The 72089-nt window shown below is 34.5% G+C and overlaps 2 pseudogenes; both read right to left on the bottom strand.

The window, feature by feature from the left end:
• Positions 1–30313: 30313 nt before the first annotated feature.
• Positions 30314–56392, bottom strand: LOC149544465 (receptor-like protein 6; annotated as a pseudogene).
• Positions 56393–69788: 13396 nt separating this feature from the next.
• LOC149544464 (uncharacterized) overlaps positions 69789–72089 on the bottom strand; it is a 2784-nt pseudogene continuing 483 nt past the window's right edge.

Here is a 72089-nt window from a genome sequence, read left to right as displayed (position 1 = left end):
CTTAACTAACTTGAATAGTATTCATATACATAACACACCCACCCACCAGGAATTCAATTAGGCTAGCCTACCCTAACCTCACCTCACCTAAATTGGGTTGGTTAATAGATCAGATCTATGATTGAAATGTAATTAGAACTAGTTTCATGTGCAACTGAGATAAAGGGGTGTTATGTAAAGATCAAGTTTCGAATTTATTAGTAAAAAATAGAGGGGCACTAGCCGAAGCAAAATAGATAGAGTTGTAGGATGGACCATTCCTTTGTGAAGAGGCTAGTTGGGGCTTCCCCATTCCCCTACCTCATTTTCATTCATTTCATCACATTGGAGCCCTACACATACTATTTATTTAGACCATACCAGACCCTACCCTTACTATTTATTTAGACCCTACCCCTACTCTGATGAACAGATGCATGCATCGATTCAGTAGAGAATTGATGCCATTTTCATGAACGGATATTGATTTGGAAACTTAATGAGATGGGATGAGTGTTATGTTAAGATATAGTTCCAGATTGATGAGTAAAAAATGAAGGGGCATGAGTCAAAACATTGGGGGCTCTGGCTTAGGATCTCTCATTCCTTTGCTTCGAGGATAGGTGGGGCGAGCCTCTCCCACTACCTAACCTACCTCAATGGCCCCACCTATTTGGGTAAGGTTTGGGGCCCTACCCCTTCTATTTTAAGATAAGGTAAGGTAAGGTAAGGTCCCCTTACCATTTCAAGGTGAGGTAAGATAAGGGGTGGGGCCCCTACCCCTACTAGTTCATTTCATCGCATTAGGGTCCAACCCCTACTATTTATTCCTTGATCCCACCCCTCCCTTAGTAGGAAGGAGCATAGCAATCCATCCTAGCATTAGAATGGAATGGAATGGAATTCTAGTAGGAGTGTAGTGATCCTTCCTTTCTACCTGGCACTATAAAGCCAAAAATAGGTGTAAAGCCGAAGCGCATACATAGGGCTGGATTCCTACCAAACCTCATTGATTTCCCCCACCCCCAAGAATTTATTAGGTAGGCCCTTAACAACTTAAGGTGATTATTTCCCTCTAATATATTGTTCCCTAGCTTGGGTTGGGGATGGGATTCCTATGTTTTCTTTCTACTTGGTTGGGTTAGGGCTGGGTGGCCTTCCCCTCATCTTAAGGTTCGGGCCTCTCTTGGGAGAGTCCCTAACCATTAAGCCTTTAGGGAAGTTGGCCTTTTATCATTCATTGATTTTGACTAGCCTATCCTTCCTCTGTAGTTTGCATTGGGCTCTCTTCGCTTTTGGGGTATGAGTCCCATCACTCCTCAGAGGTAGGCTAGGCGAGTTAATAAACAATGACCTTGCCTTCCCCTCATCTTAAGGTTCAATATTTCACTTTCATAATAACCACACATGAAAATTTAATCTTCAAAAAGAAGAGTTTGACTTTTCTTTATAATGCCTTTAAATCTTATGTTTAAAAAAAAAAAAACTTTTTATGTGATTTTTTAACACTTACAAAAGGTTTTATATATATTTGGTAACAACCTTTTAACAAATATTGTATGCTAAAAAAATTTAAAGGTTCCAAAAAAATATAGTATCTTTTGTAAGTGTTACCAAATGCTTACCATATATATATATATATATATATATATATATATATAGTAAGCATTTATACCTTTTGTAAGTGTTAAAAAATCACATAAAAAGTTTTTTTTCTAAAGCTTAAGATTTAAAGGCTTTATAAAGAAAAGTCAAACTCTTCTCTTTGAAGATTAAATTTTCATATTTATATATATATATAAAAGGAATAACTTATAAGTTCTTTTAAATAACAATAAAAATGTAGTTGTTCCTTAATTTTTTATTTTTTATAGTTTTTAAATAATTTATTTTTTAAGACTATTATATAAAAAGGAGTTAACTTTTTTACAATATTTTTCTCTCAAGTATTTATTTTTCATTCATTTAATCAAGGAGGTTATTTGTTTTCTCTCTAATCATGTCTACTCTAATTCCTTAAATTAAGTAGAGTAACTCTAACTATCATGCTTGGAAAACACATCTTTCATTTATTTTCTGATTCAAGCATTTTTTTATGTTGCTACTAACCCTTCTTCAGTTCTCGTTGCCTTGGCTACACAAGATGAGAAAGATGCATGGGACACTAAAAAAGAGGAATCCATTGGCCTCATTGGTATATTTCTTAACCTTGATTTGTATGTTCTAATTGCTCAATGCACTACTGCCCACGAAGCTTGGGATATTTTGAAGCAAACGTATGACAGGCCTATTGAATCATGCAAGATAGCATAGAAGACCTAAGGTATACTGATTTCGAATCTATGGATGAATTTTTATTTAAATTTGATTCAATTCAATTAATTGGTCTAGGTGTTACCCTAACTGATATTAGATTAATTACCATTATTTTAAAGAAATGTATTCCTAGACAATTCCAACCATTTATTAGTAATGTTCATTCTCAACTTTCTATTCCTACTTTGCCTACTCAATTAACTTAAAGTATTTTTCAAAATTTGTTACGTCAAGAGGAAGGGAAGTTGTTGCAATTTGGTACTCATAGATCTAATAAACATGCTTTTGTATGTAAGAATCAAAATTAAAATTTTAAATCATTGAGCATCATAATAATTCTCCAAATAATCATAATAATCATAATTTAAATAAAAATCATAATAATCATAACTTTAACAATAATTATAATTACAATAATAGATTTAATTCTAGGTTTTCTTTTAACAACAATAATAATCAAAATACAAATCATAATAATAACCATCCCAATCAATATAATAGTCCTAATAAAAAACCGCATTTTACTTATTATGGGAAAGATGGTCATTTAACTAATAATTATTTTAAAAGAAAAATGATAAGAAACCTATGAATAATCATCAAACTAATCAAAAAATCTCATGGCAATCAAAATTGTCATGCTTTCACTATTAGTTACAATGTTTATAAACGATTAGAATGGATTGTTGATAGTGGTGCTTCTCAACATGTTACATCTTATAGATAGGTGTTTGATTCTTTGCAACTTGAACCTTCAAATATTCCAATTCAATGAGTTGATAATCATACTTGCAAAGTTGAAGGATTTGGTGATGTTGTTAGAATTTCTAAAAATAAATTTGAATCTAGAATCTATTGAAAGAGTTAGATTAAACAAAAAGAAATGAAATTGACATCAGGGCGAATGCACCAACTTGTGGTGCCAAAAATATGACACACATCTTCTTTTTCAAATTTTCAAAAGTGCGTGTGGGCTTTTTAGAATACTTATTTATGGGTTGCAACCCATAGCCCATCTCATTTTTTGGGTTTTCTTTTGTTGGTTTCTTTCTCTGCCACCAACAACACAGACACATTTTGTAGAAGGTGAAATCTTTTCTTGTTCTCCTCCTCAAAATGACTCCTCATCACCGGAGATCAAGATCAGATTCATCATGTATGTTTTCTAATCTTGTTTTTGTATTGTTTTTTATGTTTTAGCATTGTTTTGTATGTTTTTTAAGTTTTTCTTCAAGCTTGTTTATTTATTTAAAATGCAATTAGTTTCTTATCAGGAAATGTGAATAATCTACCTCCAAATCCCCAGCCTAATCAACAAAATCAAAATAAAAACCCTCCACAAGATCAAACTGAAAACCCTCATGAGGAAGAGTAAGAACCTCCACTGATTGAAAGACCTCCTCCTAGCACCCAAGACAATATAATGAATGAACTAGAAAGAGGGATAAATGAAGTATAAGAAATCATTGGTAGGTTAAAAGCTTGCAGGAAAACTTATCCTATGAGAGCACAATTGGAATCCTCCCTTGAGTCCATTATGAGCCAAGTAGATTTTGTTAGTGGTTAGTTGGATATTTGACATGTTAAGAGAGAAGAACAAAGAAGATACTATGCAAAAAAATTATCCTATAAAGATGTAAACTAAAAGGACATAACAAAAGGTAACATATGTGCATTGTTTAAAAATCCAAGAGAACAAGACACTATTAAACCTACAACTCAAAGGTTTCCCATGAACTAGTGCATCCATGATGATATTAGAAATAACTTTTGGGATAGATGGTGGATGGTCTTTGATGGCCCTCCCTGCAATAATCATGAGGTTCCAATTTATTTCTTAAAGAAATTATATTGTGAATTTTTCCTCGGGGAGATCCCCAATTATTTTGACATGTTAGATTCTCGAGGTAGAGGTGGGGGGTCATCATTTGAGAGGTTAGGGGCACACTATGACCCTTATATAATTAGGGCACCTGTTGTCAAGCCACAGGGTGAGCATGTCATTATTCCTTCAATTGTAAAGGAAAATGTAGAGACTAGTACTCTAGGGACTATCAATGCTTTGCAACAAACCCTCATTCATTACTCCAATCCATTAGTTGAGGAGGAGTCTTCTTTGTGCCATGGTCATGTGTGCACGTCATGTGGATCCTTATGCACATTTGGCAGTCACATTGGAGACACTATGGATTATGGGCTAGTCATTGATGACTTCCTGATTGAGAAATTTGGCATTGACACACAAGTAAATTACAACTATAAAAAACTAATTTGATCACATTTTCTTATGTATAATGAACGACTAATAAATTAGCATGTCTTGACATTGTTCAAAATTCAAGGTAAGAGTGTTGATGGCCTTAGTACAAATTCCCTGATCCCATTTTACGTCTTGTTGATGAGTTGGCAGGTATGTATAAATTTAATCATTTAAATTAAAATAAATATTTATTAAGTAATCATATAAAGGATTGACAAAAAATTTATCCATGTGCATTTGTTCTCTACTGGACCATCGACATTCACAAGTGACTCTGAGCCTAGGCATGATATGAGCTTCGTAGAGGTACATTTGCTTCATGTTAATTTAATTTATTTGATTATATTATATTCTATAAAAAAACATGTAAATTGTATTATATGATTTGTAGTTTTTGACATCAAAGGCTCCTCATCTTCATCAATCTGGAACCGATTGTGGAGTTTTTGCCATGATGGCTAGTTCAGAGCCATTGACCGAGGCATGAAAGAGCTTTCATATTTTTAATTTTTATTTATAATAGTTAGTATTGAAATTTCAAATGGTATTTATAAGTATGATTTAGTGATTATATTGATTGAATTGTTGTAGGGCCTTGTTACTCCCGATCATCCACGAACCTTTGAGGTGGATGTACAGAGTGACTATTTGATGGCGGTAAGAAAATAATTAATTTTGTGTGTCCATATATTTGATTTCAATGTATAATAATTATAGATTCATATATACTTTGTTTGTACCAGCTCCAATTAGAGAGGAGCCTAAATAAGAGGATGAGCGAGTGTATGAGGAAGACCACATCATCCCCATCATCTCCTCCCATGCAATGACCGAAGACCTCTAGGGATTTTTTTTCTTCCCCTCATGGGAATGAGAAGATATAGGGATACACACATGTATAGGAATTAGTGGACATATATCTTGGATTTTATTTTAGTGGACATATTCGACATACATTTGATGTATTTATGACATTTTTTATTTGATGTATTATATATATTTGATACATGAAATTATTAGACTTACAACTTTAATCTATTGGTTTGTTCATGTATGAAATTAATGGTTATCATGATATATATCTTGTTTTTATTGTTTACATTTTATGTATTTTATGTATTTCATTTTAATATAATTTGCATCCAAAATAAGGGTAGGAATCATTATAATAAGCTTTGATAGTATCTTTTGACATGTGAATAAGGATATGATATTAATTTATATTTAGATAGTACAAGTTATGAGTACTTTTGATAATGAGTAATTTAATAGGAGTTTTTTTTTGGATGAGAACAACGAAACTTGAATTCTTATTACTATTATACAATTAACATTGAATTTTGACTCTTGAGTTAGCTGCATTATGTAAATGTCTAATCTTGAATCTTAGTGTCATCATAAAAATGTCAAGAGTTTATAAATGCTTTATCTTTAGAACACGAGAAGACTTGAAATAGATTTTTTAATTTATACATGGAATTTGTTATCAATATTGATTTCTTCTACATCTCTTCGAGAGCTTCATTCATGGAAACACATTATATGCTCTTCTTATGATTCCTATAGCTATAGTTGTTGCATTTTTTCTTGGATGTATTTTTTCTATCATTATCCTAGTGTAGGGCACCTAAGAACCCTTGTTTTGGTTTTGTTTGTGTTGTTTCTTTGAGGCTTGTTGTGACTCTAGCCAAGTTAAGGTGGCGTGTTGGTGTTCTTAGATCAAGTTGGTTTTACTAAGCCTTGTTTAGGTATGTGCAAGCTAATAAATACTAGGTGGGACACTAGGTGGTCAAAGTGGGTCAAAGTCTATACTTGTCATTCGTAAGTGGAATATGACCCAACTAGGTCCTAAATAGTGATTTTTCATCTTCTTCAAGTGTTTGGAACTCATAAAATGTTATGTTGGTTGATTAGGATCCCAAATGCCAAAAGTTGCTAAGTTGTCAAGAAGTTGTTCAAATGGGACTAGGGGAAAAAAAGAGGCATATTGGTTAACAGGGGGCCACATTATGTCTAAAAAAATTTATTGAACCTGTTTGGTTCCATTCAAAAAGGTTTCAATGGTCTAGAAGTCAAAAATGCAAAAATTGCAATTTGGTCAGCAAATTCTAAAAGTTGCTCCACAACATTTTGAGCAACTTTTTAGTTATGGCATGGAAGGAAGGAAAGGTGGTTGGTTTAACTAAATGCACACCTTGGGAGGTCCTATAAGACCTTGAAGAAGACAAATCTACTAGTTGGATGTTGGAAGAGTTCATTCTTGAATTTTAATGCAAGCATTTTGTTACATTTCTTTTAACAGTTTTTGGATTTTGTAAAGCAAGTTTTCCAATAACATTTTTGTCTTTAGGTCTTGGCACTAGGGTACAAGTATTGTTCTTCTTAATCTATTCAATTTCCTCATTCATTTCCTAGATCCAATCTTCATTGTCTAGAGAATTCTTTACTAATTTGGGCTCAAATTCACAAAGTAATCATATATCATCTTTGAGTCTTTCTTTTTTCATAACACTTGATTCAACATCACGAATGATTTGTTTAGGTTTGTGATGTCTTCTCACAAATTTTGCTAGCATAGGTGGTTTCCTTCTCTGTTCTTCAATAGGTTCATCTTGAAAAATAATGTCAAGCTCATTTCCTCTTTCTTGTTCAGGTTTTGGTCCAATTTTTGCATACTCAGCATACTCTCTTTGATGGTTGGCATTGCTTGTCTGTGACTTGGCATATCCATTCTATTTCTCGACACCCACTATCTACTGCTTGGAAACTTGTTGCACAAGTCATCATTTCCCATCTTCTAGGAAAATGCAACTTGGGTTTCTTGTTCATTTGGAGTTCTAGGAGCACCATCTTCAACATAGATGAATGTACTATAATCTTCAAGTTCTTCATTGAATGTAATGTCACTTCTTTTTATAAACTTGTCAACTTTCACATTTTCACTTTCCACAACTCTTTTAGTGTTATAATTTAAACACTTGTAAGCTTTACTCTTGGTGAAATACCCTAGGAATATACCTTCATCACTCTTTGCATCAAGTTTTCCATTCCTCTTATCTTTGAATATATAACATTTTCTTCCAAAGATTTTGAAATATTTCACATTACGAGCATATCCATACCATACTTCATAAGGTGTAGCATTTGTAACTTTTTTGACTTGTACTCTATTTAGGGTATAGACAATAGTACTTACATCTTCTCTCCAGTACTTCTTTGATACATTCTTGAACTCCATCATCAATGTTCTTGCACAATCCATTATTGATCAATTTCTTCTTTCAACTATTCCATTATGAGGAGGGGTCCTTGGTACTGACATCTACCTTTTGATTCCTCTATCATTGTAGAATGTATTGAACTCATTGGAAATGAATTCACCACCTCTGTCAGATCTTAGACACTTTAGACTCTTCCATGTTTCTTTTTCAACTCTAGCTAAATACCACTTGAATAACTAAAAAGCATTTGATTTAGCTTTAAGTAAAATCACAATAATCATCCTAGAATAGTCATCAACAAATAGAATGAAATACTTATCTTCACACTAGCTTTGAACATCAATAGGTCCATAGAGGTTAGTATGAACCAATTCCAAAATATCACTAGAAGTGTATGTTTTTCTCTAGAAACTAGACTTGGTCATTTTTCTTAATTGACATTGATTAGACATAGCATTTTTCAGGTTTCTTCAATTTAGGAAACCCTCTTACTTTCTTCATTTTACTAATGTTTATAAAATTGTCAAAATTCACATGACATAGCCTCTAGTGCCATAATTAAATATCTTCTTGCTGTGCAAACAAACATGTCTCATTAGATAAATCTAGATAGAACAAGTTACCTCTTTTCTGATCACCACTTCCAATTAGCTTACCATCAACATCATATATCTTGGCTTTCCTAAGATGGAATTAAACTATGTATCCTGATTTTTTCAGCTATTAAACACTCAACATATTATAGTTAAGTCCTTCAGCCCAGTAAACATTGTTACATTTGATCTTGCCAATCAATTGAACAATACACCTTTACCTTTTACAACACATGCAATATCAATACCAAATTTAACACATCTACCTTTGTAAGGACCAATATCATCAAATTTATCTCTATCACCAGTCATATGATTAGAACAACCACTATCAATTATCCATCTATCAATCTTGTTCACTTATGAGACTAATGCAGTTTTTTCATCTTCATCAGAATCTTCTTTTATAGAAACTTAGGAAACTTCATCATCATTACTTTTAGATTCAATGTCAATTTATTCTTCATCAATGTAACAAGATTTGTTACCTTTTCCATCCTTGTTTATCTTGTAGTCTTGGTCATCTCTTCTTCCTTTGTACTTGCTTTCCTTTCTCTCATCCTTGTCTTCTCTGTCAGGACACCTAGCATCAATATGACCAACCTTGTTGCATAAAAAATAAATAATAGGTAATTTTTTTGGGTTTGAACCAAATTATCCCAAATCAAATTCTCAAAACTGTCATCTAGATTTTAACTTCCAGAATCCCAAATCTAGGATTCTAAATGCCAATTCTCAAATTATTTTCCAATAACCAAAAGGGCCCTAATGACATATATAGGGAGTAGAGTACTCAATACCTTTCTTATCACTATTTCATCTGCAATTGTTCCTTTTGCACCTCGAATAGCATTGACAACTTTCTTGATTCTTGTGTAGTACTGTACTATATTCTCACCTTCCATCATTCTCATTTCACCAAATTCACCTCTTAGGCACTCTGATTTGGCTCTCAAGATATTGTCATCACCTCCCTATAAAGTCTTTAGTTTTTCCCACATTTTCTTTTCACTGTAACATTATTTTATATCATTAAACTTGACATAGCTTAGGGATGAGGCAATCTCCAACATTGCTTGATTGTGTTTTTGTTTTTGTTTCAGTTGTTTAGTTGTCAGAGGAGTAGTCATTACTTTCACATACTCATTTTCCACATAAATGATAGCAACATCACCTATACTACATATATGCAACCTCATCAAGGTTTTCCATGTAGACAAGTTCTCTTTGTTTAACTTTGGCACCTCTCTTTTGGGAGTTGTGATCTTTAGCTTCAAGTACCTTCAAAATTTTCTCTATAAACAACTAGCTCTGATACCAATTGTTAGAAATGTTTACAATAACTAAGAGCGGGGGGGGGGGGGGAGGGTGTGTGAATCAATTACTCAAGGTCCATAAGTACCATTTGAATATTTAAACATCAAAAGATTCATTTTTCTACTTATCATGTTGTTGCTCGATCTCTACCGGACTAATAAAAAATTATTGTCCTAAGCATAACATACTTTGCTGAATTAAACATCATCAAATATAAAACATATAAAAAAATTCAACCCAATTTGGGAAAAACTACCAACAACATGTCACCACTTTTTCACTCTTTCTAGGTGAGCTCTATTATGAGCCAACCTTGTTAAAGGTTACAATATACACTATTAAATGTGAGCTAGTTAGAGGATTTAATCACCCTATTAGGAGTGGCCTTGTTAGAGGACTTTGATAATTCCATTTAGAATGTCACCTTCCTAAATGGATTTACATAGACTGTTAAGTCCTTCAAATGACTATTGAGTAAAGCTCTATTAAAAGGATTTCAATACAAACTATTTACAATGATTAGAAAGAAAATAGTAGGGTTTTGATATGTATGTTTACAACTCACTTTTGGAAGTTTAGTTCATGTGGTAATTCACTGATAAGTCCCCGTTTTCATCTTTGTTCTTAATTCACTTGAAAACTCTTCAAGTAGTCACCCCCTTAAAATCAAAACTTAATCATTCTACTCAGATTCAATTATCAACTTCAACAACATATGGGCAAGCAATTCCTTTTTCTTTGTTTTGACTCTTACACACTTGTGTTCACCCTTGTGCATCTCTTTTCCACCTTTCTCTTTGCACATGTACCCCTTAAAGTTTTTCTCTATACTTCCTTAAATAGGTAATTATCTCTTTTCTATTTTCCATGATCACTATAGAGCTTAGAGTTTACAATCTGGTTCATCTAGAAACTCTAAATTAGTTATATTTTGAAAAGGTTATCTTGAAATTTGTTTTATCTTTATGGTTATTAATGTAATGAACCTAAAATTGATAGTTTTCATCACCCACCACATTTTTCAAAATAAATCTATTCTAACCAAGAGAAGAACTATACATTCTAGAAGAGGACTCTCTCCTCTAGAATGTTATATAATTTTTAGATTTTTCGATATGATTTAATTATTTTTTTCTTTCTCAAAATTGACATCTTTTCGAGTGTTAAAATACATGTTTGTGGAGTTTTTTAATTATAATATACTATATCTAATTAAAACACTATAAACTCTACATGAGAATATTCTTGACTCTAAGCTCTATAAAATGGTTTTTATATGTTATTAAAAAAATATCATAAAACATAGTAAGAGTTATTTAAACATCTAAAATAATTTTATTTCTTTAGTAATTGGATACAAACTAGTATAAAACATGCATTTAATAGACATTTCCAATTGGAAAAGTGTGAGACCATATATAACTTAGCTAGAATGAATTTATCTAGGTCATATGTTTTTAAAAAAAAATGAATTTTAGATAGAAATACTCAAATTTAGTCATTTTGATAAGTCAGCCTGAAAGGTGACATAGCTTTGTACTTTTACCCTAGCATCTTCATCATAAGTCAGAGAAGACTACAAGGACTCTTCATTTTCTTCTTCTTCTTCTTCTTCTTCTCTTTAAAATCCTTTTAGATATGATAATCCTTTTTGCAGTTTGAACACTTCACGTTGTACTTCTTCCCAGAATATTCAGACTTCATATCCTTCTTGATTTTGTCCTTCAATCTTTCTCAAATGGTGAGAGTGTCTATAGCCACTTCAAAATATTTCCTTTGCATCTCCTCTAAAGAACTTCAATAACTACTTCATACATTTTAAATTGGATGGTGGTACTTTTGATGCACATCAATAACATGGAACACTCTTATCCACTAATAGACATGCCAACAAATGTTAACTATGTAACAACCTTATTGAAAATATTTAGATGATCTTCCGTAGTTATTCCTCTGTTGATCTTGAGAGAGTTTGTTTACCAAGAATTTTTCTTGATAACTATCTCCCATTTTATTTTATAGAAAACATTAAATTTCATCTTCATGGACATTCAGTAGAATATAATTTACAAGGCTCAACCTTATTATTCCTGTGGCCTTTCAATCCACTAGATCACAATGATCCTCATGCTTCATACCTGAATGTTTGTTACCAAATATAGTGATCCGAAAATCTCAATCAACTATCATATCTTCAAGTTTAAGTTTTTGTCAATTAATATGTGTACCATTGAAATTTTCAATGTCTATTCTCCTTGATATACTTTCCATCTAAATTTCTAGATGAATTTAGTTTGTGAAACCACACTAGACACAAACAACCAAACCTAACCAACAAGGATAACAAAAAGTTTTTTGGCTCTAATAACATTTGAGGAAATGCCTTCCTAATGCAAATTTACAAGGGAAATAATAAAGAGTTTGAATCTACTTCAACATATTGATGTAAGCAGAAGAAACAAGTACATAGAAAATAAAAAGCACACAAAATAAATACAAGAGACCAAATTTATATGGGAAACCCTTTTGGTAAAAACCTACCACCAAAAAGTCTGAATGTCTTTCTTGCAATACAATAACCAATGTTGCATAAAACAAAAATGTATTTTTGCATAGGCTCATATTGCATTATAATTAACCTAACGTTACACTACTTTGACACTTTTCTCTTCACCACTTCAACCTATCATTTCTAAAAAATCCCAAAAACATTTATAGAGTATGAAATTTTTTATGGAATTCAGTATGTCAAATGGTCAACCAACTATGGCTCACACCTTACCTCAAGTGTCACCATACCATAATTGCTATTTGAAACTAGCATCATACCAGAACTGCCACTATGCTAACATCATACTAGAAAATATCAATGTACAATAACTATCATTGTACCAAAATTGCTACTATACCATACATACTAGTGTTGACATTGTACTTGTTTCAACATACTATATTCATTGTACTAGTTCAACCCTCATCGTACTGACCTTACCTTACTACTATACCATCCTAATAATGTTTCCATACTGCTTCATTGTACTAATATAGAGCCATCATGCCCAACATCATATGGTCATACAAGGCAAGTATTGTACGATGTACATTGTATAGGGTTTGGTAGACTCACCATACGACAGACTCCACCATAATTAAGCACCCAAAAAACTATGCATTTTGATAGGGCCTGGGTATCCTTTTACCATGTTTATTTTGTTTTATTAGTTTTCTACAAGAACCTTAAACTAATATCGCTATGAATCATAATTAAGCAAACCTTTCATGCCCATAACATTACCTATGTCATCTACTAAAACTAGGGAAAGACAATACAGTGTCACTAGAAACCTTTTTTTTCATGCATTCAACCATCTACATATGATAACCCATTATAAAAGGAAAAAACTAGATGCAAATTGACTCCTACTTCCCTGATAACCAAAAGAAGAGAACCCACCTTAGTAGGGTCTTACTCCATATCACTAGGAGTCATATAGAGAAGAAACCAGGAGAATAAAAACACCCCTATTGGAAGAGGTATATGAAACCACCAATAAACCATTGAATCCCACCAAGAGAGGGCAATAGAAAACCCCCAGCTCTGCAATGAAAGTTAGAAAGTGGCTAGCTAGCCAAAAATTCCATGTAAAACCCACCAAAGTCGCTAAAAAATATAGAGCTAAAAAGAGATAGGGACTCAATGAGTTAAGAGGGAGAAATATCCACCCCCAACCACCATTACTCACTATAAGAGAAGATTGTTGAGATCTATAAAGAAAATCTTGCAAAGAAGCAAGAGAAATAAGAGTTGAGACAAAGAAACATATACCTCAACTCCAAATGAGTACTAGACTAGAACCTCCTGCCCCACATGAAAATCAACAAAGAAGAGGAAATGACTTCACCCACCCTCCCCACTGTAGACACCTAAATTTGATTACACTATTTTAGTAATCCTATTTAGTTATCTAAAAAGGCATTATTAATTAAATTTCTATTTAATTAATACTTTGTCATCCCCTAGTTGATTAATTTAATTAATCATCTATAGTCCTAATTGATAAATCAAATAATCTATTATTTATCAATTAAATCCTATTCTTCTATCTAATTCCAAAAATCCCCATTTATTAAATAAATCTATTTGATAAATGAAATCCTCAAATTCAAAAACCCCTAACCTATCTCTAATCCTCCATTTAGCCTAATCCACCCCATCCACCCATACTAACCAAGCTTAGCCACTAACTCACCCACCCTCATTAATGCCATCCACTTGCACATCTCTAACATCCCTAATCTAATCCTAAACCGAAGCCTAATCCACCCCCTAATGTTGTCACATTCCTTAAATAAGTTTAAGACTTTCCTAATCCAAACCAAAGTCTCCCCTCAAAAAACCCAACCACTAAGTCATGAGTGCTCTTACAAAACATAAAGACTCTTACAAGCCTACTCATGACTCTTACACCCATCTTCCACACTCTTCCCTCTTCCACACTCATTCCTCTTACATCCCTCTTACATACTCAACCCCACTCATCATGACTTTAACCAACCCTTTACCCTACCCTCTCACACTCATTCTCCTTGTGACAAGTGTCACCTTCCCATTGGTGCTAAACAAGCACAATCCATGTGCTCCCCTTTGAGTGCATCTTAGCGCTCCTTAAGCCTTCATCCATCCTTGCATCTAAGCCCTCCATCTCTCTACCCCTTAGCCTATAAATTGAATCCCATCCCAAGCCATTTCATCAACAATCTTTGAGCTAAAGTTACCATGCTATTTTGAGAACCAAAGCCATCAATATTACCCTTATAATGCCAAATTGAGAGCTCACAAAGCTACCAATTTTCCATTACCCATCTCCATTGAAGCAGATTTTGAGCATCTTGAGCATACATCCACAACAAAAGGACACATCTACAGAATCAAGAAAGCATGGAGTGTTTTCTCTTGTGAGGTTTGCACTTCTTGTTTGCTTTCTTTGTCTAAGCATATATGTGAATTTAGTTTTTGGTTTGTGAATGTTTACTTTATTTGTTAATGTTCTTTGCATACTAATTCTTGTTCTACATTTTGGCACGCCCGGTAGGACCCCACTATGGGTCATTTAATCATCTATTTTCATCTATATGTTATTTCTTCTAACCATCTAATGTGTTTTGTTGTTTGAGTGTGTTGTGAGGGTGTTTTGCTTGTTTTTGCAGGTTAAAGAACGCACTTAGGAAGAAGAAATACCATCTAAAAAAAAAAAAAAAAATTGCATTTTTCAACTTTTTTGGTGCAGTTTTGGCGTCTGCAACCTGTTCTGTCTGTGAAAATCCACGTCTGCAAAAATCGACGTCTGCGCAAATCGACATCTGCGAAAATCTGCGTCTGCAAAAATCGACATCTGTGAAAATCCGCGTCTGCAAAAATCGTCGTCTGCGAAAATCCGCATCTGCGCAAATCGGTGTCTCTACTTGTCACCTGTGTTCTGTGCTGCAAATCTGTTTTGTCCTATTCGAATACTAGCGTCTCTGTATTTCAGAATCTTCATATTTTGGCATCTCTGTATTTCAGCGTCTTTGTATTTTGACAGACCATTTTAAGCATTTTTACGCGTAGAAAAAACAACAAAAAAAGTTAAATTTTTTTTTCCCATAGTTAAGCTCTCATTTTTTGAAGATTTTGGCTAACTAACTAAATTGCTTTTTTTTTGTCTTATTGTAGGTTGGAGCACATATGGAACCACTAACCATGTTTCTTGCAGGTTTTCATGTTGCTAAAAAAAATGAACTTGAATGTTTAACCATTTGTCTTTGAATGCATGTTGCTAAAAAAATGAACTTGAATGGTTAAACAAATTTTCCATTGAATGAATGTTGCTCAAAACACACTCTTGAATGTCATGGATTAAAATCAACTTTCCTTGGAATGCATGCTTAAAACAACAAATCCAATCTTGAATGCCAAGGATCAATTAACCATTGCAATATCAAACACTTCATTTGGAGCTTCTAAAATTGAATAAAACAAATCTCTTTTCCACATGCAATCTAGGTAAAGTTTGATTTTTGGACATGTAAGAAACTTTGTTAAGTTAAAATACAAATTTACAAAAATCAATTTGAGTAGTTCCTTGGACTCACCTCTTTTCTAATCACCCATCAAATATTAACCATTGGTTGCAATCTCAGTGCCATTTATGGGGATGGGTCTACTTGAAAAAGGTGTTAAATGTTCCACAATCTAACTCACTCACTTGGTCTTTGAACGTTTGCTTTAACTTTAGCAAAATTCTTAAATGGCCAAAACTCTAGATTAAATCGATCACACTTCAAGTTTGGGCACTAAAATTGAACAACAACTGACGTGGAGAGCCTCCGGGTGCGCGCTTGAAATCAAATCTCACACACTTTTGTTTTGGGCTTAAAACAAACTCACACTCAATCTTGAATGCCTTAAAGAAAATTAATCGATACTTGACGTGGAGGGCCTCCGGGCGCGCGAGTTTTCTTTTGTTGACCCTAACTCTTCTTATTGTTTGCATTCTTCGATCGATTTACTTTTGTTGGCGCTTCAAGTTGGAATTGAACATTGTCTCTTAAACATGAGTGCTTGCAAAGTCTAGATTAGCACACATAAGAGTCAGTTGATAAAAGAACAAGCGTGTTTTTTAGCCCAAGGTCATCCTAGTCTTCTCTCCCCTTGTCGTCTTTCGAGGCCATCTTGGGTGCATAAGATTAGGATCCAAAATCTTGTTTCTTTTTAGGAGGCCTGCTTGGGGATTTCATCACCCCTTGGACGACCTCAACTCCAGCATTCCAATAGAGTATAAGAATCAGGAGGTGAATCGAAAGACACCTCTCTTGGGATCAAGATTTTTTCATTCGGGCTAAGCCTCAAGGAACTTTATACCCTTGAGAAGTGAAAGAGGAGAAGTGGGTTACCGCTCCTCTCGGCTGTGTGACATCCTTTTGGTCTCATCTAAGAATTTGGGCCTCACGTACCTTGCGTATATTGAGGACTCCCTAGCTAAACCAATTGTCTGCCTTGCAGAAAACCATCAGGGATGTTAATGTGTTTGGAGTGACCGATCGAAACATTTATAGAACATACACACTCCTTAGTGCAAGTATCACATTCTGAGAACCACAAACTTCTATCTGGGTGTTCCTATCTATTGCTTGTTTTTATTTTACTTGTTGAATGAATGTTTGCCAAACTTGGTCAATCCTAGCTTAGGGCACACTTAGCGTAGTCACTGCCTATTTTAGAAGATTGAACAAGTTGAAGAAAAACAACTGAGATTTTTTCCAAAGCCAAGAAAATTCAAGAATTTATGTCGGAACAACCCAAACCCAAATAGAAGTTTCACAAGGTCAAACTCAAGCCATCTCTAGCATACCAAGAACTTTTAGCCAAGAGAAAAGAAATAACACCAAGCCCACGAATTGCCAAACTCCACAAAGTAGAGGACAAAGCTACCGACGAAACACTTCAAGAGGCCTGGTTAGAGCGCACCATCAAATTTAGCCAACATCCAGGAGTTAATCCTACTTATGCCTTACCAACTAGGCATGATTTCTATGATTAGACACCCTTGTTTCTCCACATCTTCTTGGATAAGCTTCACTTTAGAGTCATCTTTGTAGAAAAGCCAGCCATCTTAGGTTATCCCCTTAAGTATTATTAGCTCATCCATCTCATTTAGAATTAAACCATCTAGCCAGCAATCCAAAATCTGCACATCTAAGCTTTCAAAATTGTTGTCACCTTGCTAAAAGTTTGCCATTCCTAAAATCTTCCAAATCCACCAATCTCACCAAGGTTATCCCTTTGACAGAGCTTTGTCTAGGGTAATCTAGCTTTGTCACTTGTTATCCCTCATCACCTTGAGCTAAAGGTTGGGATCTGCAAGTGGTCAATCTCGTGTTCTTCCTAAAGGATCATCAGTCTATCCTTAAGTTGACACAATCACCACCAAGCTTGCACATAGGAAAGCAGACCTTGTGTGCTTTGACAACATATCTTTGAAGTTAGAATCCCCAACCCAATCCTCCTTAGGTTTTGTCATATAGCTTTACCTCAACCTAGGAAATCATTTGCATAGAAAAGCCTTCCCCCTTTTGCATCTCATCCCTAGGAGCATTTTTCATGCCACCCGTCACTCGCTTAGCCAAGAAGAAAGAAAAAATGGAGCCCTATCATTTGGATCGAACAGCCTCACCCCCCTTGAGCACTTAGCCATCCTTCAGCCCAGAGCAAGCTATGCCATCACCTACTGACATTGAAGCTTTCATGAACCAACCAGGAAATGCAGTATTGGTAAATGCCATTATAGACAAAAACAAAGAGACAATCATGGCTAATTTTTGAAGGGACAATGTAGGAACCTTTGACTTTGGAAGACCCCCTCCATTATCAGATCCATCTCACCCATTTTTTGGGCAGCTGCCACCACCCATAGGCTCTTATGATCAAAATTATCCTCAATATATTCCAAAAGAAGAGCCTCCAGCCAATCCATATGACCCAACAGACCCAAACATACCATCATCCACCCAAGTTGAAATCTCCATGCTGCAAGCCAACCCAGCCACCACCACTCCATCCTTGGTTCATACCTCTCCACTCCAAACCCCCTTTACTCAAAATACCTCACCGTTCACCCCCTTCACTATTGATGTTGCTCGCCAACCCAGCCTTCCAAATCCACCCATCTCCCAAATCAGTGCTAGCATCTTTGGCCAACCTCAGCAATATACAACAGGGATGCCACCCATGGGCCAAGTAATCAACCTTTCATCGCCCCCAGCTTGTTCACCATAGCCCAAAGTACAATCCCATCATTTCCATTAAGTCTTGGGAGCTCAATACCACCAGCCACAAATCCACAAGCTACTACCTTCACTCCACAAAGCTATCAAAACCCACAAGCTACTGCCAATCTTCTACCAAGCTCCCAAGTGACCCCAGCTCCCACCACCACTCTACCAAGCTTCCAAATCCAGCCACAAAGCTATCAAACCCCATCAGTTCCATTCCCAAGCTTTCAATTCCCACCACCTCCACCACCAACTAATCCATTACCTCCAATTACCAACTACTTTTCAATGCCACTTCTAGGAGGTAATCCACCACCCCAGCCAACCACCAATTATTTGCAGATACCATCCCAAATGGGGGCACAACCCACATATATTGGTCAAACCCCACAAGCCCTCTAATCCTTTCCCCAAGCCTCACAACCATCTTATACCTTACCTCCACAAAGCAATCCATTTATCCCACAGCCAGCTTATGTTCCTCAATCCCAACCTCAAATCCCATATCAACAACAAGCCTCGTAGCACATGCAGCAATATGCGCCACCTCCCCCTCAACAACCCGTCATCCACCATGCAGCTGCCCAAACAATGTACAATCCCTATCAGCAAATCCCTCACAGTCATCCATATTCAGTGGCCCCATCCAGCACATACCTACCTCAAGGCACTCCTACATTGAGGGCACCCCAACCATCACCTATCAATTCAGAGTGGGAGCAAATGAAGACAGCTCTGAAAGCCATCCAAGAAGGGAATGATCCAAAGACATTCAAGTTTGAGAATGTGTGTCCTTACCCATTTGGCAGAGCCATTACCATGACACCATTTCCCAAACACTTTGAGGTACCTAAATTTGACAAATTCAGAGGAAAAGGAGACCCTGTCACACATATCAAATAATTTTACATGCATTTCCAGGACGTGGCATACAATGATGTCTTCCTCTTGCGCCTTTTTCCCAAAAGCTTGGCTGGACCAACTCTTGAATGGTCTTATAGAATCCCCTATGGCACAATTAAAAACTTTGCTGAATTATCTGAGGCATTTGTAGCCCAATATGCCCATCTTGTTGAAGCAGAGCTATCAATAGTTGATCTTGTCCACACCAAGCAAAAAGGCGGAGAAAGCCTTGCCGAATACCTGCAAAGATGGCAAACCCTTACCACCCGTATCCTGCACCTTGCTAGAACGCCATGTGGTGAAAATGTTTATTGATAATGCACATCCCAGCTTGGCCCACCACATGACCATGAACTGTTTGCAGACCTATAAGGATATCAAAGAAAAAGGAATGATCCTTGAGCAAGGACTCATCAAAGATGGTGTGGGAAAGATTTACAAAGAGGCCAACCAAAATCAATCACATTCCAATGACAAGTCTAGGTATTGGAACAAAAACAAGCATGTTGCAACAGATGGGGTTACTGACACCAGACATGTGAATATCGTTGGTCCTTCTCAAAACCAGTCTAACCCACCATATCAAACAAACAACCAACAAGCTATCAATTACCAACAAAGAAATAACCAAAGCTATCAAAACCACAATACAAGACCCAACTTTCAAGGGTCTAACAATCAAGCTAATGCCATCAATGTAGCTGCAGGGCAAAAGCCCAGATTCCAACCTGCACCTAGAAACTATACACCCCTTGGTGATCCATTGGATGTTATTTTTGAGAAATTGGCTAAGGAAAACCTCATCAAATTTCCTCCTACCCAGCAAATTGATCCAAGCCAACCCAAAGCTGCATGGTACAAGGACAATGAGTATTGCAAGTTCCATAGGGTAAACGGTCACACCACCCTCAGATGCATGAAACTGAAAGACTATGTGCAAGACCTCATTGATCGGAAGGAAATCACTGTTGGTGCCCGAACCTCTCCCAATGCAGGCTTACAGATTTATCAAAATGCTTTTCCTCCACACAACAACCAAAATCCTGGAAAAGCACCTATCCAAAACAACACCAACAACCGCCAGCCAAACCAACAGCATGGGAAGAACAATGACCACACTTCATCCTATATAGACTATGGTAGCCTTATAGGTTGTATATCTAAGAAAGAGCATTCTATCAATGTTATCAATATCCGAGGACCAGACAATGAGTGTGCGGTCACCACTCGAAGAGCGCAATTTAACATCGCAGGCCCACCAGCTTCATCAGCACCATCAGCTCCATCAAAAAGCCGGTACAATATCTTGCAACACCTTGGGAACATGCCAGCCCAAATATCCATTTTAGACCTTCTCCACACTAGTCCTATGTACAAAGACATCCTTGACAGTGCTCTCATAGAATCCCATGTCCCTTCTGATATCAATGCTACTGATTTTCGTAATCTTTTTGGACACCTTTCATCCTCATGTGCCCTATCTTTCAAACCCACTGACATACCCGCGGTTGAGCCAAATCACACCCTTCCGCTTCGCATAGCCATCATGGTATCCAATTTTTTTGTGAAAAGAGTAATGATAGATAATGGATCAGCCTTGAACATTTGCACCCTAAAATTCATAAAACAAGCTGGGTATACTGAGGCAGATATGATCAGTGAGGTTATCACCATCAAAGCTTATGACAACTTGGAAAGGACCACAGAAGGAACTATTTTGCTACCAATCAAGGTTGGGCCGGTCATCCAAGAGACAGTTTGCCATGTTGTTGATCTAAACCTACCATTTAACATCCTCCTCGGTCGTCGATGGATTCATGCTATGAAGGTCGTTCCATCCACCTACCATCAGTGCATCAAATTTTTGCATCAGGGCACTGAGGTAACCATCCATGCAGATCCAGAACCCTTTGCTTACTGTAATGCGATTGAAGCTTCATATACAAACCATTGCCCTGGAATAGACATCAGCACAGCCATCGCCAACTCATCCCACACTTGTAATGATGCAGAAACCATCCTTGCATCCACCCTATCTACTGTAAAGATCAACAACAAAGGTTGTGGAGAATATAGTCTATCAGATGCATTTGTTGTCGGAGCAATCCCACTTGATCCACATACCCATGGACGGCCAACATATCACAAAGCTAAGGAGATTCCACCTCTTCGATACAAAGAGTTTGGCCCGACCACCTTTGTGTCCTCAAAAACCCCTCTTCATGAGGAGCTCACTCCAGATATCAATAATTGGCTACATAAGGATGCACCTCCAAGAAATCAAGCACGCCTTGATCACTTCAGCCAGAAGTATCCCCAACAACATAAGCTCATCACTGAAAAATGGAACTATCAAGGAGGTGGACTAGGATTAGAATAAAGGGGCATGCAATTTCCCATCGAAGCACATAATTGGGAAATAAAGTCAGGTCTTGGCTTTGGCATACCCACAAATGGGGGCACCAATGAGAACGGTCACGCTTTTTCGAACATCCACCATGACCTTGTCAAAATCAAAGACATTCCTGAGGAAGTTGAAAAGAGAGCCTACGACGATATCCCAGACCAAATCTTCCTAGGAGACTCTGTTCTCCGAGAACTATCCATCCATCTCATTGACCTACCACTTGCTCATCCACAACTCATAGATTGGGACCAACCAAGTGTCATACATATTGATGAGTTCGCATCAGGGGAAGCGCTTCTAAGATTCATGGGAGCTAAAACTCCTCATAAGAAGACAAAGCCAGATTCTGCCTACATCTACAAGCTAGATCCCAAGGGGTATTTTGGAGAAAATCCCCAACCTAGTTTCGATACACCCAAAACTAGAACTAAGGTAAATCTGGGACTAGCTAAGGCAGCAAAGAGAACTCCTCAGCAAGAAAATCCAGAGCCACAGGCAGAACATGAGGATTTAGTATTGCCTCCTCAAGATAATCGACCAGAGGTGTCTTCTATTCTAATAGAGGATACTAGAGAAGTCAACATTGGTTCTTCAGAGATCCCTAGAATTGTTCACATTGCTGCATCCCTATCACAAGACCAAGTTGACCTCCTCTTTGAGGTTTTATGAGAGAACATTGGCCGATTTGCATGGTCATATCAGGACATGCCAGGACTTGATCCAAAGCTTGTAGCTCATCATCTTGCAGTCGATCCAAAGATCAAGCCCGTCAAACAAAAGCTTAGAAAAATGCACCCCAAGGTGGCATTACTAGTCAAAGCTGAACTAGAAAGAATGTTAGCTGCTAAGGTTATCCAACCTATTGACTACTCAGAATGGATCTCCAACATGGTCCCTGTCACGAAGCCTTCCGGTGACATCAGAATCTGCATTGATTTTAGAGATCTTAACAAAGCTTTTCCAAAGGATGATTTTCCCTTGCCCAACATAGATATGATTGTAGATCTTACAGCTGGACATGAAATTCTGTCCCTTATGGATGGATTTTCTGGGTATAATCAAATCAAGATTGCAGAAGAGGACCAGCATAAGACAACATTCACTATCCCTTGGGGAACCTTTTGCTACACCATGATGCCTTTTGGCCTAAAGAATGCTGGGGCTACCTATCAAAGAGCTATGACAACCATTTTCCATGATCTTATCCATAGCATTTTGGAAGATTATGTGGATGATATCCTAGTCAAATCTCACACCTTCATGGATCATCTTGCTGACCTAGAAAAAGTCTTTGATAGGTTGGCCCAATATCATCTCATGCTAAATCCCAAGAAGTGTGTCTTTGGGGTCACATCTGGCAAGCTTCTAGGCTTCATAGTTTCTAAACGAGGTATAGAGATCGACCCCAAAAAGGTCAAGGCTATCTTAGACATGCCTCCTCCCCAGACACTGTGACAGCTTCGCTCTCTTTAGGGAAAACATCAATCTGTCCGGCGCTTCATCTCCCAACTTGCAGATAAGTGTACACCATTTTCACACTTGCTAAAGAAGAATGAGAACTTCAAGTGGGATCTTTTATGTCAACGCAGCTTTGATCAGCTCAAGCAGTATCTCACCAATCCCCCTATCTTGGTTCCACCAGTTCCTGGTCGTCCCTTGATCTTGTATATATCAGCAACACCTACTGCTCTAGGGGCACTTCTAGCACAACATGATGATTATAGCAGAGAGAGAGCCATCTACTATATTAGTAGAACCCTAGTTGGTTATGAACTCAATTACACTCCTATGGAAAAAGCTTGTTTAGCAGTTGTTTTCTCAACTCAAAAGCTTCGCCACTACATGCTAAGTCATACCATCCAACTAGTCTCTAAGATTGATCCTCTCAAGTATATGCTCTCTATAATAGCACTCACAGGTCGGCTAGCAAAATGGGTTATGCTACTAAGTGAGTTTGACATCCAGTATGTGGACAGAAAGGCAATCAAAGGGCAAGCTATAGCAGATCACCTAGCTGATGCACCTCTAGTAGATGCATATCCTTTGCTCACAGAATTCCCAGATGAGCATATCTGCCTAATTGAAGAACAACCCCCATGGAAGATTTATTTTGATGGCTCATACACCTCTCATGGATCAGGGGCAGGGATATTATTAGTTACACCTCAAGGAGATTACATTCCAAAAGCCTTCAAGCTACAATTCCCTAGCACCAACAATATAGCAGAATATGAGGCTCTTGTAGCAGGATTAAAGATAGCTGCAGAATGGAATATCACTAAGTTACAAGTCTTTGGTGATTCCCAACTCATCATCAAACAAGTCTTAAATGAATATCAAACCAAAGATGAAAAGCTATTACCCTACAAAGAGCTAGTTGATCAGCTGACCCAGCATTTTACAAAGCTTCAGTTTACACAAGTGCCTCGAATGCAAAACAAGGCAACAGATGCCATGGCCACTATCGGCTTGCTCTTGGAAATTCCCCAAGAAGCTATGCAGTATGAGTTTTTAGTTGAGCAGTTCCTCACACCTGCCTATGCGAATGAGGATTCAAACTGTGTTTGTATCTTGGTTGGTCCCCAATCCCCTTGGTACCATGAAATTCACGCTTACCTTAACGATGGTATCATATCCCCTCACCTCACACATACCCAACGCCAGAACCTCATCCGAAAATCATCCCGCTATGTTATCATAGCCAATACCCTATATCGTCGAGGTTATCACGATACTCTCTCTCGATGTTTAGATGAAAATGAGGCCACGATGGCATTAAAAGAAGTACATTTCAGACTTTGCGGTGCCCACACGAGTGGTATTGTCCTAGCACGAAAAATCCTTAGAGCAGGCTACTATTGGCCTACCATTGAAGAAGACTCTTGTGACTTTGTCAGAAAGTGTCTCCCATGTTAGCAGCATGCAAATCTTGTGCACGCTCCAGCACAGGATCTACAACCTATTGCACCACCTTGGCCTTTTGCTTGTTGGGGCCTTGATCTAGTTGGAACTATCACACCTCTCTCATTTGATGGACATAAATGGATAATAACAGCTACAGACTATTTCACTAAGTGGGTGGAAGCAGTCCCCCTAGTCTCAGCTACAGGAGTTCAAGTCTCCAAGTTCATCTTGTACCACATTGTTTTCCGCTTCGGCATCCCATCCACCATCTTCACTGACCACGGAGGTAACTTTGAAAATCTCAACATGGAAGAATTATGCACTTCCCTCCGCATCCATCACCCCTTTTCTAGCCCATATTTCCCACAAGGTAACGGCCAGGCAGAGGCGACTAATAAAACCCTCCTCAAAATCCTAAAGAAAGTTGTCAATGATTCCGGCCGTGATTGGCACCTTCAAATAAATCCGGCTCTATGGGCCTATCGAACTTCCTTCTATACATCCACAGGCACAACTCCATACTCCCTAGTCTATGGTGTCAAAGCGGTATTACCTATAGAAGTTGAACTTCCCTCACTACACATATCTTTGCTAGGGAAAATCTCAGATGAAGAATACAAAGTAGCTCGACTCACCTAGCTAGATCTCTTAGACGAGAAGAGACAACAAGCCTATGACCATCTCATGGTCTACCAAACTCGTCTCAAAAGGAATTTCAACAAGAAGGTACTCCCACGACACTATCAGCCAGGTGATATGGTCCTCAAAGAAAATATGAAAGTCCAAGCAGATCGAGAAAAGAAAGGCAAGTTTGAACCTACATGGCTTGGTCCTTATGTGGTTACTGCCTCCTTTGGCTCCGAAGCGTATCAATTATCTACACCAGAAGGAGAACTCTTGAATGATCCCACTAACATCATTCATCTCAAGAAGTTCTATGCTTGAAGATCCTTGGTATACCCAGCTTTTGAAAAATACAAAAAAAAAATAGTAAAGAGAAATAAGTGTCCACTGGTGAAAACTTGGCAATTCAAGCGCCTTGGATAGGTACCTTGGTGAAAACTTGGTAATTCAGGTGCCTTGTGTGCTAAAGACTAATCCATTATCTATCACTATCCTATCCCTCATCCATCCACCCACCATCCCATAAAACACCTGCTTGTTCCCTTGGTGTTCCAATCAAATATCCAAAATCTGATGGAGCTTGTCAATACCTCCTGTACAGCTTGTGAATCTTGTACCAAAGCTTGTATTATACCTTGTAAATCTTGTACCATACCTTGTATATATTCAAATCTTTTCCAAAGCTTGTACCATATTCCAGCTTGTAAATAATCTTGTATCCTCGCCTGTATCCTATCACATGCACACACAGAATCCCATTTTCCTTAAGCTTTTCACAAACCATCTACCTATCCACCTATCAACTATTATAGACATCCCATCCTTCACAAAAATTTCCATCTCACAAAAAACCAAAACATGAACAAACTTGTACATTTGTAACATATCTTAGTCTGTTAGCTTGTACATCCTCTTTAGCTTAGTATCATTGTATCTATCCGACTTTTGTGTTAGTTCATCCTTGGTCAACATCTTGCACACATCGCACACCTTGGTTAGATATTCCAATGCATCCTTTAGCTAGATCTCCTGTCACCAAAGTGTTATCCTTCTTAGTTCAGCTTGCCAGACGCATCACTCATCTAGATCCATCAGCTTAGGTGCTCTCTGATAGATCCTTGCAGGATATAGCTTTCCTCATGTCTGATCTTGGTCCGTTAGTACCTCATCCTACCCATCTCGTTGGCAAACAGTTCTCTTTTAGATTTTTGCTTTCTTTTGATTTGGGATCTTCCCTTTTGGGTCTTGAAATATCTTTTCCAAGCAATTTCCTTGTTCCCTCCTCAAGGTTGCCACGATCTTCCATATCATGGTATGCTGTGAATGGGGCAATTAGAGAGTAAGGTCTTGATCAGGTCTTTTTCTTGTTTTCTTTTTCTGCTTGTGGGTTACCTAGTGTCATTTCCACGCTGCTTCCTCTGGGATTCATGTGTGATACTGGGGCAATCCTTGCGTGTTTGTTTCGAGTCAGTTTGTCAGTCCTCTGGACCGTTGGTGAAAAGGCCTTGATGTTCTTGGTAACCTTGGCAATTAACCAATAGTCCTATAGAAAATCTAGTGCTCAACTACATGGTGGTACTTCTCTTTGAAGTATCCCCCCGCTCAAAAAGCTTCAATGGATTCCCTTCATCTCCATTATCCCCCATCCATATCCTACATCTGTCGCTCCTACCCCAGCTTATGCATCAGTATCTCTTTGAATCACTCCTCACACTTAGCTTTAGGGATCCACAATCCTAGTCTTAGGGATCCACCAATCAAATCAATCCACTAAGCCTCATCTTTCGAGATCCACAATCCTAGTCCTAGGGACCTCCAAAACCCATCTTCCGCCAATCTGACTCTTTGAAATCCTATTGCATCAGCTTTATCATTCTATCATCCATCTCCCTACCATGGATTCCTTTTTATAGCGCTCCACTCCTCCATCCCCCCCCCCCAATCCTGGAAAGTCTTAAGCTTGCTTTACTATTGTGCCTCTGATTTCCCTTTATCATTCTCCCGTAGTGAGAGTTTGAGCTAATTCAGCCCCTTCTCTTCGCCAACCTGCGTCTCAGCTCGTCTCAATTTCTTGTACTTTTCAAGAAGTCATTGAGCCTCATTTCTCTCCTCGTCGCCTTCTTGAGGGGGCATCATCTAAGTCTAGTCTCTCCACTTCTTATCCGAGACTGGGGCAACCTTGTTGCTAAAACAACTTCCTCGTGTCGTCTTCATTCAAACTTCTTTGAAATAGTGTTGTCTTAACACTATGTCAAAGAGGGGCAAAATGTAGACACCTAAATTTGATTACACTATTTTAGTAATCCTATTTAGTTATCTAAAAAGGCATTATTAATTAAATTTCTATTTAATTAATACTTTGTCATCCCCTAGTTGATTAATTTAATTAATCATCTATAGTCCTAATTGATAAATCAAATAATCTATTATTTATCAATTAAATCCTATTCTTCTATCTAATTCCAAAAATCCCCATTTATTAAATTAATCTATTTGATAAATGAAATCCTCAAATTCAAAAACCCCTAACCTATCTCTAATCCTTCATTTAGCCTAATCCACCCCATCCACCCATACTAACCAAGCTTAGCCACTAACTCACCCACCCTCATTAATGCCATCCACTTGCACATCTCTAACATCCCTAATCTAATCCTAAACCGAAGCCTAATCCACCCCCTAATGTTGTCACATTCCTTAAACAAGTTTAAGACTTTCCTAATCCAAACCAAAGTCTCCCCTCAAAAAACCCAACCACTAAGTCATGAGTGCTCTTACAAAACATAAAGACTCTTACAAGCCCACTCATGACTCTTACACCCATCTTCCACACTCTTCCCTCTTCCACACTCATTCCTCTTACATCCCTCTTACATACTCAACCCCACTCATCATGACTTTAACCAACCCTTTACCCTACCCTCTCACACTCATCCTCCTTGTGACAAGTGTCACCTTCCCATTAGTGCTAAACAAGCACAATCCATGTGCTCCCCTTTGAGTGCATCTTAGCCCTCCTTAAGCCTTCATCCATCCTTGCATCTAAGCCCTCCATCTCTCTACCCCTTAGCCTATAAATTGAATCCCATCCCAAGCCATTTCATCAAAAATCTTTAAGCTAAAGTTACCATGCTATTTTGAGAACCAAAGCCATCAATATTACCCTTATAATGCCAAATTGAGAGCTCACAAAGCTACCAATTTGCCATTACCCATCTCCATTGAAGCAGCTTTTGAGCATCTTGAGAATACATCCACAGAAAAAGGACACATCTACAGAATCATGAAAGCATGGAGTGTTTTCTCTTGTGAGGTTTGCACTTCTTGTTTGCTTTCTTTGTCTAAGCATATATGTGAATTTAGTTTTTGGTTTGTGAATGTTTACTTTATTTGTTAATGTTCTTTGCATACTAATTCTTGTTCTAGACCCACAGCCTGCACAAAACCAATAGAACATATAGGATAAATACTACCACCAATAAAATGTAAAACCTAGTCATATTTTCACAAGGAAGAAGAGGAAATGACCCTAAGGTGGCAAGAAAAAAAGGTTCTAAAAAGTGGGGCCAACACTCAGCCACCAGATTCCCTAGATCCAACAACCCACATAGTAAGAGCAGAAAGCTAGAAGCGTAAAAAAAAGGCCCTCCTCCTACAATGTACTAGAAGGACACCAAAAAAGCTTTAGGAGGATAGAAATGGAACTCATCCTCCCAAACACCTATTTGTATGGAAAAAAAGGAGTACATACTCCACTTCTTCACACAAGCCAAGGCTCCAAACTCTGCCCCAATTCCAAGTTCACAACAACAACCCAAGGCAGAAGAAACTAAACCCTCGCAAAAAGCACTACTCTCTTAAGTGAAAGGGAACCTCTCTCCATAGACTTTAAGTATGTAAAAAAATAAATTGGCTTGAGTTTTTATTACAAAAATAATAATTAATTTTATCTTGCATTTAATGTTTTACATATTCCCATTTCAATATCATGTAGACCCATCTAAATTATGATAGTTTGGTTTATATCATTTTCATGTTACATAAGACTAAGAATGATTAGATATGAATTTGGTCAATTGATGCATATAGGTGTAACCTAACATTCAAAACAACTTTTTCATTTCAGCTTTGATATGTGATAAAAACTAAATTGCATCTCATCTTTGTGCAAGAATTTATCACTACTTTGTAGTAAGGGAATTCATGTTACTAATTCTCATTTAGTAGGTGAGAAATTAGTGAGACTTATTCAATGTCATTTATAGGTAAAGAATTTATAAAAGATTTTAATTTTTTTTATTTAATGGAGGCCCCCCATAAATTTATAAAAGATCTTGATTTGACTTAGGATAAAAATGGGATTTATGAGGTTGTTGAAATAGTTGAGTTACTATTCTGATTCTATTTATATAATGACTATGATAAGTTCTATTATTCTTTTTCAAATAAATCTACAATTAAATTGAATTGAAAGTTCTAATATAGCTCTCCAAAATAATTTGCTTTAACTAGAGAGATACATTTTTTTCCAAAATTATTATTTTATTTGAAATAATAAATTAGACAAACTCAACTAATTCTAAATCCCAATTATTAAAAATAATTTAAGAAAATAAATGTAATAATTTAATCCATTTCAAATATATATTTTTCATTAATTACTTATTTATTGATATAGAATTTGGGATTCATCTTGCGCTTAAATATCCCACTTGAAGAAGAAAACCCATTCTACTGGAAAAGATATAAATGTGGGCTGCATATCTTGTTATGTATATTATTCGTTAGAAAGTTTACAGAATGAGTGACAGGAATTTACGCTAGCCAAATACTAATAAAACCCTCCATAGAATAGTATTACTTTCATCTATTCCCTCTTACTTACATATCTATTTATATTGCATATTATTCATTGAATTGTTTACAAGATCAGAGGTAGGAATTTGCAGTAGCAGTATACTAATTAAACCCTCTACATTCACCTAGGCCCTTTAATAAACATATCAACAGTTAAAATCACAGCATCATAAACATTGAAGACTCTCTTTCTGACCCTGCTATGGAATGTCAATATTCCAATCACAGTAGCGAATCCCAAACCATAACTCAATCCAAGTCCAACTGCCCATCCCACCATTTCATCATCTGAATTCTCTGTTTCACCATTTGTCTCAATACTGGTGCAGTTTCCATAGTTAGCAGAGTTGTTTCAAAATGTTGTATTGCTAAATGGAATCCCACTTAGCTTAGGATTTCCAAAGTAGGACGACTGCCCAAAGGTTAGGAACTGCCCTCCAAGGGGTACTTTTCCTTCTAAGATGTTGTAAGATAGATTCAATATCTCCAAATAGCTAAGCAACTGAAGTTCTAAAGGGATTTTTCCATTCAACCTGTTTAGCGAGAGGTCAAGAGACTCTAGCTGCTCCATGCCTCCCAATGTTTTGGGGATTTGACTGCTTAGATGATTCTTTGAAAGGTTAAGAGTTATCAAGCCTCAAAGAGATCCCATTTGGGAAGGAATGGTTCCTGATAAGTTGTTTCTGGAGAGATCAATACATTTAAGAATGAAAAGGATTTTGATGAAATCAGCATCCCGACCTTTCCAGGAAATATCAATCTTATTTGTATACACCGTATTTACTGTAAATACCTTTGAAGTATCTTCTTCGAGAAGGTTTGGATCACTCTGTGATGCATTGACTATTGCAACCAAGTTTGTAAGATTACTTGGAATGGGCCCTGAAAAGTGGTTTCTAGAAAGGTCCAGAATCTGAATATTTGGAAGACCAGTTACTTGGGGTGGGATACTTCCATGATTACAACTAAGGTTCAAATATGTAAGACATGGTAATTCCCATATCCAGGATGGTATAGTTGTCACACTGTTAAAGGATAGATCCAAATGGTCCAATTTATATTGACTGGCAAGAAACGGTGGAATTTTATCTAAACCGCAAGAACCTAGTCCCAAAAAGTTGAGCTTCTCGAACTGTGGTATCCAGGTTGGATCAAAGCTCACGGTTAAGTGATTGAAAGAAAGATCAAGCAATTCAAGTCTAGTGAGATTATCGAAAAAGGAAAGGGATATGAAGCCTCCTAGATTGATGGAGTCTAGATAAAGGGATCTTAAGTTGACCAGATCTGAAACTGTGGTCAAAACTGAGGTATTCAATGGATTGTAACCGAGGTCAAGATAAGAGAGGGAAGAAAGTGATCCCAATGAAGGTGGGATTGTCCCGGTTAACTTGTTATTGAACAGATCCAAATGAACAAGTTTAGTGAGATTGACTATGGAGAGAGGAATCTCACCTTCAATGTTGGTATATGAAAGGGCCAGACTCTCCAAGGATGAGATATTCCCTACACTAGATGGAATTTGGCCCTCCACAGCTGTCGATGAAAGATCAACACTGGTTAGCGACCAAGATGTTTGCTGTGCAATGAAGGAAAGTTCTCCTCCAACATAGTAATTCTCAGAGAGATCAAATGAGAGCAAGTGGGCAGTCACATTTTCAAACCAAGGAGGTATCTTTCCTGACAAAGAATTATCTGAAAGATCGAGATGGAGGAGAGAAGTGAGATTGAGAAGGGAATTTGGATTGGTCTGATAAGCCCACAGTCAGACATGCTGAGTTGTTGAAGGTTTGATAAACTGTAAACAGCTCCACCCCAATCTTTGCTTACAAAGATGCTCATTCCATCAAGAGACAGGTATTCCAAGCTCACTATATTCGATAAGCTTTCCAAATTCATATGCAATTCACTTACAAATAATTCATTTACATCTCTAGAATATGACAAGTTGAGAAAACTAAGACTCTGTAACTTTATAAAATGTGGAGTGAGATTACCATTGAAGAGGTTGTTGCTCAGATTGAGGTGCTCTAACTTTTCAAGTTGAAACAACGATCTAGAGATGTTACCCTCCAAATTGTATCCAACCAAATCCAGGCCAAAAACATGGCCTGTGTGGAGGTTACAGCTGACTCCACTCCACGTGCAGCAATTAAATCCGTGCCACGAGCTTAGCTTTTTCGCCTCATCTACAACGGCTATCTTGAAATCCAGAAGATGATCTCTTTCACGGAGGGTGCATGCCATTATAGGAGGAGAGGTGAAGCAGAAGAAAGAGCATGATATCGTAATGATTGCAAAGGCAACTCTGGCATATGAAAGCGTACTCTCCATGTCTTCTACACGCTAAAACTTCTTTTAACTTCAAAAGAAAGAGATGATGAAATGAATGTTAAATATATGCCTTCACATGCTTAAATATTGTTTTATAGAGAATGGAGGCGTGTGGGGAGGGAGTGGTACTTCCTTGAGTGGAAAAGTCTTACTAGGATAGGGCAGTATGCAATGCGTGAATAGCTGATCTTATTCTTATAAGTTGTTTAAAATGAGTAAAAAGTCTGTTTCAATAACATCATTTCATATTTAATAAGTAGAAAAGTAAGAGGATGGTATGATGGTATGGAATGGAATGCTTTTATGACAGATCTCATTCTTTGATTTTAAGGGTTTCTAGAATTTTCTTGACTTCAAAACAGAGTGGAAAAGTCCGTCTCCATAATATTCATGTATCTCAACAAGTGGTATGATGATATATAATGCAAAGCTTTAACAGGCCATCTTGTTCTTAGATTTTTAGAGTTTCTATAATTTTTTAGACTTACAAATTAAGCAATATCAAAGTCAAACATATTAATATTCTAATCCTAATTTTTTATATGACAAAAATATTGAACATGTCTAAATAGATTTTGATTTTAATGCAAAGAGAAATAATATTTAAAGTTGGATTAATATTATTTACATTTCATGTTATTATTATATTTATAAGGAAATTATCAATTCAATTTATAATAAAATTTAAAATTTAACTAGTTTACTTATTCATGAAATGGAATTTCAAATATCTTCTTTCTTTATGATTACCACCATTTGATTATTTTCTCTTTTAATTGTTGCAAGAAAGACATAAAGAAGATCCTCAAGCTATAAATATAAAATCATTCTAAATTTAAGCTTTCTTTCTAATGGATAATCTTGAAACAAATTAGATATTGATTTGATATTTGTGTTGAAATTTTAAATTAAACAATATAATTTATATTATATTTTTGAAAGTTTAACTTTAAATAATATTTAACATAAATATGAATTAATATTTTAAAAATATTTGATTTGAAAGGCAGGCCAAATAGAAGATATTTGAAAAAAACAAATTTTAAAAATCTTGATTTAATAATTAATGAACTATTTATCAAAAAAAAAACTTGAATTAATAAACAAAAGATTTAGTATGTTAAAATACAAATTCTATTTTGTAACTATGTTAATCTAGTTCTTCGCTCAAGTTCTTCTCTAGAAAAGAAACAGTAAATTCTATCTTGCATTTAATGTTTGATGTATGTCACATATCGATATCATGTAGAGCCATTAAGTTATCAAATTTCGTCTACATCCTTCTCATGTCACATAAGTCACATAAGTCACATAAGACTTGATTATATATGAAATGGGTAATTTGACACGTATAGGTGAGATGAACATCTATATGAAACATTATATTCAAATCAGATTTTTGAATTCAGATTTCATATCTCTATGAAATATATTATGTGAACTTAGTATCAGGATTCCCATACCAATACATGTTTGGAAACTAAATTACATCTTGTCTATAAGTCCAAGGCTTTTTTAACTGCTCGATAGTGAGCGACCTTATTACAAGCTTCTGTGTTAGTGGGTAAGAAACTAGTGAGACCTATTCAACTCACTTATCGTTAAAAGAATTTATAAAACTTTATTTATTTGGCTTGGATAAGAATTGGGTTCATGAGGCCATTGATGGTTATTAAAATTTATTTGAATTTGAAATAAAATCATTACAATGTTTTTATGGCTCATAAAATTCATGAATGTAGTAATCTAAATTAAGAGGATAGTTTTGTTTCAAATATTTATTTACATTACAATCATTCATCTTAAAAAAAAAAATCCATTTCAAAAATTTTCATAGTAGATGACAGTTCTTTCCCACTTTATATAATAAAATTAATATCTTTATGTTTTCTTACTTCCTTTTAATACATATTCCTTCTAAAATATTTTATTATTTTTACAATATATCTATGGTACTTAATAATTAAATAAGATTTTAAATTCTTCTTATTTACACCCTTTACATACATAACTAGACATGTTATTTCATCATGATCGCATATATCTAAATAAAAACTTTCTAGTAGATTTGATAAGATTTAATAAAACTAAGATAATAAATAATTATACTATAATAACACATTAATTTTAATAAATTAAAAGTTATTGACCAAGTAATTTTTTTGGTATGAATGCATGCTCATTTTTACTTTATATGTTTGGAATTGGAAAATAAATTTTTGTATAGAGATAAACACACAAAAGTGGAAGCATGGAACTATTTATTAATCAATTTTTTTTATATTAACTATAGGTAGATCAAAAAAAAAAAAAATGTCAGTGAGAGTATCAACAAAGAGGGAAGGCCTCACCATGAAATCATAGAATCATAAATACAAAAGAGGGTCAAAAGGAAGTAGTGAACAACTAATGAAGGACATCATAGTGGGTATCAACCCAAGTCGTCCAACCAAGCGAGCCCTCCATCCAAACAATGTTCTTATGTTCTTATAACTGAGTCAACATAAACAGCTCTTCTTTCCTAGTATTGACGTTCTTCCTGATTTCTTTGTTCAGTCTTTTACAAGTTTGTTCGAATGTCCGCAAGTTGTCCAGGGTTCTCCTCCACTCATAACCATGCTTTAGCTCATAGAAGAAAAAGATGGCATGCCCATCCTTAAGAAATTTCCTCAGCTTCTCTTTTTCTAACATCATAGTAGTGTGAACCTACAGAAAAATTTTAAGACGACATATTCCAAAATAAGTTGGTATCCTTATGAGGACCATTGATATCACTAGTAACAATTTCTAAAATATTCACATTAATAGGGTAATAGAAACCAAACATATTCTAGATTTCTTTAGCAAAGATACAATCAAATCAAATGTGTCTACCTGTTTGAGGGAGCTTGCATAAGTTACAAATGTCAGTATCATGACCATCTTTTTAAATGGGTAGTCTATCAAGCATAACTAACCATTTAAAACATCTAATTTTAGGTTCAACAAGACTTTTCCACAGAATATCAAAATACTTTTTTCCAAGAATCGGCATCAACAGAGGAATACCAAATAGTGTTAATGTGATGAATAATATCTTCATTGCGATCAATGATTCTATAAATATTTTTGGCTTTGAGATTAGCCATGATGACCCCATCTGGCCACTTACACTTTAAGTGCCTATGGGAATCCACATGACAAACAGTATCAAGATTTTTAGTAGCCTGAACAATCATATTATAGGTCTTTTTGTGCGAACCAGGAATATTATACTTATTCTTGAATTCATCCCATTGAATGATATTATCCTATTCAAAAAGATCAACAAACTAAGAAATACCCTTTTTAGCCCATAACCTGGCAAAACATCCTTGGGAGAGGCCTAGGGGTTTACCATTCAGGTGCAAGTTCCACCAAATGGATCTGCTTATCATCATAAAAATCCTTATTGTTGGTAAAGTTCTTTACATGGTCCCAGGATCTCCAAATGGATTTGAAAATAGCAGAACATTGGACAGTGACCGGGAAATTGCCAACAATAAGATCACAAAATCCAAGTCCTAGCTTTTTTAGGAAAACCTCTTTCAATATTATGCCTAACCAGCACCTTCCAAGGATTATTACCCTCCATGGAGTGAAAGATCCATTTGGCAGATAAGGCAATACCTTGAATTTTAAGGTCTTTAAGCCCTCGCCCCCCAAGGAATTTGTCAGTATGGCACCAGTCTCATTTGACCACATGCATCTTTTTATTACCTTTACCATCAGACCAAAGAAAGTGCATGATAGCCTTCTGGATTTCTAAAATCTGATAATTATTGAACATCCAAGCAGAGGAATAATAAATACTATAAGAAGACAACATCTTTTGACAAACTTGAATTCTGCTAGCAAGAGATAAGGACCTGTTATGCCATTTATTAAGCTTCTTATCAATTTTTTCCTTCATCGAAGACCATATATCTTTAAGCGAGGGTTCAATAGAGAAGGGGATGCCAAGATATTTGACTATCTTGCTGGGACCACCCCATTGGAAGTTATATTGAGAAAAGCAGCAAGGAGGTTGCTCTTCCCATCCTAGGCAAATGGATTTGGCTTGAGATATATGAGCACCAAAAATAGAATAGAATAGATCAACTTTAGCGTGCAAGGCTTTAAAATTTCTGTTAGAGAACTCAAAAAAAGGGTAGCATCATCAACAAATTGACAATTAATAAGCTCATCATTATTAATCAAATTTGCATTATAATGTTGAAATTGTTGAAATAAGATATGTAAAATTTAATAATACAAATATTAAAATGATGGAAAAGACTACAAATTATGCCTTTATTTATATATACTATAGGATAAAAAACTATAAAGAAAAGGAACTCAAACACTATACAAAAATCAATTCGAGGCAATCTCAATTAACATTTCATTAAAAGTCAAATTTTCCAATTTACTCAAATTTGATAAATATTTTTAATTATAAATTGTTTAATTAAATTTATATTTTTAATTTTTAGTTTTTAATTAATTTTTTTTAATAAGCTTTTAATCAATTTCTAATAAATCTATTAACTAATCATGAAACAATTGATTTTAATAATAAAACTTGATATAAAATCTTGATAATAACTCTATTTATTTCTTTGTATTTAATTATTGACTTTGTTCAAATATTTTATTTTTAAGTATTTACTAAAAACTACAATTTTCTTTTTGAATTGTGCCAAAATATCAATTCTAAAACTTTAAAAAAGCTTGATAACCTTTTATAAAATATAAAACTTATTATTTATTTCCAAATATTTATGTTTTACTAAAGAAATAAAACTGAGAATTACAACATGTAAAATTGGGAAATTATTAACTAGAAGGTGAAAAAATCACTCATATGCGCAAATCACTTTCATTGCACTCATAAAAAAATCTAAGTGTACACATTTCAACCATGAATAAACAAGTGTCACATAGTGGATAGTATTTGTCATTGCAAATTATAGTGATGGTTCAAGGAGAGCTTTAATATGTAATTATTAGACGAGAACTTTAATCTGTAATTTTTCAATGAGTGTTTTAGTCTAAACTTAATAATATTATAGTTACATTAATTACAAAAGTGATAACAATTTTTTTGATAATAAATATAATTATAATAATCATATTAATTGTAGTCTTAACCATAAAATATTATTATGTATGTTGTAAATAAGTATACTTTATTAAGATTTATAATTATAATTCTATTTTTATGATTGCAAGAATGAATTAATAATAAGTAAATGATAAATCTATTTCTATTACCAAACTTAGTTAGACATGATTTATCTTATCATACATTCATAATTGAGTTTGTTTATAAAAGTTTTTTTTTTTTTAATAGGATGCAATGTGTTGCTTATGTTTCAAAATTAAGTAAGGTAGAATATGTGCAATATTTTAATTAATTTTATTGTTCTTGTTGATTTTATTTGTTAAAATTAATCAATAAGTATTTTATTAATCTATTCAACCATTAATCAAAATAATCTAAGTATATTTCAATATTTCAATTTTTATATTTAACAATTATTAGAGTCATTCTCTTTTGTCCATCCAACAAGGTTTGACTTTTCTTAAATGTAAACTAGTTTGCATAAAAGGTAATGTGAAATTTGAAAGATTATTGAAAAATTCTAAATTGTTAAATTTCATCAAAGTATCAATACAAATTCTTCCAAATCTAGCACTCTCAATGCAATCGCATTTAAAATCAATTTAAATATATAAAGAATCATACAATAAAAGTCCATAGCCTAAATTTTGAATAAATAAACAAAAATGAGTCATTATTTTTTATTTAATTATTTAATTTGTTTGAATACTTTATTTTTCTAAATTAGTTTCTCATGTCATATTTTCTACTTATCAAATAAATGTTTCTATTATTGCCATTATTATTATTATTATCAAAATAAAATTTTCTCTTTAAAATGAATGATAAATCCATTTCTATTACCACATGATTTATCTTGTTATATTCACATTCTCCTATTACCAAATTAATTTCCACCCATTAAAGATAACTATTTTTGGATCGTTTAAATTTTTGTAAATTTTATTTATTTATTTATCAATTTTACATGTTAAAGACATTATTTTCCTAAAATTTAATTGGTTGATATGATTTGGTCTTATAAGACCCCCTTTTCCTCAAGCTTCCTCCATCTTGATTTTCTTTAGGCAAGATTTTGAGGTAAATATTAGTTTAGGTTTTCCTTTTCTACTTTGATATTAATATTGATTTTATAAATATTAGTATAAAAAATCTATAAGATTAAAATTAATCTCCTAATATCTCTCAAATTCAACCAATGAAGCATTTTTTAGAATTTCGGTAGAATTAAAGAGGCAATAACAAATCTATTATTATTAAACTTTTGTGGTGAACTTAACATTTAAAAACCATATCAAATTTAAACCATGCCATAAATGAATTTGGTAAACCTTCTTTTAATCTATTTTCTTAATCCAACATTTATCCTAATAAGATATTTAGACTATTCCGTATGATAATGTTTGTACTAAGGTATTATAGAATGTATTTCAAGATGTTTATTTTTCACTTGAACCAATATCTATTTAATCTATTAGAATTAATTTAGAATTTTTTTTAAATTATTACAAAGACATAATATTATAACAAAAATACTAAATGCATTATTTATATTCTAATATTCAATTACTATAAAAATGATAACAACAAATACATGACACTATGTGGCATTTGTCATACATTCATAATTGATTTTGTTGATAACGTTCAATTATTTAGTACGATGAAATGTGTTACTTATATTTTAAAACTATATATATATGTGTGTGTGTGTGTGTGTGTGTGTGTGTGTGTGTGTGTGTGTGTATATATATGTACATATATATACATATATATATACATATATATAAATATATATGTACATATATATACATATATATACACATATATATAAATATATATGTACATATATATGTACACATATATGTGTACATATATGTGTACACATATATGTACACATGTGTACACACATGTGTACACATGTACACATATGTGTACATATGTGTACACACATATGTGTACACATGTGTGTACACATGTGTACACATATGTGTACATATATGTGTACATATGTGTACATGTGTACACATGTGTGTACACATGTGTACACATGTGTGTACACATGTGTGTACACATATTTGTACACATATGTACACATATGTGTGTACACATATGTGTGTACACATATGTGTGTACACATGTGTGTACACATATGTACACATGTGTGTACACATATGTACACATATGTGTACACATATATGTACATATATATATATATATATATATAGTAAATTAAAGTCATGATATCTATAGACTTTCTCTATGTATATTATGTGACATATAATACATATAGCTAGTAGCATCTGAGATGGGTGATTCCCAAGATTTAAAATTATAATTCATTATATAAATTTATTTTATTTTATTCTAATTTATAAGTCTCTATCAATCAAAATTTATTTTCATATTATGATAAGATTTCATTTATGTTTAGAGCAATAAAGGATATTTTGGTAATGTTATATTTGGTTTGATGGTTAGGTTTAGATTATAATTTATCTTAATATTTAATTGTGAAAAGGGGTAGACTTCCTTTACATTTTCATGGTCATGTTTTGATAAAATTTAGGTTTCATTAAGATTTTTATTCAATGGAGTTTAGTTTAGGGTTCTGTTTAATTTTTAGTCAGGTCTAGAGAAACCTTCCATTTTAGTACTTAATGAGAATTGGATTTGTGCATAATAGTGAATTGGATTCAGTTTGTTTCAATGATATGGTCAAGATTAATCTTTGGTTATCCTATATACCTTCTCTATGATGGTTAGCATTATGTTTGAATTGAATGCATGGATTGACTAAGTCAACCATAGTAGCTATCATATTGTCTCATCATTTGTTGCCATTTATTTACCCTCTGACTCCACCTCTCGTGTCTCACTCTCTCCTCCTTTTCCCACTCCTTCTAACATGTACCCCACCTACTCTCACCATCTCTTCCTCCAATTTACCCTCTATCTCTACCTCATGTCTCTCTTACACATCCTCTCACATTTCCTTTAGTTTTTTTTTTGTGTTTGACTTGGTACCTAGCATTCAATTAAATTTGCAAGTATTTTTAAAAAAAGGTTTAGTATTTGGAACAATATTTTATTGGGTGTGTGATAAAGGGTAAGTTAGGTTAGTATAAAGTTAATCTTAACATAAGAGTTCAGTTTGGTTTAATTCAATGTTATGAGTATAGTTTAATTTTGTTTAATTTTTTAAATATACGTTATTGGGTATTTGATAAAGGGTAAGTTAGTTTAGTGTAAAGTCAATGTTAACATTAGATTTAAATTTGGTTTAATTCAATGTTAGGATTATAGTTAAATTTTGTTTACTTTTTAATAAATAACACTCTCTCTCTCTCTCTCTCTCTATATATATATATATATGTGTGTGTGTGTGTGTGTGTGTGTGTGTGTGTGTGTGTGTTTATCTTGAACCCTAATTATCCATTATTGTTAGCTATATGTCATATCTCCATCACTTCCAATGTTTTGTCTACCTCGTCTCTTCCCTGTCACTTCACCCTTTATTATGAGGTTATGAGAGAAGGGTGAAAGTTTGTAACGCTCTCTCTCTCTCTCTCTCTCTCTCTCTCTCTCTCTCTCTCTCTCTCTCTCTCTCTCTCTCTATCTATCTATCTATCTGTTTGTGTGTGTGTGTGTGAAACAATGTATCTAGTATTCAATTAAATTTAGTATTAGAGTTTGTTAGAGTTATTAATCTTTCCTTGGTTGTATTTATTTAATTTGGGATAAACCAAGGTATCCTTCATGTATTTTTTCCTTTAGTACACATGTGAGGACATGTCATTTACTTGTCCTCTTGTCTATGTGTGAGGACAATTCATTTTTTGTAATTCCTTTTACAAGGAAATTGGTTTATCCTCCTTAAGAGGATCATGACACTTTGCAAACACTTATATTGAATGGTGGCATTCATAGAAATGAGAGTTACACATGCAACCACATACAACTCCTTTCTCATCTTTATAAAAGAGATGCCTCTCTCTCATTCTTTTACACATCACTTTGATGTTACTGTAATGAGCTATTTGCTCTACTTCTCTCTCTCTTTTCCATAGGCTTTAGCCTCATTCATAATATTACACAAGGGGTTATTCTTTACTTTTCCCCTTTCAAAATCCTTGTTTCCTCTTGTTGATTCTTTAGAGGTTGTTCATTGGAGTTTTCTAATTCCATTATCTCTTTGGTGAAAAGTTTTATGGTAACTATTTTTCATTTCAAACTCACTTGGATTATTTCATTGCTCTTCATTTTTTTCACTTTACTCCATGGTATAAGAGCTTCCTAATTCTTGTTTTGAGTTTGTGTGAAGGTTACCACTTTGGAGACACTCTTGAGAGGTGCCTTTATTATTATTATTTTCTAACACTTTGTGTGTGCGGATTTTTTAGTTTTCTTCATTCTCTAACCCCCTTTGGAAAGCTTGCTGCCAAAGAGCTATTTTATTGCAAAAAAAATACATGTATATATTTTTCTCTTATTTTAGAAAGCTACCAAAACAAGGGACCCTTAGAACTATTTTGTTAAACTAATCTTATTGGTTTTATTGAAATATCAAAATTAAGTTTGCTCATGCAGATTTCTCATTATATTTTCATTTCTTTTATCTCTTGTATTTTCAAGTAGTATCTTTATACTCATCAAAAATTTGATATTCCTTTAACCTTGCTATAACAAGTTTATTATTATTTCATTACAATAAAAGCTTTTTTATCAAATTTAACTTCTCAAGTTCTATTGCACTTTTTGAAATTGAATCTTATCATTAAACTCATACCACTAAAAGCTTTGTAATAATATTCCGTATTTTCTGGCTAATCTAAATCAACAAGGCTCTCTCTTTATTTATCTACTGCTCTATCTATAATACAAATCTAACAATTAAAATAATTATTTATGTATTTTCCTTCACAATTCTTTTCATATAATCTGAAAGTTGAATTTGGTTTCATTCTGGTTTCATTTACATAGTTATATTTATATCTCTTCATTTTTATAGCATTTTTTTGAATCATCTCCTTAGGTAGCGTGTAGCGTGCCCTCTCATCTTGCAAGTAAGGGACCCTTACGTAGCTTCCAATCTTTGTGCCCAGTCTCCTTTGCAATTTTTACTGATCCCCCCGTGTCTCCTTCCAAATTCGCTTCCTTTTCATGCATAAACTGTCGAGTTCACTCAAACTGTTGTCTTTTTTAAAATTTTCCAGTGCTTCTTGTGAAACAACGCTTTGCATTTTTTAAGTTTTTGTGAATAAGCGCTAACTCATATTAAAGTTGTCTTTGTGCATTGTCTCTGTTCTTTGTCTTGAAGGCCCAAGTTTGCTCATATAGCTGCGATTATTCACCCTTTCTCAAGAATTGTCATCTCTTATCTATTTTTATTTTTGCAAAAAGAGGGGTAAAAATTTATTAAGATAGAAAGGAATACAACAAGGGGCTTGATCCTGAGCAACAAGATCATCAAATTCTTGCACCATCTCAAAGGACAGTTGCCTCCTATCCCTAATATTCCAACCGGGATCATGACTAGATGCCCATTTGGCTAAACAATCAATAGTTCTATTCCATTCACGAGGAATATGCATGAACCTAATGAACTGAAAAGAGGAAGAGACTAAGCTCTCTGTCAAGTCTATGGTCCAACATACCTCTAGTATTTGGTCTCGTGGCCAATGCGAGTGTGTTGGGGAAACAGGCAGTGCGGGCAGTTTAGCTATATTTTGGGATCCTCAAAAAAATTCTCCTCTTGGCTGGATGTAATACCCGGGCAGCAGTAGAAAGTCATCTATGAGTCCAATGATTTACCTTATCCTGAAGCTTGGTAATCAAATTTTTCTAGAAGAGACGTGGCTGCCTGGAAACAACAATAGGGATGCCAAGACAAGTCAAAGGAAGTGATCCTATCTGAAATCGTAGGATACCAACAATCCTGTGCTAAAAAGAATCTGTTTTACCACAATGCACTCCTATAATTATCTTTATCTATTTACTGCCATGTGTGTTTTAGCACATTCCTACTAGCTTCTTTTCAACCATGCATAGTGGAAGGTCTTTATTCAAAGAAATTTTACTTATTTGTTAGGCTACAATTTATTTTGTTTGTGACTTACCCCACTTCACTAATCTCTTGTGCATCCTCCTTTTGAGGTGCACTCCATTTCTTTTGGTGCTCCCTTAACTTTACGAACTGTCTGATCTTTTTTTTAGTAGCGTTGTTGGAGAGTATCTCTATCAAGCATTTCTTATTATTGCTTGGCCTTTCATATATCTGTTTTTGTCAGTTACTTTCTTTTTCTCAGTTTTTTAGTTATTCTCTCGCATCGAAAGTATCTCTGAAATGGTTGTAATTTGTATAACTTTCTCAACATTTGTCTTCTTGGAAAAACCTTATCTCCACCAAATTATCACAGAGGATTATTCCTTCTTATGAGCATTCTTGTAACGTCTCTACTACATCTTTTATCTGCATAGTTTAATCTTATTTTTAAATCTATCTTTAGAATACATCAGCATAGGTTTAGACTCTACCCTTATCAGTCTATCATTCATTTCATTCTGCTATTTTTTAACTAAAATAATAATAAAGTTTTTAATATTTTATCTATAACATTGTTTTGTTAAAAATATTATAATAAGTTGCAACATTTCAAAACCACGCACCTTCGAAAGGTTTGGTATTGGGCCTCAGTTAGCTTAGCTATTTAGATGGATGGCAAGGCATATTACAAAAATAGATAAATGTGGTGTCACCTGGGTGGTTGGTTTACCTGGTTTAGGTTTGAATCCTATTTGATCAGAATAGGCATAGAGCGAATGTGATTCCCAATGATGAATGGCTTTGCTAGTCTAGGGATAGTTCTATGCCGGTCTCTCCATTCAAATATCAATTTTTGGTGGAGCAATTCCTACTATACTCAGACCTGTAGTTGGTTTACGGTTGATGGGACCCATGGCTCTAGCCTGGCCTACAGATAGCATATTGATAAGCCCTCAAAAGGCTAGTAAAGTGCTATATTTAGTCTATTCTAGGGCTAGGGGGTACCAACACCTATACTCAGGGACTAAGGTAGTAGGTGGAAATATTGCAAACAAATGGGGAATGGGGGGAAGATAATTTTTTTTATAGAATTACCGCAATGGGGATGAATTGTCCTCCCCATTACCTAGGTCAATACATAACAATCGTATCTCCCCCACATTGACTAGTTCAAAGTGGATTCATGCCAATGGAGTGGAAGTGATGAGCAGTGGGAGTGAATATTGCCAAGGTCCAACCTATTCCCACTACTATAATTAACAGCAGGCAGGTACACCATTGAGATTATGGAAAACCCAAAATCGAGATATTGGATTGGACGCACTTGGCTTCATTTAATAATGCCATGCATGGGATATTTATATTGCAAATAAAGTCAGTTATTATACGATTTCTCAAGAATAAAGACCCTTTAGTTTAGTTCTGTCCCTACCACCGAGGGATGGGTATAGAATTATGAAAGGGGGGTTGGATTGGTATAGAATTACAGAATTTAGTTTAGTTCTGTCCCCACACTATTATAGAGTAGACTTTTCCACCACCCAATAATCTAGTTCCAGTGGATGGACCTTAATTCATGAGAAATGGACTTACACTACTCATTGATTTTTGCTAGCAAGAATCTTCCACTTCTCTCGGTGGTGGTAAACTAGTATCCTCCTCTTTCCCATCCTAAAATTAGGTTGGCAAGATACTAGTTCTAGAAGGGTAATGTCTCCATGCAGTGTGTGACTTCCCCATGTGCGAGATCATGCCTATTCCTCATAGCACTGCCATGGTGAAGGGATATAGGTGGAGAATAGTTGGGCCTATTCGTCGAGAAGTTGCAATTGCAATCATAAATGATGGATCTCCAGTGAGTGGTTTACCTCCCCTGCCGTTCCTTTGGCATGAATTGTGTGAAAATGTCTAATAGTAGCCAATTCTGCACTTATCCTCTTATCCCAAAGTTTTTGTGGTTCCTAATTGCTAAATTGTGGCGGGTCCCCTCTCCCGTTCCTACAGATTCATCAACAAAGCTTGGCCCTAGGGAAATTACGGGGCTATGAAGGTGAAGCACCTAGCTTAAAGATCTTTTTTGGCTTGCAAGTTTAATTGGCTCCCTATCTAGCCTGCAATCACCAGGATAGTTGATGGCTGGCACCTCAAAACGCACATGTTTGCTGGACCACCCATGCCAATTTGCACCACACTGATTATAGGAGTTCACTTTGACTAACAAACTACTTAGTTACTCAGTCAAGTCAAGTTAATTATTCAAACGGAACTACCCTCCCAAGAAAGGCCCAGTGGGACTTATAGTCAGTGTTAGGGCTTAGATCGAGAGAACAATTAGGTCCCATCCACGTGGCACATTATTGACTACCTTAGCCCTATGTGGCTAGGGCTAAGGTCTACCTTCTATTTCATCAACACTGGCACTACCATTTTTTCGGGCTTCTCTTACCCCTACCACTCGGGCTGCCCACTGCGTTGCTTTTTCACAAGGTCCTAAGGTTAGGTATGGGGAAACCATATTAGAGACCAATAGTGCACTAGACAAAGGTGGACGTCAAAAAGAGTGTTAGGGAACTGAGGTGATGACCTAGCCTAATTTTAGGCTAGCTACTAATCCCAAGCCCTCCCTTCCTTAATAGCATCCAAGACCGCTCTTAACTAACTTGAATAGTATTCATATACATAACACACCCACCCACCAGGAATTCAATTAGGCTAGCCTACCCTAACCTCACCTCACCTAAATTAGGTTGGTTAATAGATTAGATCTATGATTGAAATGTAATTAGAACTGGTTTCATGTGCAACTGAGATAAAGGGGTGTTATGTAAAGATCAAGTTCCGAATTTATTAGTAAAAATGTAGTTGTTCCTTAATTTTTATTTTTTTTTTAGTTTTTAAATAATTTATTTTTTAAGACTATTATATAAAAAGGAGTTAACTTTTTTACAATATTTTTTCTCTCAAGTATTTATTTTTCATTCATTTAATCAAGGAGGTTATTTGTTTTCTCTCTAATCATGTCTACTCTAATTCCTGAAATTAAGTTGAGTAACTCTAACTATCATGCTTGGAAAACACATCTTTCATTTATTTTCTAATTCAAGCATTTTTTAATGTTGCTACTAACCCTTGTTTAGTTCTCGTTTCCTTGGCTACGCAAGATGAGAAAGATGCATGGGACACTAAAATAGAGGAATCCATTGGCCTCATTGGTATATTTCTTAACCTTAATTTGTATGTTCTAATTGCTCAATGCACTACTGCCCACGAAGCTTGGGATATTTTGAAGCAACAGTATGACAGGCCTATTGAATCATGCAAGATAGCATAGAAGACCTAAGGTATACTGATTTCAAATCTATGGATGAATTTTTATTTAAATTTGATACAAGTCAATTAATTGGTCTAGGTGTTACCCTAACTGATATTAGATTAATTACCATTATTTTAAAGAAATGTATTCCTAGACAATTTCAACCATTTATTAGTAATGTTCATTCTCAACTTTCTATTCTTACTTTGTCTACTCAATTAACTTAAAGTATTTTTCAAAATTTGTTACGTCAAGAGGAAGATAAATTGTTGCAATTTGGTACTCATAGATCTAATAAACATGCTTTTGTATCAAAGAATCAAAATCAAAATTTTAAATCATTGAGCATCATAATAATTCTCCAAATAATCATAATAATCATAATTTAAATAACAATCATAATAATCATAATAATCATAACTTTAACACTAATTATAATTACAATAATAGATTTAATTCTAGGTTTTCTTTTAACAACAATAATAATCAAAATACAAATCATAATAATAACCATCCCAATCAATATAATAGTCCTAATAAAAAACCCCATTTTACTTATTATGGGAAAGATGGTCATTTAAATAATAATTTTTTTAAAAGAAAAATGATAAGAAACCTATGAATAATCATCAAACTAATCAAAAAATCTCATGGAAATCAAAATTGTCATGCTTTCACTATTAGTTACAATGTTTATAAATGATTAGAATGGATTGTTGATAGTGGTGCTTCTCAACATGTTACATCTTATAGATAGGTGTTTGATTCTTTGCAACTTGAACCTTCAAATATTCCAATTCAATGAGCTGATAATCATACTTGCAAAGTTGAAGGATTTGGTGACGTTGTTAGAATTTCTAAAAATAAATTTGAATCTAGAATCTATTGAAAGTGTTAGATTAAACAAAAAGAAATGAAATTGACATCAGGGCGAATGCACCAACTTGTGGTGCCAAAAATATGACACACATCTTATTTTTCAAAATTTTCAAAAGTGCGTGTGGGCTTTTTAGAATACTTATTTATGGGTTGCAACCCATAGCCCATCTCATTTTTTGGGTTTTCTTTTGTTCGTTTCTTCCTCTGCCACCAACAGCACGCACACATTTTGTAGAAGGTGAAATCTTTTCTTGTTCTCCTCCTCAAAATGATTCCTCATCATCGGAGATCAAGATCAGATTCATCATGTATGTTTTCTAATCTTGTTCTTGTATTGTTTTGTATGTTTTTTAAGTTTTTCTTCAAGTTTGTTTATTTATTTAAAATGCAATTAGTTTCTTATCAGGAAATGTGAATAATCTACCTCCAAATCCCCAGCCTAATCAACAAAATCAAAATAAAAACCCTCCACAAGATCAAAATGTAAACCCTCATGAGGAAGAGCAAGAACCTCCATTGATTGAAAGACCTCCTCTTGGCACCCAAGACAATATAATGAATGAAATAGAAAGAGGGATAAATGAAGTATAAGAAATCATTGGTAGGTTAAAAGCTTGCAGGAAAACTAATCCTATGAGAACACAATTGGAATCCTCCCTTGAGTCCATTATGAGCCAGGTAGATTTTGTTAGTGGTTAGTTGGATATTTGACATGTTAAGAGAGAAGAACAAAGAAGATACTATGCAAAAAAATTATCCTATAAAGATGTAAACTAAAAGGACGTAACAAAAGGTAACATATGTGCATTGTTTAAAAATCCAAGAGAACAAGACACTATTAAACCTACAACTCAAAGGTTTCCCATGCACTAGTGCATCCATGATGATATTAGAAATAACTTTTGGGATAGATGGTGGATGGTCTTTGATGGCCCTCCCTGCAATAATCATGAGGTTCCAATTTATTTCTTAAATAAATTATATTGTGAATTTTTCCTCGAGGAGATCGCCAATTATTTTGAGATGTTAGATTCTCGAGGTAGAGGTGGGGGGTCATCATTTGAGAGGTCAGGGGCACACTATGACCCTTATATAATTAGGGCACCTATTGTCAAGCCACAGGGTGAGCATGTCATTATTCCTTCAATTGTAAAGGAAAATGTAGAGACTAGTACTCTAGGGACTATCAATGCTTTGACACAGACCCTCATTCATTACTCCAATCCATTAGTTGAGGAGGAGTCTTCTTTGTGCCATGGTCATGTGTGCACGTCATGTGGATCCTTATGCACGTTTGGCAGTCACATTGGAGACACTATGGATTATGGGCTAGTCATTGATGACTTCCTAATTGAGACATTTGGCATTAACACACAAGTAAATTAAAACTATAACAAACTAATTTGATCACATTTTCTTATGTACAATGAACGAATAATAAATTATCATGTCTTGACATTGTTCAAAATTCAAGGTAAGAGTGTTGATGGCCTTAGTACAAATTCCCTGATCCCATTTTACGTCTTGTCGATGAGTTGGCAGGTATGTATAAATTTAATCATTAAAATTAAAATATATATTTATTAAGTAATCATATAAAGGATTGACAAAAAATTTATCCATGTGCATTTGTTCTCTACTGGACCATCGACATTCACAAGTGACTCTGAGCCTAGGCATGATATGAGCTTCGTAGAGGTACATTTGCTTCATGTTAATTTAATTGATTTGATTATATTATATTCTATAAAAAAACATGTAAATTGTATTATATGATTTGTAGTTGTTGACATCAAAGGCTCCTCATCTTCATCAGTCTGGAACTGATTGTGGAGTTTTTGCCACGATGGCTAGTTCAGAGCCATTGACCGAGGCATGAAAGAGCTTTCATATTTTTAATTGTTATTTATAATAGTTAGTATTGAAATTTCAAATGGTATTTATAAGTATGATTTAGTGATTATATTGATTGAATTGTTGTAGGGCCTTGTTACTCTCGATCATCCGCGAACCTTTGAGGTGGATGTACAGAGTGACTATTTGATGGCAGTAAGAAAATAATTAATTTTGTGTGTCCATATATTTGATTTCAATTTATAATAATTATTGATTCATATATACTTTTTTTGTACCAGCTCCAATTAGAGAGGAGCCTAAATAAGAGGATGAGCGAGTGTATGAGGAAGACCACATCATCCCCATCATCTCCTCCCATGCAATGACCGAAGACCTCTAGGGATTTTTTTTTCTTCCCCTCATGGGAAGGAGAAGATATAGGGATACACACATGTATAGGCATTAGTGGACATATATGTTGGATTTTATTTTACTGGACATATTCGGCATACATTTGATGTATTTATGACCTTTTTTATTTGATGTATTATATATATTTGATACATGAAATTATTAGACTTACAACTTTAATGCATTAGTTTGTTCATGTATGAAATTAATGGTTATCATGATATATATCTTGTTTTTATTGTTTACATTTTATGTATTTTATGTATTTCATTTTAATATAATTTGCATCCAAAATAAGGGTAGGAATCATTATAATAAGCTTTGATAGTATCTTTCGACATGTGAATAAGGCTATGATATTAATTTATATTTAGATAGTACACGTTATGAGTACTTTTGATTATGAGTAATTTAATTGGAGTTTTTGTTGGGATGAGAACAATGAAACTTGAATTCTTATTACTATTATACAATTAACATTGAAGTTTGACTCTTGAGTTAGCTGCATTATGTAAATGTCTAATCTTGAATCTTAGTGTCATCATAAACATGTCAAGAGTTTGTAAATGCTTTATCTTTAGAACACGAGAAGACTCGAAATAGATTTTTTAATTTATACATGGAATTTGTTATCAATATTCATTTCTTCTACATCTCTTCGAGAGCTTCATTCATGGAAATACATTATATGCTCTTCTTATGATTCCTATAGCTATAGTTGTTGCATTTTTTCTTGGATGTATTTTTTCTATCATTATCCTAGTGTAGGGCACCTAACAACCCTTGTTTTGGCTTTGTTTGTGTTGTTTCTTTGAGGCTTGTTGTGACTCTAGCCAAGTTAAGGTGGCGTGTTGGTGTTCTTAGATCAAGTTGGTTTGACTAAGCCTTGTTTAGGTATGTGCATGCTACTAAATGCTAGGGGGGACACTAGGTGGTCAAAGTGGGGTCAAAGTCTATACTTGTCATTCGTAAGTGGGATATGACCCAACTAGGTCCTAAATAGTGAATTTGCATCTTCTTCAAGTGTTTGGAACTCATAAAATGTTATGTTGGTTGATTAGGATCCCAAATGCAAAAATTTGCTAAGTTGTCAAGAAGTTGTTCAAATGGGACTAGGGGAAAAAAAGAGGCATATTGGTTACCAGGGGGCCACATTATGTCTAAAAAATTTTATTGAACCTGTTTAGTTCCATTCAAAAAGGTTTCAAGGGTCTAGAAGTCAAAAATACAAAAATTGCAATTTGGTCAGCAACTTCTAAAAGTTGCTCCACAACATTTTGTGCAACTTCTTAGTTATGGCATGGAAGGAAGGAAAGATGGTTGGTTTAACTAAATGCACACCTTGGGAGGTCCTAGAAGACCTTGAAGAAGACAAATCTACTAGTTGGATGTTGGAAGAGTTCATTCTTGAATTTTAATACAAGCATTTTGTTACATTTCTTTTAACAGTTTTTGGATTTTGTAAAGCAAGTTTTCCAATAACATTTTTGTCTTTAGGTCTTGGCACTAGGGTACAAGTATTGTTCTTCTTAATCTATTCAATTTCCTCATTCATTTCCTAGATCCAATCTTCATTTTCTAGAGAATCCTTTACTAATTTGGGCTCAAATTCACAAAGTAATCATGTATCATCTTTGAGTCTTTCTTTTTTCATAACACTTTATTCAACATCACAAATGATTTGTTTAGGTTTGTGATGTCTTCTCACAAATTTTGCTAGCATAGGTGGTTTCCTTCTCTATTCTTCAATAGGTTCATGTTGAAAAATAATGTCAAGCTCATTTCCTCTTTCTTGTTCAGGTTTTGGTCCAATTTTTGCATACTCAGTATACTCTCTTTGATGGTCGGCATTGCTTGTCTGTGACTTGGCATATCCATTCTATTTCTCGACACCCACTATCTACTGCTTGGAAACTTTTTGCACAAGTCATCATTTCCCATCTTCTAGGAAAATGCAACTTGGCTTGCTTGTTCATTTGGAGTTCTAGGAGCACCATCTTCAACATAGATGAATGTACTATAATCTTCAAGTTCTTCATTGAATGTAATGTCACTTCTTTTTATAAACTTGTCAACTTTCACATTTTCACTTTCCACAAATTTTTTAGTGTTATAATTTAAACACTTGTAAGCTTTACTCTTGGTGAAATACCCTAGGAATATACCTTCATCACTCTTTGCATCAAGTTTTCCATTCCTATTATCTTTGAACATATAACATTTTCTTCCAAAGATTTTGAAATATTTCACATTACGAGCATATCCATACCATACTTCATAAGGTGTAGTATTTGTACCTTTTTTTACTTGTACTCTATTTAGGGTATAGACAACAGTACTTACATCTTCTCTCCAGTACTTCTTTGATACATTCTTGAACTCCATCATCAATGTTCTTGCACAATCCATTATTGATCAATTTCTTCTTTCAACTCTTCAATTATGAGGAGGGGTCCTTGGTACTGACATCTACCTTTTGATTCCTCTATCATTGTAGAATGTATTTAACTCATTGGAAATGAATTCACCACCTCTGTCAGATCTCAGACACTTCAGACTCTTCCATGTTTCTTTTTCAACTCTGGCTAAATACCACTTGAATAACTAAAAAGCATTTGATTTAGCTTTAAGTAAAATCACAATCATCATCCTAGAATATTCATCAACAAATAGAATGAAATACTTATCTTCACACTAGCTTTGAACATCAATAGGTCCATAGAGGTTAGTATGAACCAATTCCAAAATATCACTAGAAGTGTATGTTTTTCTCTAGAAACTAGACTTGGTCATTTTTCCTAATTGACATTGTTTAGACATAGCATTTTTCAGGTTTCTTCAATTTAGGAAACCCTCTTACTTTCTTCATTTTACTAATGTTTATCAAATTGTCAAAATTCACATGACATAGCCTCTAGCACCATAATTAAATATCTTCTTGCTGTGCAAACAAACATGTCTCATTAGATAAATCTAGATAGAACAAGTTACCTCTTTTCTGATCACCACTTCCAATTAGCTTACCATCAACATCATATATCTTGGCTTTCCTAAGATGGAATTAAACTATGTATCCTGATTTTTTCAGCTATTAAACACTCAACATATTATAGTTAAGTCCTTCGGCCCAGTAAACATTGTGACATTTGATCTTGCCAATCAATTGAACAATACACCTTTACCTTTTACAACACATGCAATATCACTACCAAATTTAACACATATACCTTTGTAAGGACCAATATCATCAGATTTATCTCTATCACCAATCATATGATTAGAACAACCACTATAATTTATCCATCTATCAATCTTGTTCACTTATGAGACTAATGCAGTTTTTTCATCTTCATCAGAATCTTCTTTTATAGAAACTTAGGAAACTTCATCATCATTACTTTCAGATTCAATGTCAATTTCTTCTTCATCAATGTAACAAGATTTGTTACCTTTTCCATCCTTGTTTATCTTGTAGTCTTGCTCATCTCTTCTTCCTTTGTACTTGCTTTCCTTTCTCTCATCCTTGTCTTCTCTGTCAGGACACCTAGCATCAATATGACCAACCTTGTTGCATGAAAAATAAATAATAGGTAATTTACCTTTTCCTCTTCCAAATATTTTTGCAATAAAAGCTTCAAGTTCATCGAGCTCATCATCAAAGTTGTCACTGTCACTCTTCGCATTTTTTTCTTTCCTTTTGCTAAGAACTAGTTGTGACTTAAAAGCATATTCAATAGTAGTAGGTGTGTAGTTATCGAAGTTAGACATCTCAAAAGAAGCAAGTCCACTAATTACACCTTCCAAAGTCAAAGTGTTACCTAGAGTACATCGTAGTTCTTGAATTGCATAAACTCTAAGGGCCTATTTGATTCATGGATTTGAATAAGAATTGGCATTTGCAATTCTAAAAAAAATTTAATCCATTGTTTGGGTGCATAAAATAAGAATTGGAATTGGAAAAATTTAGAATTTGGTATTCCCATTTATCCTCATATCCATGATTTGGTATTCCGTCCAAATAGGTGGAATTGCTCCAATTCCCACTCTAATTCCAATTTGACAAAAAAAGAGTATTGGATATTAATTAAAAACAAAAAAAATTGAAGCCTTCTTTTAATCTTGAGAAGGTCAAGGTTCAATCTTGGGACGATTGGGGAGAAGGGATTCATACTGGGTGTCGATCTTCATTTTAGGTGATTTGGTTTTTCTTCTTTCATTTGAAGTGATTTCCTATTCTCTCAATATCATTATTAAAATTACTTTGTTTCACCTTTTCATGGATTTTTATTTTGAGTGGAAGTTGAGCATTCTAAAGATTGTGTGTAAAGCTCAAAAATGCATTCCTCAACTACTCAGTGAAATTGAAAAACTATGCAGGAAATGCAAAAAATTGTTGATTATTAAATGAATTTCTAAGGCCTCAATGGTCATGTCAATTTTGAAAACAAGTAGCAATCATTTACATTTATATTCAAACAGTGGTTTCATGTGCTTTCCTCCCAATTTTTCTGTCAACTATGCAGCTACCCAGTACTCAGAAGTGTTATGACAATTGATGCATGGAGAGATGCTCTTTTGGAGTATTCATTGGTATCACACTGGTGAGCATATCATTTGAAAGGTCAAGAAACTCCAAATCTGAAGTATAGATAGAGTCTGGAATGGCTCCGATGAGATTGTTTCTCGACAATGATAAGAACACAATATGCTGAACATGTTCACCAATATCACTGGGAATAGAACCATTGAACTGATTCAGGCTCACGTCCAGCATCTTAACACCAGCAACAGGAAGAGGAAGAGCACCTTAGAAGCTTTTATTGTGCAAATCTAGGTACAAATCAGTCCTACATGTTAGTTTAGACGGCAATGAACCTGTTAATTGATTACAACTAAAGTTCAAATATGTAAGACTTGGTAATACCCATATCCAGGATGGTATAGTTGTCACACTGTTAAAGGATAGATCCAAATGGTCCAATTTATATTGACTGGCAAGAAACGGTGGAATTTTATCTAAACCGCAAGAATCGAGTCCCAAAAAGTTGAGCTTCTCGAACCGTGGTATCCAGATTGGATCAAAGCTCACGGTTAAGTGATTGAATGAAAGATCAAGCAATTCAAGTCTAGTGAGATTATCGAAAAAGGAAAGGGATATGAAGCCTCCAAGATTGATGGTGTCTAGATAAAGGGATCTTAAGTTGACTAGATCTAAAATTGTGGGCAAAACCAAGGTATTCAATGGATTGTAACCGAGGTCAAGATAAGAGAGGGAAGAAAGTGATCCCAATGAAGGTGGGATTGTCCCGGTTAACTTGTTATTGAACAGATCCAAATGAACAAGTTTAGTGAGATTGAGTATGGAGAGAGGAATCTCACCTTCAATGTTGGTATATGAAAAGGCGAGACTCTCCAAGGATGAGATATTCCCTACACCAGATGGAATTTGGCCCTCCACAGCTGTCGATGAAAGATCAACGCTGGTTAGCGACCAAGATGTTTGCTGTGCAATCAAGGAAAGCTCTCCTCCAAGATAGTAATTCTCAGAGAGATCAAGTGAGAGCAAGTGGGCAGTCACATTTTCAAACCAAGGAGGTATCTTTCCTGACAAAGAATTATCTGATAGATTGAGATGGAGGAGAGAAGTGAGATTGAGAAGGGAATTTGGGATTGGTCCGATAAGCCCACAGTCAGACATGCTGAATTGTTGAAGGTTTGATAAATCGCAAATAGCTCCACCCCAATCTTTGCTTACAGAGATGCTCACTCCATCAAGAGACAGGTATTCCAAGCTCACCAGATTCAATAAGCTTTCCAAATTCATATGCAATTCACTTACAGAGAATTAATTTACATCTCTAGAATATGACAAGTTGAGAAAACTGAGACTCTGTAACTTTATAAAATGTGGAGTGAGAATACCATTGAAGAGGTTGTTGCTCATATTGAGGTGCTCTAACTTTTCAATTTGAAACAGTGATCTAGAGATGTTACCCTCCAAATTGTATCCACCCAAATCCAGGCCAAAAACATGGCCTGTGTGGAGGTTACAGCTGACTCCACTCCACGTGTAGCAATTAAATCCGTGCCACGAGCTTAGCTTTTTCGCCTCATCCACAACGGCTATCTTGAAATCTAGAAGATGATCTCTTTCACGGAGGGTGCATGCCATTGTAGGAGGAGAGGTGAAGCAGAAGAAAGAGCATGATATCGTAATGATTGCAAAGGCAACTCTGGCATATGAAAGCGTACGCTCCATGTCTTCTACACGCTAAAACTCCTTTTAACTTCAAAAGAAAGAGATGATGAAATGAATGTTAAATATATGCCTTCCCATGCTTAAATATTGTTTTATAAAGAATGGAGGCATGTGGGGAGGGAGTGGTACTTCCTTGAGTGGAAAAGTCTTACTAGGATAGGGCAATATGCAATGCTTGAATAGCTGATCTTATTCTTATAAGTTGTTTAAAATGAGTAGAAAGTCTATTTCAATATCATTTCATTTTTAATAATTAAATAATATTTTAAATTCTTCTTATTTACACCCTTTACATACATAACTTAAGAAATTTCCTCAGCTTCTCTTTTTCTAACATCATAGTAGTGTGAACATACAGAAAAATTTTAAGATGTGTGATTTTTCAAAACAAAATAGTAAGAACTCTCAGTTTACCTTGGTACCTTTCATCCTTCCTACACTTCTAGATCTGCCAGACGATGTTAGAAGACAACATATTCCAAAATAAGTTGGTATCCTTATGAGGACCATTGATATGACCAGTAACAATTTCTAAAATATTCACATTAATAGGGTAAAAGACACCAAACATATTCCAAATTTCTTTAGCAAAGATACAATCAAATCAAATATGTCTACCTATTTGAGGGAGCTTGCATAAGTTACAAATGTCAGTATCATGACCATCTTTTTTAATGGGTAGTCTATCAAGCATAACTAACCATTTAAAACATCTAATTTTAGGTTCAACAAGACTTATCCATAGAATATCAAAATACTTTTTTCCAAGAATCAACATCAACAGAGGAATACCAAATAGTGTTAATGTGATGAATAATATCTTCATTGCGATCAATGATTCTATAAATATTTTTGGCTTTGAGATTAGCCATGATCACCCCATCTGGCCACTTACAGTTTAAGTGCCTATGGGAATCCACATGACAAACATTATCAAGATTTTTAGTAGCCTGAACAATCATATTATAGGTATTTTTGTGCGAACCAGGAATATTATACTTATTCTTGAGCTCATCCCATTGAATGATATTATCCTATTCAAAAAGATCAACAAACTAAGAAATACCCTTTTTAGCCCATAACCTAGCATAACATCCTTGGGAGAGGCCTAGGGGTTTACCATTCAGGTGCAAGTTCCACCAAATGGATTTGCTCATCATCATAAAACTCGTTGTTGTTGATAAAGTTCTTGACATGGTCCCAGGCTCTCCAAATGGATTTGAAAATAGCAGAACCTTGGACAGTGACCGAGAAATTGCCAACAATAAGATCACAAAATCCAAGTCCTAGCTTTTTTAGGAAAACCTCTTTCAATATTATGCCTAACCAGCACCTTCCAAGGATTATTACCCTCCATGGAGTGAAGGATCCATTTGGCAGATAAGGCAATACCTTGAATTTTAAGGTCTTTAATCCGTAGCCCCCCAAGGAATTTGTTAGTATGGCACCAGTCTCATTTGACTGCATGCATCTTTTTATTACCTTTACCATCAAACCAAAGAAAGTACATGATAGCCTTCTGGATTTCTAAAATCTGATAATTATTGAACATCCAAGCAGATGAATAATAAATACTATAAGAAGACAACATCTTTTGACAAACCCGAATTCTGCTAGCAAGAGATAAGGACCTGTTATGCCATTTATTGAGCTTCTTATCAAATTTTTCCTTCATCCAAGACCACATATCTTTAAGCGAGGGTTCAATAGAGAAGGGGATGCCAAGATATTTGACTATCTTGCTGGGACCACCCCATTGGAAGTTATATTGAGAAAAGCAGCAAGGAGGTTGCTCTTCCCATCCTAGGCAAATGGATTTGGCTTGAGATATATGAGCACTAGAAATAGAATAGAATAGATCAATTTTAGCGTGCAAGGCTTTAAAATTTTTGTTAGAGAACTCAAAAAAAAGGGTAGTATCATCAGCAAATTGACAATTAATAAGCTCATCATTATTAATCAAATTTGCATTATAATGTTGAAATTGTTGAAATAAGATATGTAAAATTCAATAATAAAAATATTCAAATGATGGAAAAGACTACAAATTATGCCTTAATTTATATATACTATAGGAAAAAAAACTATAAAGAAAAGGAACTCAAACACTATACAAAAATCAATTCGAGGCAATCTCAATTAACATTTCATTAAAAGTCAAATTTTCCAATTTACTCAAATTTGATAAATATTTTTAATTATAAATTGTTTAATTAAATTTATATTTTTTATTTTTTATTTTTAATTAATTTTTTTAAATAAGCTTTTAATCAATTTCTAATAAATCTATTAACTAATCATGAAACAATTGATTTTAATAATAAAACTTGATATAAAATCTTGATAATAACTCTATTTATTTCTTTGTATTTAATTGTTGACTTTGTTCAAATATTTTATTTTTAAGTATTTACTAAAAACTACAATTTTCTTTTTGAATTGTGCCAAAATATCAATTCTAAAACTTTAAAAAAGCTTGACAACCTTTTATAAAATATAAAACTTATTATTTATTTCCAAATATTTATGTTTTACTAAAGAAATAAAACTGAGAATTACAACATGTAAAATTGGAAAATTATTAGCTAGAAGGTGAAAAAATCACTCATATGCCCAAATCGCTTTCATTGCACTCATAAAAAAATCTAAGTGTACACATTTCAATCATGAATAAGCAAGTCTCACATAGTGGATAGTACTTGTCATTGCAAATTATAGTGATGGTTCAAGGAGAGCTTTAATATGTAATTATTAGACGAGAACTTTAATCTGTAATTTTTCAATGAGTGTTTTTGTCTAAACTTAATAATATTATAGTTACATTAATTACGAAAGTGATAACAATTTTTTTGATAATAAATATAATTATAATAATCATATTAATTGTAGTCTTAACCATACAATATTATTATGTATGTTGTAAATAAGTATACTTTATTAAGATTTATAATTATAATTCTATTTTTATGATTGCAAGAATGAATTAATAATAAGTAAATGATAAATCTATTTCTATTACCAAACTTAGTTAGACATGATTTATCTTATCATACATTCATAATTGATTTTGTTGATAAAAGTTTTTTTTTTTTTAATAGGATGCAATGTGTTTCTTACGTTTCAAATTAAGTATGGTAGAATATGTGCAATATTATAATTAATTTTATTTTTCTTGTTGATTTTATTTGTTAAAATTAATCAATAAGTATTTTATTAATCTATTCAACCATTAATCAAAATAATCTAAGTATATTTCAATTTTTCAATTTTTATATCTAACAATTATTAGAGTCATTCTCTTTTGTGCATCCAACAAGGTTTGATTTTTCTTAAATGTAAACTAGTTTGCATAAAAGGTAATGTGAAATTTGAAAAATTATTGAAAAATTCTAAATTGTTAAATTTCATCAAAGTATCAATACAAATTCTTCCAAATCTAGCAATCTCAATGCAATCTCATTTAAAATCAATTTAAATATATAAAAAATCATACAATAAAAGTCCATAGCCTAAATTTTGAATAAATAAACAAAAACGAGTCATTATTTTTTATTTAATTATTTAATTTGTTTGAATACTTTATTTTTCTAAATTAGTTTCTCATGTCATATTTTCTACTTATCAAATAAATGTTTCTTTTATTGCCATTATTATTATTATCAAAATAAAATTTTCTCTTTAAAATGAATGATAAATCCATTTCTCTTACCACATGATTTATCTTATTATATTCACATTCTCCTATTACCAAATTAATTTCCACCCATTAAGGATAACTATTTTTGGATCATTTAAATTTTTGTAAATTTTATTTATTTATTTATCAATTTTACATGTTAAAGACATTATTTTCCTAAAATTTAATTGGTTGATATGATTTGGTCTTATAAGACCCCCTTTTCCTCAAGCTTCCTCCATCTTGATTTTCTTTAGGCAAGATTTTGAGGTAAATATTAGTTTAGGTTTTCCTTTTCTACTTTGATATTAATATTGATTTTATAAATATTAGTATAAAAAATCTATAAGATTAAAATTAATCTCCTAATATCTCTCAAATTCAACCAATGAAGCATTTTTTAGAATTTTGGTAGAATTAAAGAGGCAACAAAAAATCTATTATTATTAAACTTTTGTGGTGAACTTAACATTTAAAAACCATATCAAATTTAAACCATGCCATAAATGAATTTGGTAAACCTTCTTTTAATCTATTTTTTTAATCCAACATTTATCCTAATAAGATATTTAGACTATTTCCTATGATAATTCTTGTACTAAGGTATTATAGAATGTATTTCAAGATGTTTATTTTTCACTTGAACCAATATCTATTTAATCTATTAGAATTAATTTAGAATTTTTTTTTTAATTATTACAAAGACATACTATTATAACAAAAATACTAAATGTATTATTTACATTCTAGTATTCAATTACTATAAAAATGATAACAACAAATACATGACACTATGTGGCATTTGTCATACATTCATAATTGATTTTGTTCATAAAGTTCAATTATTTAGTACAATGCAATGTGTTACTTATATTTTAAAACTATAAAATTTAGGTTTTATTAAGATTTTTATTCAATGGAGTTTAATTTAGGGTTGTGTTTAATTTTTAGTCAGGTCTAGAGAAACCTTCCATTTTAGTACTTAATTAGAATTGGATTTGTGCATAAGAGTGAATTGGATTTAGTTTGTTTCAATGATATGGGAAAGATTAAGCTTTGGTTATCCTATATATCTTCTCTATGATGGTTAGCATTATGTTTGAATTGAATGCATGGATTGACTAAGTCAACCATAGTAGCTATCATATTCTCTCATCATTTGTTGCCATTTATTTACCCTCTGACTCCACCTCTCGTGTCTCACTCTCTCCTCCTTTTCCCACTCCTTCTAACATGTACCCCACCTACTCTCACCATCTCTTCCTCCAATTTACCCTCTATCTCTACCTCATGTCTCTCTTAGACATCCTCTCACATTTCCTTTAGTTTTTTTTTTTTGTGTTTGACTTGGTACCTAGCGTTCAATTAAATTTGCAAGTATTTTTAAAAAAAGGTTTATTATTTGGAACAATATTTTATTGGGTGTGTGATAAAGGGAAAGTTAGTTTAGTATAAAGTTAATCTTAACATAAGAGTTCAGTTTGGTTTAATTCAATGTTATGAGTATAGTTTAATTTTGTTTAATTTTTTAAATATAAGTTATTGGGTATTTGATAAAGGGTAATTTAGTTTAGTGTAAAGTCAATGTTAACATTATATTTAAATTTGGTTTAATTCAATGTTAGGATTATAGTTAAATTTTGTTTACTTTTTAATAAATAACACACACACACTCTCTCTCTCTCTCTCTGTCTATATATATATATATATGTATATATATATATGTATATATATACATATATATATATACATATATATATATATATATATATGTATATATATATATATATAGATATATACATATATATATATATATATATGTATATATATATATGTATATATATACATATATATATATACATAAATATATATATACATATATGTATATATATATATATGTATATATATATATATATGTGTATATATATGTATATATGTATATATGTGTATATATGTATATATATATATGTATATATATATGTGTATATATATACATATATATGTATATATATACATATATATGTATATATATACATATATATATACATATATATATGTATATATATATATATATATGTATATATATACACATATATATATACATATATACACATATATACATATATATATATACATATATATATATATATACATGTGTGTGCGTGCATGGACGTGTGCATGTGTGTGTGTGTGTGTGTGTGTGTGTGTGTGTGTGTGTGTGTGTGTGTGTGTGTGTTTATCTTGAACCCTAATTATCCATTATTGTTAACTATATGTCATATCTCCATCACTTCCAATGTTTTCTCTACCTCGTCTCTTCCCTGTCACTTCACCCTTTATTATGAGGTTATGAGAGAAAGGTGAAAGTTTGTAACGCTCTCTCTCTCTCTCTCTCTCTCTCTCTCTCTCTCTCTCTCTCTCTCTCTCTCTCTCTCTCACTCTGTTTGTGTGTGTGTGTGTGTGAAAAAATGTATCTAGTATTCAATTAAATTTAGTATTAGAGTTTGTTAGAATTATTAATCTTTCCTTGGTTGTATTTATTTAATTTGGGATAAACCAAGGTATCCTTCATGTATTTTTTCCTTTAGTACACATGTGAGGAGATGTCATTTACTTGTCCTCTTGTTTATGTGTGAGGACAATTCATTTTTTGTAATTCCTTTTACAAAGAAATTGGTTTATCCTCCTTAAGAGGATCATGACACTTTGCAAACACTTATATTGAATGGTGGCATTCATAGAAATGAGAGTTACACATGCAACCACATACAACTCCTTTCTCATCTTTATAAAAGAGATGCCTCTCTCTCATTCTTTTACACATCACTTTGATGTTATTGTAATGAGCTATTTTCTCTACTTCTCTCTCTCTTTTCCATAGGCTTTAGCCTCATTCATAATATTACACAAGGGGTTATTCTTTTCTTTTCCCCTTTACAAATCCTTGTTTCCTCTTGGTGATTCTTTGGAGGTTGTTCATTGGAGTTTTCTTATTCCATTATCTCTTTGGTGAAAAGTTTTATGGTAACTATTTTTCATTTCAAACTCACTTGGATTATTTCATTGCTCTTCATTTTTTTCACTTTACTTCATGGTATAAGAGCTTCCTAATCCTTGTTTTGAGTTTGTGTGAAGGTTCCCACTTTGGAGACACTCTTGAGAGGTGCCTTTATTATTATTATTTTCTAACACTTTGTGTGTGCAGATTTTTTAGTTTTCTTCATTCTCTAACCCCGTTTGGAAAGCTTTCTGCCAAAGAGCTATTTTATTGCAAAAAAAATATATGTATATATTTTTCTCTTACTTTAGAAAGCTGCCAAAACAAGGGACCCTTAGAACTATTTTGTTAAACTAATCTTATTGGTTTTATTGAAATATCAAAATTAAGTTTGCTCATGCAGATTTCTCATTATATTTTCATTTCTTTTATTTCTTTTATTTTCAAGTAGTATCTTTATACTCATCAAAAATTTGATATTCCTTTAACCTTGCTATAACAGGTTTATTATTATTTCATTACAATAAAAGGTTTTTTATAAAATTTAACTTCTCAAGTTCTATTGCAATTTTTGAAATTGAATCTTATCATTAAACTCATACCATTAAAAGCTCTGTAATAATATTCCGTATTTTCTGGCTAATCTAAATCAACAAGGCTCTCTCTTTATTTATCTACTGCTCTATCTTTAATACAAATCTAAAAATTAAAATAATTATTTATGTATTTGCCTTCACAATTCTTTTCATATACTCTAAAAGTTGAATTTGGTTTCATTTACATAGTTATATTTATATCTCTTCCTTTTTATAGCATTTTTCTACATCATCTCCTTAGGTAGCGTGTAGCGTGCCCTCTCATCTTGCAAGTAAGGGACCCTTACGCAGCTTCCAATCTTTGTGCCCAGTCTCCTTTGCAATTTTTACTCATGCCCCCGTGTCTCCTTCCAAATTCGCTTCCTCTTCATGCATAGACTGTCGAGTTCACTCAAACTGTTGTCTTTTTTAAATTTTCCAGTGCTGCTTGTGAAACAACGCTTTGCATTTTTTAAGTTTTTGTGAATAAGCGCTAACTCATATTAAAGTTTTCTTTGTTCCATTGTCTCCGTTCTTTGTCTTGAAGGCCCAAGTTTGCTCATATAGCTGCAACTATTCACCCTTTCTCAAGCATTGTCATCTCTTATCTATTTTTTTTTGCAAAAAGAGGGGTAAAAATTTATTAAGACAGAAAGTAATACAACAAGGGGCTCGATCCTAAGCAACAAGATCATCAAATTCTTGCCCCATCTCAAAGGACAGTTGCCTCCTATCCCTAATATTCCAACTTGGATCATGACTACATGCCCATTTGGCTAAACAATCAGTAGTTCTATTCCATTCACGAGTAATATGCATGAACCTAATGAACTGAAAAGAGGAAGAGACTAAGCTCTTTGTCGAGTCTATGGTCCAAGATACCTCTAGTATTTGGTCTCGTGGCCAATGCCAGTGTGTTGGGGCAATAGGTAGTGCGGGCAGTTTAGCTATATTTTGGGATCCTCAAAAAAATTCTCCTCTTGGCTGGATGTAATACCCGGGTAGCAGTAGAAAGTCATCTATGAGTCCAATGATTTACCTTATCCTGAATCTTGGTAATCAAATTTTGCCAGAAGAGATGTGGCTGCCTGGAAACAACAATAGGGATGCAAAGATAAGTCAAAGGAAGTGATCGTATCTGAAACCTTAGGATACCAACAATCCTGTGTTGAAAAGAATCTATTTTACCACCCTGCACTCCTACAATTATCTTTATCTATTTAGTGCCATGTGTGTTTCAACACATTCCTACTAGCTTCTATTCAACCATGCATAGTGGAAGGTCTTTATTCAAAGACATTTTATTTATTTGTTAGGCTGCAATTTATTTTGTTTGGGACTTACCCCACTTCACTAATCTCTTGTGCATCCTCCTTTCGAGGTGCACTCCATTTATTTTGGTGCTCCCTTAACTTTACGAACTGTCTGATCTTTCTTTTAGTAGCATTGTTGGAGAGTATCTTTGTCAAGCATTTCTTATTATTGCTTGGCCTCTCATATATCTTTTTTTGTCAGTTACTTTCTTTTTTTCAGTTTTTTAGTTATTCTCTCGCATCATAACTATCTCTAAAATGGTTGTAATTTTTATACCTTTCTCAACATTTGTCTTCTTGGCAAAACCTTATCTCCACCAAATTATCACAGAGGATTATTCCTTCTTATGAGTGTTCTTGTAACGTCTCTACTGCATCTTTTATCTGCATAGTTTAATCTTATTTTTAAATGTATCTTTAGAATACATCAGCATGGGTTTAGACTCTACCCTTCCCAGTCTATCATTCATTTCATTCTGCTATTTTTTAACTAAAATAATAATAAAGTTTTTAATATTTTATCTATAATGTTGTTTTGTTAAAAATATTATAATAAGTTGCAACATTTCAAAACCATGCACCTTCGGAAGGTTTGGTATTGGGCCTCAGTTAGCTTAGCTATTTAGATGGATGGCAAGGCATGTTACATAAATAGATCAATGTGGTGTCACGTAGGTAGTTGGTTTACCTGGTTCAGGTTTGAATCATGTTTGATCAAAATAGGCATAGAGCGAATGTGATTCCCAATGATGAATGGCTTTGCTGGTCTAGGGATAGTTCTATGCCGGTCTCTCCATTCAAATATCAATTTTTGGTGGAGCAATTCCTACTATACTCAGACCTATAGTTGGTATATGGTTGATGGGACCCATGGCTCTAGCCTGGCCTACAGATAGCATATTGATAAGCCCTAAAAGGGCTGGTAAAGTGCTATATTTAGTCTATTCTAGGGCTAGGGGGTACCAGCACCTATACTCAGGGACTAAGGTAGTAGGTGGAAATATTGCAAACAAATGGGGAATGGGGGGAAGATAATTTTTTTTATCGAATTACCGTAATGGGGACAAATTGTCCTCCCCATTACCTAAGTCAATACATAACAATCGTATGGCCCCCACATTGACTAGTTCAAAGTGGATTCATGCCAGTGGAATGGAAGTGATGAGCAGTGGGAGTGAATATTGCCAAGGTCCAACCTATTCCCACTACTATAACTAACAGTAGGCAGGTACACCATTGAGATTATGGCAAACCCAAAATCGAGATATTGGATTGGACACACTTGGTTTCATTTAATAATGCCATGCATGGGATATTTATATCGCAAATAAAGTAACTTATGATATGATTTCTCAAGAATAAAGGCCCTTCAGTTTAGTTCTGTCCCTAAAACCGAGGGATGGGTATAGAATTATGAAAGGGGGGTTGGATTGGCTATAAGGTGGGGAAGTGAGAACTCAAAAAAGGAATGCTTGATTGTTCATTGAAAGGATGGATCTCATCAATCTCAATAAGTTGCCTCCATTGCCAAGTGCCCCACACTATTATAGAGTAGACTTTTCCACCACCCAATAATCTAGTTCCAGCAGATGGACCTTAATTCATGAGAAACAGACTTACACTACTCATTGATTTTTGCTAGCAAGAATCTTCCACTTCTCTCGGTGGTGGTAAACTAGTATCCTCCTCTTTCCCATCCTAAAATTAGGTTGGCGAGATACTAGTTCTAGAAGGGTAATGTCTCCATGCAGTGTGTTACTTCCCCATGTGCTAGATCATGCCTATTCCTCGTAGCACTGGCATGGTGAAGGGATATAGGTGGAGAATAGTTGGGCCTATTCGTTGGGAAGTTAAAATTGCAATCATAAATGATGGATCTCCTCTGAGTGGTTTACCTCCCCTGCCGTTCCCTTGGCACGAATGGTGCGAAAATGTCTAATAGTAGCCAATTCTGCACTTATCCTCTTATCCCAAAGTTGTTGTGGTTCCTAATTGCTAAATTGTGGTGGGTCCCCTCTCCCGTTCCTACAGTATCACCAACAAATCTTGGCCCTAGGGAAATTACGGGGCTATGAAGGTGAAGCATCTAGCTTAAAGATCTTTTCTGGCTTGCAAGTTTAATTGGCTCCCTATCTAGCCTCCAATCACCAGGATAGTTGATGGGTGGCACGTCAAAATGCACATGTTTGCTGGACCACCCACGCCAATTTGCTCCATACTAATTATAGGAGTTCACTTTGACTAACAAACTGCTTAGTTACTCAGTCAAGTCAAATTAGTTATTCAAAGGGAACTACCCTCACAAGAAAGGCCCAGTGGGACTTATAGTTAGTGTTAGGGCTTAGATCGAGAGAACAATTAGGTCCCATCCACGTGGCACATTATTGACTACCTTAGCCCTATGTGGCTAGGGCTAAGGTCTACCTTCTATTTCATCAATATTGGCACTACCATTCGTACAGGCTTCTCTTACCCCTACCACTCGGGCTGCCCACTGGGTTGCTTTCTCATGAGGTCCTAAGGTTAGCTACAGGGAAACCATATTAGAGACCAATAGTGCATTAGACAAAGGTGGACGTCAAAAAGAGTTTTAGGGAACTGAGGTGATGACCTAGCCTAATTTTAGGCTAGCTACTAATCCCAAGCCCTCCCTTCCTTAATAGCATCCAAGACCGCTCTTAACTAACTTGAATAGTATTCATATACATAACACACCCACCCACCAGGAATTCAATTAGACTAGCCTACCTTAACCTCACCTCAACTAAATTAGCTTGGTTAATAGATCAAATCTATGATTGAAATGTAATTAGAATTGGTTTCATGTGCAACTAAGATAAAGGGGTGTTATGTAAAGATCAAGTTCCAAGTTTATTAGTAAAAAATAGAGGGGCACTAGCCGAAGCAAAATAGATAGAGTTTTAGGATGGACCATTCCTTTGTGAAGAGGCTAGTTGGGGCTTCCCCATTCCCCTACCTCTTTTTCATTCATTTCATCACATTGGGGCCCTACCCCTACTATTTATTTAGACCATACCAGACCCTACCCTTACTATTTATTTAGACCCTACCCCTACTCTGATGAACAGATGCATGCATCGATTCAGCAAAGAATTGATGCCATTTTCATGAACGGATATCGATTTGGAAACTTAACAAGATGGGATGAGTGTTATGTTAAGATATAGTTCTGGATTTATGAGTAAAAACTGAAGGGGCATGAGTCAAAACATTGGGGGCTCCAGCTTAGGATCTCTCATTCCTTTGCTTCAAGGATAGGTGGGGCAAGCCCCTCCCACTACCTAACCTACCTCAATGGCCCCACCTATTTGGGTAAGGTTTGGGGCCCTACCCCTACTATTTTAAGGTAAGGTAAGGTAAGGTAAGGTCCCCCTACTATTTTAAGGTGAGGTTAGATAAGGGGTGGGGCCCCTACCCCTACTAGTTCATTTCATCGCATTAGGGTCCTACCCCTACTATTTATTCTTTAATCCCACCCCTCCCTTAGTAGGAAGGAGCATAGCAATCCATCCTAGCATTAGAATGGAATGGAATGGAATTCTAGTAGGAGTGTAGTGATCCTACCTTTCTACTTGGCACTATAAAGCCAAAAATAGGTGTAAAGCCGAAGCGCACGCATAGGGCTGGATTCCTACCAAAGCTCATTGATTTCCCCCACCCCCAAGAATTTATTAGGTAGGCCCTTAAAAACTTTAAGTCAAAGGGAACCTCTCTCCATAGACTTTAAGTATGTTAAAAAATAAATTGGCTTGAGTTTTTATTACAAAAATAATAATTAATTTTATCTTGCATTTAATGTTTTACATATTCCCATTTCAATATCATGTAGACCCATCTAAATTATGATAGTTTGGTTTATATCATTTTCATGTTACATAAGACTAAGAATGATTAGATATGAATTTGGTCAATTGATGCATATAGGTGTAGCCTAACATTCAAAACAACTTTTTCATTTCAGCTTTGATATGTGATGAAAACTAAATTGCATCTCATCTTTGTGAAAGACTTTATCACTACTTTGTAGTAAGGGAATTCATGTTACTAATTCTCATTTAGTAGGTGAGAAATTAGTGAGACTTATTCAATGTCATTTATAGGTAAAGAATTTATAAAAGATTTTAATTTTTTTTATTTAATGGAGGCCCCCCATAAATTTATTAAAGATCTTGATTTGACTTAGGATAAAAATGGGATTTATGGGGTTGTTGAAATAGTTGAGTTACTATTCTGATTCTATTTATATAATGATTATGATAAGTTCTATTATTCTTTTTCAAATAAATCTACAATTAAATTGAATTGAAAGTTCTAATATAGCTCTCCAAAATAATTTGCTTTAACTAGAGAGATACATTTTTTTCCAAAATTATTATTTTATTTGAAATAATAAATTAGACAAACTCAACTAATTCTAAATCCCAATTATTAAAAATAATTTAAGAAAATAAATGTTATAATTTAATCCCTTTCAAATACATATTTTTCATTAATTACTTATTTATTGATATAGAATTTGGAATTCATCTTGCGCTTAAATATCCCACTTGAAGAAGAAAACCCATTCTACTGGAAAAGATATAAATGTGGGCTGCATATCTTGTTATGTATATTATTCGTTAGAAAGTTTACAGAATGAGTGACAAGAATTTACGCTAGCCAAACACTAATAAAACCCTCCATACAATAGTATTACTTTCATCTATTCCCTCTTACTTACATATCTAATTATATTGCATATTATTCATTGAATTGTTTACAGGATCAGAGGCAGGAATTCACAGTAGCGGTATACTAATTGAACCCTCTACTTTCACCTAGGCCCTTTAATAAACATATCAACAGTTAAAATCACAGCATCATAAACATTGAAGACTCTCTTTCTGACCCCGCTATTGAATGTCAATATTCCAATCACAGTAGTGAATCCCAAACCATAACTCAATCCAAGTCCAACTGCCCATCCCACCATTTCATCATCTGAATTCTCTGTTTCACCATTTGTCTCAATACTGGTGCAGTTTCCATAGTCAGTAGAGTTGTTGCAGAATGTTGTATTGCTAAATGGAATCCCACTTAGCTTAGGATTGCCAAAGTAGGACGACTGCCCAAAGGTTAGGAACTTCCCTCCAAGGGGTACTTTTCCTTCTAACATGTTGTAAGACAGATTCAATATCTCCAAATAGCTAAGCAACTGAAGTTCTAAAGGGATTTTTCCATTCAACCTGTTTAGCGAGAGGTCAAGAGACTCTAGCTGCTCCATGCCTCCCAATGTTTTGGGGATTTGACCACTTAGATGATTCCTTGAAAGGTTAAGAGTTATCAAGCCTTGAAGAGATCCCATTTGGGAAGGAATGGTTCCTGATAAGTTGTTGCTGGAGAGATCAATACATTTAAGAATGAAAAGGATTTTGATGAAATCAGCATCCCGACCTTTCCAGGAAATATCAATCTTATTTGTATACACCATATTTACTGTAAATACCTTTGAAGTATCTTCTTCGAGAAGGTTTGGATCACTCTGTGATGCATTGACTATTGCAACCAAGTTTGTAAGATTACTTGGAATGGGCCCTGAAAAGTGGTTTCTAGAAAGGTCCAGAACCTGAAGATTCGGAAGACCAGTCACTTGGGGTGGCATACTTCCATGAAATTTATTGGACCTCAGAATCAAGACGTGCAGCTGTGATAACTTTCCAATCCAGCAGGGGATAGTGCCCTCAAAAATATTATTTTGCAGATCAAGTACTTGTAGAGTGTGACATTTTGAAATGGATGAGGGAATAACTCCTCTCAACCGATTATCAGAGAGCTTCAATGTATGAATCTATTTTAGGCTTCCCCATTCTGGCTGCACTTTACCTTGTAGATGATTTACCACCAAGTCTAGAACTCTAAGGAGAGAGCAAGTCCTGGTTAAATTAGGATGAATCACATTGGTGAGCATATTATTTGAAAGGTCAAGAAACTCCAAATCTGAAGTACAGATATAGTCTGGAATGGCTCCGATGAGATTGTTTCTCGACAATGATAAGAACACAATATGTTGAAGATGTTCACCAATATCAGTGGGAATAGAATCATTGAACTGATTCAGGCTCACTTCCAGCATCTTAACACTAGAAACAGGAAGATGAAGAGCACCTTGTAAGCTATTATTTTGCAAATCCAAGTACAAATCAATCCTGCATGTTAGTTTAGACGGCAATGAACCTGTTAATTGATTACAACTAAGGTTCAAATATGTAAGACTTGGTAATTCCCATATCCAGGATGGTATAGTTGTCACACTGTTAAAGGATAGATCCAAATGGTCCAATTTATATTGATTGGCAAGAAATGGTGGAATTTTATCTAAACTGCAAGAACCTAGTCCCAAAAAGTTGAGCTTCTCAAACCGCAGTATGCAGGTTGGATCAAAGGTCACAGTTAAGTGATCGAAAGAAAGATCAAGCAATTCAAGTCTAGTGAGATTATCGAAAAAGGAAAGGGATATGAAGCCTCCTAGATTGATGGAGTCTAGATAAAGGGATCTTAAGTTGACTAGATCTGAAACTGTGGGAAAAACTGAGGTATTCAATGGATTGTAACCTAGGTCAAGATAAGAGAGGGAAGAAAGTGATCCCAATGAAGGTGGGATTGTCCCGGTTAACTTGTTATTGAACAGATCCAAATGAACAAGTTTAGTGAGATTGACTATGGAGAGAGGAATCTCACCTTCAATGTTGGTATATGAAAGGGCGAGACTCTCCAAGGATGAGATATTCCCTACACCAGATGCAATTTGGCCCTCCACAGCTGTCGATGAAAGATCAACGCTGGTTAGCGACCAAGATGTTTGCTGTGCAATCAAGGAAAGCTCTCCTCCAAGATAGTAATTCTCAGAGAGATCAAGTGAGAGCAAGTGGGCAGTCACATTTTCAAACCAAGGAGGTATCTTTCCTGACAAAGAATTATCTGAAAGATCGAGATGGAGGAGAGAAGTGAGATTGAGAAGGGAATTTGGGATTGGTCCGATAAGCCCACAGTCAGACATGCTGAATTGTTGAAGGTTTGATAAACCGCAAATAGCTCCACCCCAATCTTTGCTTACAGAGATGCTCACTCCATCAAG

The sequence above is a fragment of the Cupressus sempervirens genome, chromosome 8 (assembly GCF_028749045.1).
Source record: "Cupressus sempervirens isolate cs-2001-9-10 chromosome 8, ASM2874904v1, whole genome shotgun sequence".
Classification (NCBI taxonomy): Eukaryota; Viridiplantae; Streptophyta; class Pinopsida; order Cupressales; family Cupressaceae; genus Cupressus; species Cupressus sempervirens.
This window is presented reverse-complemented; position numbering and strand designations above follow the sequence as displayed.